This window comes from Hypanus sabinus, chromosome 17 (assembly GCF_030144855.1).
Source record: "Hypanus sabinus isolate sHypSab1 chromosome 17, sHypSab1.hap1, whole genome shotgun sequence".
NCBI lineage: Eukaryota > Metazoa > Chordata > Chondrichthyes > Myliobatiformes > Dasyatidae > Hypanus > Hypanus sabinus.
In genome coordinates this window covers 48778104-48839051 of record NC_082722.1, presented here as the reverse complement: position 1 = coordinate 48839051, position 60948 = coordinate 48778104, and the positions used below count along the sequence as shown (strand labels likewise).

General features: G+C 40.8%; 1 protein-coding gene across 1 annotated transcript; it reads left to right on the top strand.

The window, feature by feature from the left end:
• Window positions 1-420: 420 nt before the first annotated feature.
• Window positions 421-49990, top strand: slc7a5 (solute carrier family 7 member 5). Its single transcript, XM_059993015.1, has 10 exons — window positions 421-2302; window positions 11442-11567; window positions 30172-30277; window positions 32336-32380; window positions 37411-37534; window positions 40144-40247; window positions 43594-43690; window positions 44775-44924; window positions 45703-45880; window positions 47181-49990. The coding sequence occupies exons 1-10, from the start codon at window positions 1729-1731 to the stop codon at window positions 47246-47248; spliced, it is 1572 nt and encodes a 523-aa protein (XP_059848998.1). The 5' UTR covers window positions 421-1728; the 3' UTR covers window positions 47249-49990.
• The last annotated feature ends 10958 nt before the right edge of the window (window positions 49991-60948 follow it).

Here is a 60948-nt window from a genome sequence, read left to right as displayed (position 1 = left end):
GGGAAGGGACATTCAATATGGCACTGAGGACCACAGGTCTATTTGTTGTAGTACTGAGATTCCTAATATATATGGTGGAAGGACTGTTTCTCAGACACCCTGCACCCCCACCTCCACAACCCACCTATTGTATTATGCATGACCTCCTCCACCTGTGGCAGGCTCTTTGAGACCTAACTAACAAATCTCAAGAGTCACTTAGGAATATACAGAAATGAAGTTGTTGCAAGTCATTTTTGATCTCGAAGGACTTCTAAAGAGATAGAGAGAAATAGAGACTGGTTAGAAATTAATATTTGTTCCTCCAGCATTTTGTATGTGTTGCTTGGATTTCCAGCATCTGCAGACTTTCTCCTGTTTGTAAATGGTTGCTGTTCTGATTTCAAGTAAATGTTTTGTAGTAACAATTAAAGTTATTTAAATATATCAACTTTGTTTAAATAAGATATTAATTAAAAACATTAAAATATTAAATAAAATTAAATGCATCAAAATAAAATTTAAAAAAACAAGAAAATAAATAGCTGAACTCATCTTTCCCAGACTCCAAATCAGGAATTTTTATTCAAATATAATAAATCCTCTGCCAGACTGGCTGGGATGGGATCATAGAAGCAAATTCAAAAACTGAATATTGAAATGGAAAAATTACAGTGCTGTTGGCACCAGTATTGGATTACATGTAGAGTCCACTGATAGAGAGGGGTAAAAAATCTAATTATGTATTTTCTAGAATAGTATTGCAAATGTGTTTATTCAAGAAAATTACCATACATTAATATTTCATCGTCCTTCCTGTCTTAAGGACATCTTCAGTTAAATTAGCTGCATAAGTACAGACTTTATTTTTCATTCTCAGTGCCTTTTTTCAAAGTAAATTCTTTGTGGTGTCACACTACTAGTTCTCCATTTTCTGTATCTTTAGGGCTGGCCAAGTGATGCTATCAGGGTCAAATTAAATTTTCTACTACTAACTCCTGTAGCCTGCAGAGCATTTTTCATTCAGTAATTCTGCAACTCATCTGTGAATTGTGGGTTTGAGTACATTATTATACTTGGGTAATTTTACAAATGTATCACGTTGTCACTCAGTTTTAAAAGACAAAGAAAGGATACAGAATTGGGAATCTCAGGCTTTCTTCTGATAATTTAGAGAATAATTTAGATACAACTGCAGGGAATGGTAAGCAAAAGCGAGGGAATATAGAGTATTTATTTCGGTATTGTGTTCCCATTTTCTCCTCCTTGGAGAAATGCTGCAAGTCATATTTCATTTGAACATATAAATCAATGTTTTCTATGTTTAGATAAACTCATTTTATCACGGGTATAATTCTTCAGGTAGGTTACCTTCAGCTACCAAATATTCCAAGAGAATAACTGAATTAAATAGCTTGAAATTTATACTGTTCTCTCAGTGTTTTACTCTTTTGACTCTCTCTGACAAAAAAGACAAGTTAGATTTGAGGAAACCACAGATGAACAGCAAATGAAAAGAGAGCGGCTCCCGGCGAAGCGCCAACTGATCCGCCCAAGTATTGCATCATACCGGAATCCGTACGTATCGAGTATGAATGGTTGGGAGGTCGAGGCTGAGAAGAATGATTCAGTGATCCCACGGCGATTTAACTTGAGGGAAATTTGGCGTTGGTCAGGAGGGGCGATAGCGGCACCTTTCAGACTAAACCATCGCCACCAACGAGAGGCTGAGACTGAATTCAAGACCTCATGTCTGATTTAAAGAAGAGAGGCTCGGGGTCGGTCCGAGAGACAGGGGGAGACTCCGGTCTGGTGGAAGAGAAAATGATAGCAGCAGATGCGAACGGGGAACCGGGTACGTCCCCCGACTGGGACCAGGATAGCCCGCAAACAGCACCCACGGAATCAAACCGTGTCGTCTTAAAGCGAACCATTACCCTAAGGAACGGGGTCGCTATTATTGTGGGAACCATTATCGGCTCAGGTATCTTCATCACACCCACTGGTGTTGTGCGAGAGGCCGGCTCGGTTGGTTTCTCGCTCATCATCTGGTCCATGTGTGGCGTTTTCTCCACCATCGGAGCGCTGTGCTACGCAGAGCTGGGCACCACCATCATGAAGTCGGGAGGGGACTACGCGTACATCTTGGAGGTGTACGGCTCTCTCATGGCTTTCCTCAAACTCTGGATCGAATTGCTCATCATTCGGCCCAGCTCACAGTACATCGTGGCGCTGGTCTTTGCGACTTACATCATCAAACCCGCCTTCCCCCATTGCGCCGTGCCCGAAGATGGAGCCAAACTGGTGGCTTGTCTCTGTATCTGTAAGTATGGATCAGCACAAGATGTAGCTTCACCTGGAGCCAGTGCGGCACTGAACCTTTACTCAATCGCTTCTTCTAACTGGGTTTTTTTTTATCAAAGCAGATTTGTTCCTGAGTGTGGAAGGATTGAAGCAAGCAAGGTATAATTAAAGGGTTATTTAAGATGTTTTTGGAACAGATTTTTTTTAACTTTCTTCTATAAACTGAATTCAATTTGATTTCTGGCCTATTTTATTGTGCGACACTGTTCCGGGCCGAGTGGCGCGGCGACAGCCGACCCACGTGCGAATGATACCTTCCTGTTTTATTGTACAATTCAGTCAGCTTTGGTGGTTTTATAGCTTATTGGTCGCGGCGGCTGTCAAACATTCTTCGAACTTGCTGATGCAACAGCTTGCTGTTGAGTGAACAAAAGCCAAAATAGTCCCCACCCCCACACTTTCTTGGAAGTATTTCTTGGTGAAATTCAGCTTAAAATCAGTCTGCCACTAGATGAAAGAAGCATTTCCTTTGTTACGCGCTGCCTTTCCCGGGTAGTGGAATTCTGTGACAGTATCTGTCCAGTCAGCATCCTGTAGGACAGGTGGCCACTATACGGGATTTTGACAGTATCCAAAAACATTGTTAAAGTTATCAAGGGGTGGCTTCGGTACATAGATAACCTTTGCATTCAGCGATTTTGTGTTTTTTTTAAATAGAGGCTTTAAATGGGGTCGATCATAACAGGTAATTTGGGTGGAAGAGGAAATGGGTCAAAATAATCTGTTTTGACGTGCCTTTGCTCTGTACCGGAACAATAGAGTTGCCCAAATATCAATTTGAGATCGAGCAGAAATTCTCTGCTCCACTGTCGGGAGTGAATTTCACCATTCCCATAAAGGTTCCTTTTCTTGAAATATTGTGCAGTACTTTGAGCCTTGACTAAACTTGAAAAAAAACTTGTATGGTGAAAACAGTTTTTTAAATATTCTTGAGTGGAAGCTGTAAGTTCTATTTATTTTCTGATACTTTTCAAAAAAAGCATGATCGGAATTCTACTGTGAAGCTGCTATCCAAAGAGCTCCTCGTCAATAGAAGTGCTGTGAAATTTTCCTGCATTTTCCAATACACAATGTGTTGGTCTCATACACTTGCACTACCTTCTAGAAATATTACTTAGAAATTTTATATGCAGTACTTTCTTCAGGAAACCTGAATTAAAAATTTGTGTTCCATCTTGTTGCTTTAGCTGAAATAGTTATAATAAAAGTTTAATCAAAGCAGCCCAGAAGTTAAAGATGCTTCTGTTGTGTGTCCTTGAACTTGATATGGAGAGATTGTTTCTTTTCAATATATCGGTCTCAAAGGAACATTGCAATTTACATCTTTTATATAATGTGATCTGACATCTATTTAATAGTTGAGCATGCTTGGTTCTGTCTCCCTGTTTCATGGAGCTGACAGCTCCTGAAAAGTTATCAAGTCAGTTCAGCATATGTTCCAAAATTAATTTAATCACATTTTGTTTAAGCTGTTTACTAATGCACCATCTATTCAGTGGTTCCAGATGACAGCTTGCCACAAAGTTAGAGTTAGTGATGTTAGTATTTCAAATGTTTAGTGCATTATTGGTAAAGAGTACCAGATAATAACATGTATGTAAACAGTCCAAGTACTTCTACCACATGAAACCTAGACTCGCAGCAAACATTTTTGCAGAAATCCTCCTGCACCTTCCACACTTCCATGTGCTGCCTGGTGTCAATGAATTGTTACATCTTGGTGCTCTGCCGCTCTTTGCTCAGTCCTATGCGAATTTTTTTGCAGTCGAAGATTTATTCTGCCAGAAATGGGTTTAATTCACTTGCCTGTACAAGCTCAGTATCTCATGGTGCTCTTTGAGTCACCGGGCTAGACACTCAGATTATGTTCCAAGTCATCCTCAGCCCTGAGGGAATGGCCGTAAAAGAGGGAGAAGACAACTCGTGGATGCTAGTAGTCTTCGCATGTGGCTAAATACACGCTTGTCATGTATGTTAAGAGCATATTAACAGTGAATGAAAAACAAGTGCCATTGTTTGCTGATTATTCACGTCCATGTGGTTTTCTGCAGGCTTTTGATAGTTTACTCCTTTCCTCCTCAATTTGGGTGTGGGGTCTCTTTTGGTAAGTTCTTATTATTAACCTTTCACCCAGTGCAATATAGAGTGCAAAATTGGAATTCAGTGTTGTTGAGGGAAGCACTGTATATAAATTTTCAAAGTATTACTTCAAGAAAATTCAGCGTGTGTATCTGAGACCAACATATAAAATGTGCTGCAGGAAAGTACTGTTTGATTATTGTTATCCAGTGATTTGAATGGTTTAAATGGTGGATTATTCCATTATTTCTGAGAACTTGGATGTGGAAAAGGCAATATTCATGTTCATGTTAATTTGTCTTGTTTACAGGCCACAATTGTTTCACAATGTCTTGCAAAAACTGGGGCTATCTAGGTAATTTGATAAAGTTGCAAGCTCTGAAGGCAATTTGAAAATCTGTCTGAGTTTTGTGTATACTACGATACTTGCATGCTGATTACATCTGAGCTAGAGGAAGTTATTGAAGTTATGAGTTATTGAAGTCTGAGTTATTGGAAGTTGAAATTCTGTTGTCACAGATGGTGTGTGTTCAGGGACCAAAAATGGGCAGTACACCACAGATATTCTGGAGACAGGATCTTGTGCATCAAAAATTAACAGAAGTAGTACTGATCACTATAATGTCGTGAAAGTGCATTTCTCATTAAATCAAGTTTGTAAAAAGAATAAGTGTTCTAGCTTTCCACACAAGATGCAGGAGGAACTCAGCAAGCCAGGCAGCATCTATGAAAAAGAGTAAACAGTCAACATTTCAGGCCAAAACTTCTGATGAAGGGTCTCAGCCCGAAGCATCAGCTGTTTACTCTTTTCCATCGATGCTGCCTGGCCTGCTGAGTTCCTCCAGCATTTTGTATGTATTACTTTGATTCCCAGCATCTGCAGATTTTCTCTTTAATATTCTGACTTTACGTGATCAGCTTACTAAAGATGTAGTACAATGTTATCAAACTAACTTATTCAGGGAAAAAAATAATTTTTATTCCAATTTTCACCTGAAATTGCCTTTATTTTTCTTGTTCCATAAACAGAGATAGAGGAGACCTCCATTATTTCGATGAATTGCTGGTAACGGTAGTTTTAAGAAACAATTAAGAATGGTATGATGGCATAGCGTCAGGCTAACCACAATTACAGTGTCCCGGATTCAGTTCATCCCACCCACTGTCTGTAAGGAGTTTGTACGTTCTCCCACTGACCACTTGGGGTTTGTCCTGCATTCCAAAGACGCACAGATTAAAAGGTTGATATAATATGGATGTAATTGGGCCCAAAGGGGCATGTTACCATGCTGCCTTTAAATTTTTTTTTAAAAAAGGATCAAAAGCTAAAATGAGCAGAGTTTAAATAATTATTTTGAATCTGTGGACATTGGATTAGTCATTTGAATTCCGTCTACATGATCTTAAGGCACCATAGCAAAATAACAATATGTATGTGCTTTAGATAATAAAATAAATCCCATTTCATCTCTTTTTTTTCAGAATTTAAAATAAGACGTAAAGGTGATCACAGTTTTTGTTTAAAACACAGTTGCTATTTTAAGTATTGCTATAGAAAAAATTTAAGTCACTCTTGCTTAATTATTAAAAATTGCTCCAAAAATAATACCAAAGTACAATTTGCCTTTAACTGAAACTATTCTATCATGTAATGCTAAAAGTGAATTATTACATATGCCAGGCTAAGCTGAAAAATAATGGTGCACGGGATCCAAGGGAGAGTGGCAAATTGGATCCAAATTTGATTCTGCGGCAGGTAGTGGAGGAAGTATTTGCGAGTGATTTTCTCACTGCAGGGCTGTTATCATTAAGGTCACACAAGTTTTGTACACAATTCCTTGCTTTTTGTTGTCAATTTGAACTAACGGTAGAATGAATGTAAAGAAGTTTGCACATGTTTTAAAATTGGCCTTGTGGTTGGGTGGAAAGTGGAAAGCATTAGACTTCAAAAGGATGTAGACGTTAATTGGGCGGAAGAGTGGCTAATGGAGTTAAAGCAATAGGGTTTGTGGTTGTGCACTTGGGGAGATGCAACATGGCAAAGGAATTTCAATGAACAGGAAAATATTGAGAGTTGTGGAGGAACAGAGGGGAAAGGTGGTAGGATAAATTGATTATCTGATTAAGAAGACACATGGATATTTTCTGTTATTAGCTGTAATGTGGAATGTAACACCAGTCATGTTTTGCTATTCACAGCTTTAAATAGATCACAGCTTTATTATTATCTACTATTCTGATTGCTATATTACAGGTAAGGTATGAATGAGCTTGTAGAGAGAGCAGCAGAAATTTACGAGGATGTTGCCAGAACTATGAAGTTCTGGCAATGTGGGTTGTTTTCAATGAAACAGAGGAGGTTACATGGGTGTAATAAGGTGTATGAAATTTTGTGCAGCCTAGATCAAGTAGTAAGGATAGATTTGTTTTCCGTAGCTGATGGTTCATAAAAATCTGTAGGCATAGAATTAGATTTTGGTTAAAAAACCATAGGAGGCAGATGTGGAAATAAAAAAAAAATCACCCAGACATCAGAAGAGGTCTGGCACTCATAAAAAGGGTGGTAAAGGCTGCAGCAATCATTTAAACAGGGTTCTGGATGTGCAGTTGAGGAACTGTGTCCTGCAGTTTGTACGTTCTCCCCATGACCGCGTGGGCTTCCTGCGAGTGCTTCTGTTTCCTCCCACGTTCAAAAAATGTATGGGTTAGTCATTTAATTGGTTACTCTGCTCTTTCTCTAAATAAGATCAATGGTGGAAAGCCGGGTTTAGGTACGATAAGTCATTTCAACTGACGTGGACACTAGACCAAAACGGATACAGCTTCAGTTCAGTTTCCTCTCTCTATTTGTTTATTTATCTATCGTGTTTCTTTGTACTGCGGCCATAAAGTTAACAATTTTCATGACGTATGCTGGTGATATTAAACCTGATTCTGATTTTGCTTCCAAAGTTTTATTATGTGTTTCAGCCTATTTGTATTCCTTGCCGTCGACAAGTGCATTGGCCTCACTTTAGTAATTAACAGTGAATTTAAGCACAAACGTTTGTTTAAAAACAAAGGAACAGAAAATTATATAGTTACTACTAATTGTATGAAGTAATTCTTAATAATGACCTAAATATTTTCACAATCCAAACCTAAATAGAGTAACTGTGCAGATAATTTGTTGTTTTGTTGGTTACATCGGACTCTGTAACAGTTTCTTACCCCAAGCCATTAGACCCCTCAATTCCCAGAGACACCACACACACACACACACACACACACTCCCCCTCCCTCCCTCCCTCTCCCTATCTCAGCAATTTTTGCTCATTTCTTTCTCAATTCCTGCAAAAACATTATTTATTATTATATTGTAATTTGCCCTTTACTGTGCCTATTGTCTTGTTTATTAATTATTGTACTGTTTTGTGCACTTTATGTAATCCCATGTAGATCTGAAGTCTAATGTAGCTTTGTGTTTCATGTAGCACCATCGTCCTGGAAGAATGTTGCTTCATTTTTACTGTGTTCTGTGCCAGTAGTTATGGTTGAAATTTCAATAAAAGTGACTTGACTAGATATAACGTAAATCAAGTTGGCAAAATTGGCTATTAGTCAATGCGGTTGAAACAGGTTTGTCTGATGCAACCCATGACTTGTGTTGCTCTCATTCATTCTGCAGTGGGTGGAGCTGAAGTCGATATTAGTTTACAAGCAGCTGTTTAAGCATGCAATTTATATTTGCTTTGACAGTCTTTTGAATTATGTTGTAAGATAGGACAGTAAAATCCTTCTTTTAATTGGTTTGCCCATCGTATTCCACACACTTTATGCTTACGGCAAAGTATCATGTGTTGTTGCCCTTCTCTATCACTCTTTTCATGCCAATGATTAATGTTTCAGCTACAATGAGTTAAAATTACTGATAAATAATACAAATTTGAACCACAATAGCAAAGTTTTGAGAATTAAGTTTGGTATTTATATTGCGTATAGCAGGCTGTTGACATCTCAGAGTTTGAAGACAGCATGTTAGTGGTGCAATTTTAACTTGTACGTTGGCTTGACTCTCCACAGAATGCATATTTCCTAGAACATTTTATTGTGCAATCCATATACTCAGTACTAAATCTCACTCTGCAGCTAACCTGCTAAACTGGTTAATTAGCATTCACTTCATATATAGTTCCTTTTATCTGCTGTGAACTACTGTAACTTAATAGAGATTAACTATATAATAAGACCGTCTACATGCAGTCTTCTGATTAAAGTGGAGAAGAAAAGGATCTTACTAGTGGAACAAATGTACCTAGAACATAGAAATTTACAGCACGTTACAGGCCCTTTGGCTCACAAAGTTGTGTCGACCCTGTAACCTTCTCTAGAGACTTCCTAGAATTTCCCTAGTGCATAACCTTTTTTTTTCTAAGCTCCATGTCCTATCTAAGAAGCTCTTAAAAAAACACTATTGTATCTGTTTCCACCGCCGCTGCCAGCAGTGCATTCCACGCACTCACCATTCTCCATGTGAAAAACTTACCCCTGACATCTCCTCTTTACCTATTTCCAAGCACCTTAAAACTATGCCCCTCATAGCCATTTCAGCCCTGGGAGAAAGCCTTTGGCTATCCACATGATCAATGACCCTCATCACCTTATACACCACTATCAGGTCCCCTCTCATCCTCTGTCGCTCAGAGGAGAAAAAGCCAAGTACACCCAACCTATTCTCATAAGATAAACCCTCCAATCCGGGCAACATCCTTGTAAATCTCCTCTGCACTCTCTCTATAGTATCCACATCCTTCCTGTAGTGAGGTGATCAGAACTGAACACAGTACTCCCAAGTGGGGTCTGGCCAAGGTCTTATGTAGCTGTAACATTACCTCATGGCTCTTGAACTCAATCCCACGCTTGATGAAGGCCAACACACCACACACTTTCTTAACAACACTGTCAACTTGAGCAGCAGCTTTGAGTGTCCTATCTACTCAGACCCCAAAATCTCTCAGATGCTCCACACTGCCAAGAGTGTTACCATTTGTATTATATCCTGTCTGCAAATTGGACCACTTCACACTTATCTGGGTTGAACTCCATCTGCCACTTCTCAGCCCAGTTTTGCATCCTATCGATGTTCCGCTGTAACCTCTGACAGCCCTCCACACTATCCACAACACCCCCAACCTTTGTGTCATCAGCAAACTTACTAACCCACCTCTCCATGCAGGTCGGTTATAAAAATCACAAAGAAGGGTCCCAGAACAGATTCCTGTGGAACACCACTGGTCACCAACCTCCATGCAGAATATGACCCATCTACAACCACCCTTTGGCTTCTGTGGGCAAGCCAGTTCTAGATCCACAAAGCAAGGTCTCCTTGGATCCCGTGCCTCCTTACTTTCTGAAGGAGCCTTGCATAGGGAGCCTTATCAAATGCCTTGTTGAAATCCTTATACACTACATCTACTGCTCTGCCTTCATCAATGTGTTTAGTCACCCACTTATCTGTCTCCTGTGGCCCTGGCATGACTACCTGCTTGTAGCTGCTGTCTATCACCACTTCAATCTCCCTAACAAGCCAAAGGTCGTCGAGCTACATCTCCAGTCCCCTAACTCAGGTCTCTAAGGAGCTGCAGTTTGATGCACCTGATACAGATGTGGCCATCAGGGAGACCAGAAGTCTCCCGGACATCTCACATCCGACACCCAGAATAGAAAACTAGCCTTGTAGTCATACCCACTATTTTAATGCACTGAGCCCCGCGAAATGCTCCTCTTTTAAAACTCTTCTCCTCGACCGGTCCGAAGCTCTCTGTCTTCAAATTGATTGGCCTGTCGCTAATGTGTCGAGCCCTGGGAAACGCTCCTTTTTCAAACTTTTCTCCCTGACCTGTGCAAAGCACTCTCTCTCTATGAATCGATTGGTCCACCACTAATGCTAAACCATAGTATAAATTGCCAATTTAGAATTTATACAGTAATATTTGATTTGTCATCTTTTATTTAATAGCTGTTTGTATCTATTTTTAATAGAAGTCAGTATTATAACTTGGTTCTTTAGAGGACGTGTTGCAGCACTAATGGTGACTGTGATAAATTTTAAACTCTTTTGGTGGGTCAACTTATTTAGGTGGTTAGGTATTTGAAAGTCTTAACACAAGGTAAGGTTTTAACATCAGGGCATTGGAACTGTTATACCCTGTGGTTCAGTTATTCACCATTTTCTAACTTGATTTCACAAAGACAGCAAAGATGTTGGCTACTGAAACTAAGTTTAGTTCTTTCACCTTGGATAAATTGTGCATTCCTCTTGAATGAAGGAAAGCTTATCTTAATGATACAGTATAGTCTTTCTGAAGCTTAGCCCTCTTATCAGTATTGAACATAAAGTATAAAACAGAACAATGACTGGGAGGCCCATTTGAGCCATGCTAGTAAGCCTCTTTTGTTCTTGTATCTATCTTGTTGATTGGAACACCCAGTGCTTGAAACAAGGATTTCTAACAGAAGTGTAATTTTATCTCAGTTTAATCAGTTCACTTGAATTGAAACAATTCATTTAGAAAGTTCTTTTGGGTCTTGTGAAGTACTTTATTTTTTTTAACTGTTTATGATTACTTAAGAATGACTTCTTCTTCCACAAGGTTCTTTTTATTAAAACTAGAATCAAAATTTTATCTTGACTAAGTAGCATGACAGAAAGCTTTGAATGTTTGAACATAAGGAATATCATTTATGCAGCAATGCCAGAAATTATTTATTGGGCTATAAATTTACCTCACAAGTTCCTGACCCATTTTGATAAGTCCCACCATGCCAGCTGTGATCGTTCAGTTGAATAAACACTATGAAGTGCCAATAGTTTAGGCCCTGCTTCAAGAAGTATGATATGACCTATCCGAGCTTTCAAATGTGAACGTTGGTAGTAGTTACAAATATTTATCCTTTTTCTTTTAAGAAAGTCAGAATTGTAGGATATTGTAAGTAAAATGCAAAACATGCAATTTAAACACATTGATTTTCTTTTTCAGTGTTTCTGACTGCAGTGAACTGCTACAGTGTAAAGGCAGCTACAAGAGTGCAAGACATCTTTGCTGCAGCGAAGTTGCTGGCATTGATTCTCATCATCATTTTGGGCTTGGTGCAAATTTTTAAAGGTAAGTACGTGACAGATTTTAATTGTACAATCAGTCTGTTCCTGCTCGGTTTTGTGCAAAAGACAGGAGTGCACTGCTGTGGTTTGGAAGGTAATTCACCTTGATCTTCTGAAGGGCAGTTAGGGATCGGTAGTACATGTAGGTCTTCCCTGTGGTATTCAATGTCAATAAGAAACATTTGTACCACTGATTCCAACTAAATTGGATTACATTTATTCTGACTCAAAATATTTGGTCAATATATTTTGTTTGTTAAATTTAGCACTATGATTAAACATAAAATCATTAATTGGTTCTGCCATGGTGAAGTGACGTCTAGCCTTAAATGTTTCCTGAATTTCTATCTATCTTTTTATATATTTTTTTATTATTTTAATATCCTCCAATCTTACAGCAAAACCAATTCAAGTACCCAGGTTTCCCCTGCTATCCAAAAGTAGAACGTTCCTGCAAAACCATTTGTAAGCGGAAATGTCATAAAGCGAAGAAGCAATTACCATTAATTTATGTGGGAAAAATTTTTGAGCATTCCAGACCCAAAAAATAGCCTACCAAATCATACCAAATATCACATAAAACCTAAAATAACACTAACATGTAGTAAAAGCAGGAATGATATGATAAATACACAGCCTATATAAAGTAGAAATAATGTATGTACAGTGTAGTTTCACTTACCAGAATTGGTAAATTGCAGTTTTGTCACAGTTAAACACTTGCTTACATGAATAACCACCTTCTGTAATTATTTTCTTTAGTTCTTCTGGGAACATTTTGGGCAGCTTCAGTATCAGCTGAAGCACTCTGTCCAGTAAACATTAAATTGTGAAGCTGCCCTTGCCTCAGAAACCGATCAAACCACCCATGACTACCTTTAAATTCCACTTTCGCAACACTTTCGTCACGAGCTCTCTTAGGCTTTTGTGATACCTTAGGACACATGTTGCTAACGGATGCACAAAATAAATCGAGATGAAGCACAGATGCTCACAGACACAGTTCAAAGCTAAGGCGGCTTGATACTGAGTGTAGTTCCCGGGGAAGGAGCTTGGCGGCACCACTCTCGCTGCTCGGGGTGCACGCTGCCTCTATAACGCCTCGCTGCAAAACAAGCGCTGAACGCTATTTTCACTTTTTGCCTTTTTTCATTAAAATGAAAATCCCCTTTGGATTTCTTTCAGCGAAAACGGGTACTAATGTAGGTCTTTCGTAAAAGCGAAGTTGCGTGAAGTAAACTTTTGAAACCTGTAGCAAAATTTCACTATTTTTGTTTGCATCAGCACTCATAAGTTTTAACAACTACTACTGTCTTTATGTGGGGGGAAAAAAAATCTTTCATGACTGCCCAGATATTTTGAAATTTGGTCTCCACAATAGACTGATATAACTCAATCTGTGTGTCGTTTTTGGATAAGTCATCTATTTTCTTGAAATTAATGCACCCTGAAACAACTATATTTTGGGAATTTCATTGTGTCTTATTTATTTCATTCTACTGTAAAATAACACTGTGCAGTCGTGGTAATTTTAATCTTATAAGTTCTCATGGTATTATTTAGAAAAAAAGTTTTTATTACATTATGTTTGGGTTGTCACTCAACTAACTTTAGCTGGCTTAAACAAATGAGATGTATATTAATCTGGCAGGTAATGGTCGTAACACAATCATCACCAAAAGTTCTCATTTGCCATGTTAAAACAAAACTGCTGTTCACTGCTTTGTTTTAGAATCATGTATCATATCATTTTTTCCTTTAAACTGGAAATGTTATGTTATTTAATGAGTCACTTGGCCTGTCTTGCCAAAGATGAGGAATGACATTCTAGTTCATGGTATGAAATGGCAAGATACTAGTTGGGAATGTATGGGGTAAAGAGGTTGGATAAATGAAAAGAGTAAAAAAACAGTTTTGAAGACATGGAAGAGAAGTGTACGTAATTTCATTATAGTTTAGTAGAAAGTAAACCTCATCCTGAGTAATTGCATTGTGCAAGAGTACATTTGGTAGAAACTTAGAAACATAGAAAAAAGGTGCAGGAGTCGGCCATTCAGCCCTTCGAGCCTGCACCGCCATTCAGTATGATCATGGCTGATCATCCAACTCAGAACCCTCTACCTGCTTTCTCTCCATACCCCCGATCCCTTTAGCCACAAGGGCCATATCTAATTTCCTCATAAATATAGCCAATGAACCGGCCTCAACTGTTTCCTGTGGCAGAGAATTCCACAGATTCACCACTCTCTGTGTGAAGAAGTTTTTCCTCATCTCGGTCCTAAAAGGCTACCCCTTTATCCTTAAACTGTGACCCCTCGTTCTGGACTTCCCCAACATCGGAAACAATCTTCCTGCATCTAGCCTGTCCAATCCCTTTATAATTTTATACGTTTCAATAAGATCCCCCCTCAATCTTCTAAATTCCATTGAGTATAAGCCTAGTCGATCCAGTCTTTCTTCATATGAAAGTCCTGCCATCCCAGGAATCAATCTGGTGAACCTTCTCTTTACTCCCTCTACGGCAAGAATGTCTTTCCTCAGATTAGGGGACCAAAACTGCACACAATATTCTAGGTGCAGTCTCACCAAGGCCTTGTACAACTGCAGTAGAACCTCCCTGTACTCAAGTCCTTTTGCTATGAATACCAATATACCTAATAAACCTAGTGTTTGTGGAAAATGCAATCATTTAAGGTGAATGAAATTGTCAGTTACAGTAACCGCAACGCTGCTATGGGGTGTCACGGTAACGTAGTGTTTAGACCCTATTACAGCTTGGGGTGTCAGAGTTCAGTTCCAGCACTTTCTGTGAGAACTTTGTACATTCTTCTCATGAATGTGTGAGTTTCCTCTGGATGCTCTGCTTTCCTCCCACAATCCAAAGACCTACTGGTTAGAAGTTTAACTGGTCATTGTAAATTGCACTTTGATTCGGCCAGTGTTAAATAGGGGGTCGCTAGGCAGCAAGGCTCAGTGGGGTGAAAGGGCCCGTTCCATTTTGTATCTCTTAAAAAAAAGTAAAATAAATTAAAACCAGCAATAAACTAGTTTGCACCCTTTACTCAGTCTACAATTCCCCCATTTTTCTGTTTTCTCACTTCTGTAGTTCTCTTGAAGGAACCTTGAGATGTAATGTCACTCCTTGTTTCTTTGCCTACAGATCCTGTTTGATCTGCAAAGTGCTTCCAGCATTTCCTGTCTCAATCAAAGTGCAACTTGCACTACTAGTGCAATGCAGTGCCCTGATCACATCACTTACCGCTTTGGACAGGTGTAGAGTTTGTGTAATAGGGGCCTGTTTACAGCTGGCCTCACATCAGAGTAAATTTATTATCAATGTTACTGTATACTACCCTGAGATTCATTTTCTTGCAGGCACTTACATGAAAACAGTACAATAGAATTTAGGGGGAAATCCTATACGTGAGCAAAGACTGACAAATGACCAATGTGCAAACGAAGACAAACTGCAAGTTTAATAAAAAATGAGAGCATGAGTTGTAAGGTGTTCTGAGAGTGTCTGTACTTTGTATAATCAGTTCAGAATAGTGTGTCTGAAGTTATCCACACTGGTTTAGGAGCCTGATGGTTATAGGGTAATAACTTTTCCTGAACCTGGCAGCGTGGGACCCAGGGCTTCGTACTGTCTACCCAGTGGTAGTAGTGAAGAGAACACTTTCTGTAGTCTTTTCCATACCTGGGCAATGGTGTTTCTATACCATGATGTTCTGGTCCCAGGACAGATATCCTGACGTGTCATCACCGAGGAATTTAAAGTTATTGATGCTCTCTACATCTTTTTTTCCCTAATGAGCTCTGCCAAATGGACCTCTGGCTTCTAACTCCTGTAGTCAATAAATAGAGTTGAGCACCTGTCCAGCAATCAGAATCAGGTTTATTATCACCGGCATGTGTCATGAAATTTGTTAACTTAGCAGCAGCAGTACAATGCAATACATCATACAGAAGAAAAGAATAAAATAATAATAAATAAATACATCAATTACAGTATACATATTTTCAATAGATTTTAAAAAATGCAAAAAAAAAGAAATACTGTATATTTTTTTAAAAAGTGAGGTAGTGTCCAAGGGTTCAATGTCCATCGAGGAATCGGATGGCTGAAGGGAAGACACTGTTCCTGAATTGCTGATAGTGTGCCTTCAGGCTTCTGTATCTCCTACCTGATGGTAACAGTGAGAAAAGGGCATGCCCTGGGTGCTGGAGGTCCTTAATAATGGGCACTACCTTTCTGAGACACCGCTCCCCAAAGATGTCCTGGGTACTTTGTAGGCTAGTGCCCTAGATGGAGCCAACTAGATTTACAACCTTCTGCAGCTTCTTTTGGTCTTGTGCATTAGCTTCCCCCCCCCCCCCCCCCCCCATACCAGACAGTGATGCAGCATGTCAGAATGCTCTGCACGGTACAATGTGCCTGGAATCACTGTTAACAATACACTGGCTGTCATTACTTTATTGCTTTTCAGTATCAGTGCTGCTCAGATCTAAGTGAGCGAAGTTCATATGGTGACCAGACCACCCTCTGTTAAAGTTCAAGATTATCAGCTTCAGGAGCATAAAAAATCTTGGAACGTGTGTTCAAGATCTTAGCTGTGACAGTCACATTGTTGGTGTGCTTTGGGATTCTGCCAAAGAGCAGTGTAAAAATACCTGATTGTCCATAATGGATAACAGCTTGTTTAGTAACCTCCCCTCCACCACTAACTCAAGAGTTCGAGCTGTAGCCAAGGACAGATCCAGCCTTTTTGATGAGTATATTTAGTCCTTTTGCATCATCAGCACAAATGCTGCTCCCCCATCATAAAGCAGAAAGAAGACTGCACTCGCTACAACGGACTGGTAAAAGGTCTCTAACATCCTGATGCACACATAGAAGGATCTCAGATTCCTTAGAAAATAGAATCTGCTCATCCCTTGTTTTAAATAGCCTGGATGTTGTTTTTCTAGTCAAGTCCGTTGTCGTATCTTCTGCCCGATGGGAGAGGGGTTAAGAGCAAACAACCTTGGTAAGAGGAGCCTTTGATTATGTTGGCTGCTTTCCTGAGGCAGTGAGAAGTGTTGATAAATTCAGTGGCAGGAAGACTGGTTTGCCTGATGTGCTGGAGTGCATTTAGTGTCTGAGGTGGTGACTTCTTCAAACCTTCCTTTACTTTTGCCCTTCTGGTACACTGATGGTGGTATTTGAATCATTGGTTGGTGCAGGTGAGAATCTCCCTTGTATGGATCAATTAGGACTTAGAAGCAGATTTAGGCTATTTAGGCCATTAATTCTTCTCCACCATTTGATCATGGTTGATGATTTATTCTCTCTCAACCTCTGCTTTAAATAGCCCCAATGGCTTGTCCTCCACAAATTCAGTATCCTCTGACTAAAGAAATTCCTCCTTATCTCTGTTCTAAAGAGAACTACTTTTATCCTGATCTTATATTCCCACTTCTGGAAAAATACTGTCTCCACTCCACACTATCCAGGCCTTCCAGTATTTGATAGGTTTCAATGAGATCCTCCCCTCATCCTTCTGAACAGTGAGTGAACTCCCTTGAGCTATCAAATGCTCCTCGTGCATTAACTCCTTTCATCCCTGGGATTATCCTTGTAAATCATCTCCTGACCCTCTCCAGTGCTAGCACATCCTATTCTAGATGCGTTGGCCTAAAACTACTCACAATACTCCAAGTGTGGTGTGATCTGCAGTTTATAAAGCCTCAGCATTACATCCTTGCCTTTTTATGCTAATTTTCTCAGAATGAATATGCATTCAACATTGCATTTGCCTTCCTTACTACCGACTCTACCTGTAAGTTAACCTTTGTTAAGCTCCTTCACTAAGACTCCGGAGTTGGTCTGCATGTCCGATATTTGAACTTATCTACCCATTAGAAAATAGTCTATGTCTTCATTGCTCTTACCAAAGTTCATGACCATACACATTCCTATGCTGTATTCCATCTACCATTTCTTTGTTCATTCTCCCAACAGGACTAAGTCCTTTGCAGACTCTTCTTCCTTAGCTCTACCTGGCCCTCTACCCATCTTTGTATCATCCATAAACTGGGCCATAAAGCAATCAGTTCTGTCACAAAGTGGATCTCTGGTTTGGCTGAACACTTTGGTAACGTGCTAGTGTCATGACTTTTTTTATTGTTCAACATCAAAACCTGTAGTGGAATTTTAGAAGCACACTGACTACCAATCACTTTCTAATTTTTCCTGAAGCCCTTTCCATCCCAAATAAGTTTTTGATCATTTGTTTCTTTATATTTTTGTTCAAAATGTTCTATTTCACACTGGACAAACCACCTCAATAATTTTACTTGTTCAACTGTAATGCTATCGCATTTCTCTCTAAATATTTGGCCTGTCAAATTTCAAGACCGGTTCTTTAATGAAAGATTCAGATGGATATGGGCAAAGCGCAGGTAAAGGAGATTAGCTCAAGTAGGCTCTTGGACTGAAGGGTCACTGTCTGTCCTGTACAGTTCTTTCTTTTTAAATCAGAAGAGGTAAAAATTATGTCAGAATCTGACATTCTGAAGTGAAGTGGGATGAATTTCTAGTTGTTTGATGGACACTATGCATCTCAGATCAGTGATGACCCTTAAACATGGGTTGCCATCTATTCATTTCATTCTTTTTTTTACATATGAAACTGTCACAAAGTGTAAAGCAGAAGAAAAATAAGAGGTGCAGCCTCCATTAAAAATACAGTACAGGTATTGTCCCAGCAGAGTTTTCTCATAACCTCTGTCCTGAACTTTATTGTTGGAGAGCAGTCAGAATCTTTTGTCCGTTGCGTTGCACTTGCAAATAGCTTGTGATTTTAAAAGAAAATACAAACTGGGCTTTAATGAATTCTTTTAAATGTGTTTACTGCAATTATGCCTGTGTCAGTGCAAGAAGTGCATTGCTAAAGGATTCAGTGTTAAGTGACCCACTTTTTGCAGTGAAAACTTTCTGCTGCAGCAAAGTAATAATGACTGATTGTGCTTGAGCAAAGAACTGAGGATTCATCCACACTTTGATCTACAGTAAGTTCTTTCATTTAGCTTGATATGCTTTTTTGCTGTAGATCTGAGTAAACTATTTGAACAACTATTTGAAATTCGAGGAATCTGTAAACTCAAATTTTTTCCCAAGCAGAAGTGCTCAAATGACATCTCTTAAAAGTTTTCCACAACAATAATTTATTATAAAACGTCTCAAGATGGTTGCATGATTACAATTGGCAATCTGTACTGTGTTGAAAGGGGAAGAAATGGAAGAGAAAAGTGCGCAAATAGAAAAATTTCCTCGTGACTTTTGAATGAAAAGAGAAATAATTGGAGCAGAATGCTTTTTGCCATTAGTATTAGGGATGACAGATAAGTTCAGGACTGGGGCAGAGAGGTACAGTGGTCAGAAGGAATGATGCACCGTCAATAACTCTCTCTGAGACGTAAAGGTGAGATATCGGCTTTTATTGACTGGAAGAAGGAACAAGCAGTGGTTGACCACCATACTACATCCTGGAGACTGAGAGGCCGGGCTCAGGCCTCAATCGCCTTTATACAGGGGTCTGTGGGAGGAGCCACAGGAGCAGTCAGCAGCGGGCGTGTCCAGACAGGTGTATGTAGTTCACCACAAGGAACCAAACAAACTTGCAGAGTTAGGCAGTTGAGGCAAGGCAAGCCTATTCAGTGATTTATGGACAAAGATTAAGGTTCTAGCCTGATAGGTTGAGTAATAGATTGATCTTTAGATTAGAGTTAAGAGGTTTAATGTAGAAGGGGAAAAACTAGATAAATTAGAGCTCATGAAGTAATGAAAGCCTTGAACAAAGATTAATGTAGATGAATCCGAAAGTTTCTTTCTTTCTTTCTTTTTCAATCTTTTTATTAAATTTCATATATAAAAAAAAACAACACAAAATAATGAATAGATTACAGATTCAATAAACTTGAGATTACATTAGTAATAGGATAATAATATCCTATTAGAACATCCATCAACAAAAGGTACATAAATCAATCAAGTCTATATAAATATATATGAAAAACAAAAATAATCGTCGAAAAAAGAAGAAAAAAAAATTGAAATTATATATGAGAAAAAATATATATTGAAAAAAAATACTAAACTAAAACTAACATGGGCAATAATAGCACTTTATAAATATATAAAGGTGTCAAGAAAAGAACTCCAGAACTCCATACCTGAACAAGTATAAGTAGAGAAAAGGATCTGAAATAAGCCAAATTAATTCATATGAAAGTGTCGAATAAATGGTCCCCAGGTTTCTTCAAATTTAATTGAAGAATCAAAGATAGTGCTTCTGATTTTTTCCAAACTCAGATAAGAAATAGTTTGGGAGAACCACTGAAATGTAGTAGGAGGATTTACTTCTTTCCAGTTTTGTAATATAGACCTTCTGGCAATTAATGTTACAAAGGCAATCATTCGTCTGATTGAAGGGGAAAGCTGATTGCCATCTTCATTTGGTATACCGAAAATTGCAGTAATAAAATGGGGTTGTAAATCGATATTCCATACTGAGGAAATGACATCAAAAATGTCCTTCCAATAGTTATGTAAAGTGGGACATGTCCAAAACATGTGAGTCAATGAAGCCACTTCTAAGTGACATCTGTCACATTGAGGATTAATATGCGAATAAAATCGGGCAAGTTTATCTTTAGACATATAAGCTCTATGTACAATTTTAAATTGTATTAAAGCATGTTTAGCACAAATAGAGGAGGAATTAACCATTTGTAAAATTTTTTCCCATTTATCTGTTGATATATTACATCGAAGTTCTTTTTCCCATTCTTGTCTAATTCTATCCGATATTTCTGGCTGTATCTTCATAATCATGTTATAAATAAAAGCTACTAATCCCTTCTGACAAGGATTAAAAGTAAAAATCAAATCTGAAAAATCCGATGGAAAAATCCGAAAGTTTCTAAAACAATTCAAATTTCACTGGCAAAGAGCAGAGTGAAAGAGGTGGAAAATATTTCAGATCTGGAGGTGAGTAACCTTGATTAGAAACAGATTTTGTGAAATAAACCAATCTGAGGTTCCATCAAAGTACGTTTGTACAAATTTAACTCCTGATAGAAAGTGGATCAGGTGTAAAGATGAGGCATTGACAAGTAAAAGTCATGGTAGTGAAAGTTTGTAAACTGTCAGTGATGTGCAAACCACTGGCAATATGGAGACACTGGTCAAATTAGGAGATGGGCCCGTAGGGGTATGTACACTATTAGCAATGTTATGTGTACTAACAGCAAATGACACTCCACTCTTTCAGAAAGGAGAAAGGCAACAGAAAGGAACATATAGATCAGTTAGCCTGACCTCAGTGGCAGGAAAAATGTTGCAGTCAGTTGTTAAGGATGAGGTTTGGTGACACACAGGACAAGGTAGGACAAAGTCAGTTTGGTTTCCTTAAGGGAAAATCCTGCCTGACAAACCTGTTGGAATTCTTTGAGGAGATTACATATAGGTTAAATAAGGGGGGTGCAGTGGATGTTCTATGTTTCGATAAGATGCCACACATGAGACTGCTAACCAAGTTATACAGGAAAGTTACTGGCATGGTTAGAGCATTGGCTGATTGGTGGGAGGCAGTGAATGTGAGTATAAGTATCCTTTCCTGGCTGGCTGCCAGTGACTAGTGATGTTCCACAGGGGTCGGTGTTGGGACCGCTTCTATTGATGGAATAGATGGCTTTGTTGCCAAGTGTGCAGATAATTTGAAGATTGGTAGAGGGGCAGGTAGGCTGCACATGGCCAAAGACAAATTATGAGAATGAGCAAGAGAATGGTAAATGAAATACAGTGTTGGAAAATACATGGTCATGCATTTTGGTAGTAGAAATAAATGTGCAGACTATTTTCTGATCAGGGAGAAAGCCCAAAAATCAGAGTTGCAAAGGGACTTGGGAGTCCATGTGCAGAACACCAAAGTAGGATGTGATGCTGAGACTGTATAAGGCACTGGTGAGGCCTCACCTTGAGTATTGTGAATGGTTTTGGGCTCCTTATCTTGAGAAAAGATGTGCTGGCATTGGACAGAGTTCAAAGGAGGTTCACAAGGATGATTCCAGGAATGAAAGGGTTGTAGCGATGTGCTACACACAGCGCAGAAATAACGACACGCAGTCGGTAAGTTGTTTCGAGACTAGTTTATTCAAACTTTGTGGCGCTGGCACTTAATCCCTAGCGCCCGCCCTCTCTGGGCGGAAATGACATCAGAGGTGCATCACCAAAGTCTCCTCCCGCACACTGGCTATTTGTGAGCCGGTTTGCTTGTGCAGAAAGTGGGTCACCACATAACCCACCCCCCCCCCAGAACCGGCGATACACCCCCCAATGTCCACAGTCTGGATCAGCCTCTTTTTGGGAGGTCTGCCTCTGCGCCGCGGTGCCTGAACCTCAACCGGCTGCGCCAAGTCCACATGGGCTGGTTTGAGTTGGTCCACCGTGAAAACCTCCTCTCTCCCCCCAATGTCCAGAACGTATGTGGACCCATTGTTGTTGATCACCTTGAACAGCCCCTCGTACAGCCGCTGTAGCGGCGCCCGGTGTCGGCCCTTTCGTACAAACACAAACTTAAAGTTCTGCAGGTCTTTGGGTACATGGGTCAGGATCCGTCCGTGCTGTTAAGTCGGTACGGGGGCCAGGTTGCCGAGCTTCTCGCGTAGTCTGCCCAGGACTGCTGCAGGTTCTTCCTCTTGCCCCCTTGGGGCTGGTATGAACTCTCCCGGGACGGCCAAGGGTGCGCCGTACACCAACTCGGCCGACGAGGCGTTCAGTTCCTCTTTGGGCGCTATGCGAATTCCAAGCAGGACCCAGGGAAACTCGTCCACCCAGTTAGGTCCTCTCAGGCGGGCCATGAGAGCCGACTTCAAGTGACGGTGGAAGCGTTCCACTAGTCTGTTCGACTGTGGGTGGTAGGCAGTTGTGTGGTGTAGCTGCATTCCCAACAGGCTGGCCACAGCCGACCACAGGCTGGAGGTGAACTGGGCGCCTCTGTCGGAGGTAATGTGGGCCAGTACCCCGAAGCGTGCTACCCAGGTTGCAATCAGTGCTCAGGCGCAGGAATTGGCAGATGTGTTGGTGAGCGGGACTGCCTCTGGCCACCTCGTGAACCGGTCTACCATCGTTAGGAGGTACCGTGCTCCTCGGGACACTGGTAGGGGGCCCACGATATCCACATGAGTGTGGTCGAACCTCCAGTGGGTGGGTTCGAACTGCTGCGGCGGGGCTTTAGCGTGCAGCTGCACCTTGGCTGTTTGGCACTGCGCGCACGTTCTGGCCCATTCACTGACCTGCTTGCGAAGTCCGTGCCACGCGAACCTGCTGGAGACCAGCCGGACAGTTGTCCTGATAGGTGGGTGCACCAAACTGTGTATGGAGTTGAAAACTCGCCGTCTCCAGGCTGCCGGGACGATGGGGTGAGGTTGGCCGGTAGCCATGTCTACGGGCCTGGGCCTACGGGAAAGTCCTGCAGCTGCAAACCCGAGACTGCGGTCCTGTAGCTGGGCATCTCGTCGTCTGCCTGCTGCGCCTCCGCCAGTGCTGCATAGACCACCCCCAGGGACAGGGCCTGGACAACTGGTCTGGAGAGTGCGTCCACCACGACATTGTTCTTTCCCAAGACATGCTGGATGTCCATCGTGTACTCGGAGTTGTAGGACAGATGTCGCTGCTGGTGAGTCGACCAGGGATCGGACACCTTTGTGAATGCGAAGGTCAACGGTTTGTGGTCCATAAACGCGGTGAACGGCCTGCCTCCTAAGAAGTACCTGAAATGCCGGATTGCCAGATACAGTGCCAACAGCTCCCTGTCAAAAGCACTGTACTTGAGTTCGGGTGGTTGTAGGTGCTTGCTGAAGAAAGCCAAGGGTTGCCTGCGCCCCTCGATGAGCTGCTCCAGCACCCCACCGACTGCTGTGTCGGATGCATCCACCGTGAGTGCGGTTGAAACGTCTGTTCTAGGGTGCACCAGCATTACGGCATCTGCCAAGGCTTCCTTGGCTTTAACGAAAGCGGCCGCGGCCTCCTCGTCCCAAGTAATGTCCTTGCCTTTACCCGACATCAGGGTGTACAAAGGGCGCATGATACAGGCTGCTGAAGGGAGGAAACGGTGGTGGAAGTTCACCATACCAACGAACTCCTGCAGGCCTTTGACTGTGTTGGGCCGGGCAAAGTGGTGGATCGAGTCTACCTTGACTGGCAGAGGTGTTGCCCCGTCTTTGGTAATCCTGTGGCCCAGGAAGTCAACGGTATCAAGACCGAACTGGCATTTGGCCGGGTTGATCGTGAGGCCAAAATCACTCAGGCGGAATAGAGCTGGCGGAGGTGGGACAGATGCTCCTGGCGACTACTGCTGGCTATAAGGATGTCGTCCAAATAGATGAACGCAAAGTCCTGATGGAGTCCAGGTGTGGGGCTGGCAACTTGGCTTCACCCGGGGAGAATGTCTGGAAAGTCTCGGCATGTACCAGTCTTTTCCCTTGCAAGTCGACCAGCAGGCTGTGAGCTCGCAAGAAGTCCGCCCCCAGGAGTGGTTGGGCCACGACGGCCAGTGTGAAGTCCCACGTGAACCGGCTGGCGCCGAACTGCAGCTGCACTGTGCGGGTGTCGTACCCCGTCGGGGGCAAGATGTTGATTTCCGTTCCGGTGTCAACCAAGAAGCGGCGTCCCGACTGTTTGGCCCAGACGTACAAGAGGCTGTCCTAGTGGCCAACCGCCATAGTCATTAGTGGCAGCTGGCCCTGGCCCTTACAGGGCAGGTGACAACAGCGGGTTTTTGTGCCCCACCGCTGGTGGTAGAAACACCACTGTTCACTGGCCTCCTCACTCCTGCCTCTGTGTTGTGTGCGCCCCCCTGCCGGGCCTGGTCTGGTCCACTGTTGGGCGCGTGGCCTGGTAATCTGACCAATGGACGCCACGCTCTCCCTCTTGGCTTTCCATAGCACATCTGCCCAGGCCGCCACCTTCCAGGTGTCGCTGAAATCTGCGTCGGCCAGCAGCAGATGTATGTCCTCGGGCAGTTGCTCTAGGAACGCTTGCTCGAATATGAGGCAGGGCTTGTGTCCGTCAGCCAGGGACAGCATCTCGTTCATCAATGCTGACGGCATCTGTCTCCCAAACCATCCAGGTGAAGCAGGCAGGCACCCCGCTCACACCGTGAGAGGCCAAAGGTCCCAATGAGCAGCGCTATGAATGCTTTATATTTGCCTTCTGCCGGGGGCGACTGTATGAAATCCGCAACCTGGGCGGCCGTCTCCTGGTCAAGGGCGCTCACCACGTCATAGTAACGCGTGGAATCAGAGGATATCTGCCGAATCTGGAACTGGACTTCTGCTTGGCTAAACCACACACGTGGTCGCAGTGTCCAGAAAGTCGGCAGTTTTAGCAAAACTGCGTGAACAGATGAAGAGTCGGTCATCTTTGGTCCAAATCCCGTTTGGACCGTTGGGGTCACCAATGTAGCGATGTGCTACACACAGCGCTGAAATAACGACACGCAGTCGGTAAGTCATTTCGCGACTAGTTTATTCAAACTTCGCAGCGCTGGCAGTTAATCCATAGCGCTCACTCTCTCTGGGCGGGAATGACGTCAGAGGTGCATTACCGAAGTCTCCCCTCGCTGGCTATTTGTGAGCCGGTTCTCCTGTGCAGAAAGTGGATCGCTACAGGGTTACCATACCAGGAGCATTTGATAGCTTTGGGTCTGCGCTCACTGGAATTTAGAAGGATGAGGGGGGATCTCATTGAAACCTTTTGAATATTGAAAGGCCTAGAGAGTAGATATGGAAAGGATGTTTCCCATGGTGGGGGAGTCTAGGACAAAAGGGCACAGCCTCAAGTTAGAGGGGCGTCCATTTAAAACAGAAATGTGGAGAAATTTCTTTCACCACAGGATGGTGAATTTGTGGAATTTATTACCACAGACAACTGTGATGGCTGGGTTGTTGGGCGTATTTAAGGCAAAATTTGATAGGTTCTTTATTGGACTTAGCATCAAAAGTAATGTGGAGAAGGCCGGGGAGTGAGGCTGAGGAGGGAGAAAAGGATCAGCCATAATGGAATGGCGGAGCGGACTCGTTGGGCCAAATGACCTAATTCTGCTCTTGCCTCATGGTCTTAAGCTTTAAAATGTTCAACTGATGAATAATAAATCAAGAAGCAGCAGGAATTTTAAAATTCAAGCTCAGAGTGCTAACATAAAGGTCCAGTTTTAATTTCTGTTCTGGAGATCAATGTAAAACGTTTTTTTTCTTCCAATGGTCTAACCCTAACCCTGTTGTTTTCAAATTTAAGAAAAAACATTGTATTGGCTATGAAACAAATGATTTTATTAGATGAAGAAATTAATTGGTCAACTGAATATAGTCAAGGGAATAGATTATCAATTGGCATCTAGTTTATCCTCATATTAGCAGATTATGAACAATATAATTGGAAATTCTGACTGAAAGGTGGAAAGCATTGCATCATTTTGATAGGATTTGTTCAGAATTGTAGTTCACCGTACCTATTTACCAAATTGAATTTTGAATATCAATGTGCACATTGGAAATTTGTAGTGTAGGCTGATCATAGCATCCATTCTTGTGTTCCTGATTTCACCTTGTATTAATTTAGCCAACACACAGTGTGATCCAGTCATGGGGAAACCTGTTCTTAAGCTAACCCCCATACCTGCATGACCTGTGTTATATTGAGTACTCGAAAGTTAGGTAATGTGTAGTGAAATTGGTCTTTTTGGTCCTCTTTAGGGTCATAGAGCATCGCAATTCTGTGAGTGTTTGTCATAATGGTCTGTGAACTTCCAACACAGCCAGTTCTGACATGAAGAAGGAACCTGACCCCTGATGAAGAGCTCAGAGTGTCAAAAGTCTCTAGGGAGCATTGACCAGACTTCCTTCAATGTGACTAGAGGCTAAAGCCTGATTTATACTTCTGCATCACATCTACGCCATAGGTACCGCGCACTCGACACTGTAGGTTGACGTGCACCTCCCCCAAGAAAGTAACTCAACGCGAACCAGACCGCAACCGCTGTGATTGATCCACTTGGTAGCATCGCATTTCTGGTTGGTTCTTCTCCGCCATGTCTGTGCACCGATGCGAAATAGGTGAACCAGATCGTCAAACCTACGTGCTGACATGCTAAAATGTTTGAAATGCATTTCCCCGTCCATGTCTCTCACGAAGAAACTCAACACAGTGGCATAGAAACCCCACCTCCAACTAGCGTTTTGGCACACACCAACGCTGCTTGCTGCGGTGTAGAGCTGCGCAGAAGTATAAATCAGGCCTACAGCATAGCCCGTACGCAGAAGTATAAACCAGCCTTAAGATCACCCACATTAATAACCACAGGTCCTGCTGCCTATAGCAGGCAGAGCTTGTGCTGGTTACACTGGACCTGCACAGTACACTCCAAGGAGGGTCTCGGGCTTCATTACTTATTATCCTGCATCACTAGATCCTTATGCCAACTCTGCCTTTGCCTACTATATCTAGACGAACCTGTGATAACGGGGAATGATAGACTGTACAAAAATGGTTTCAAGGTGTTGAGCGTCTCCTGATCATCTTATGAATTGAAAGGATGTTCTCTTTCTGAATGTACAGCAGGGCAGCATATCCCATCAGATTGTATTACTGAAGCCTGTGGGGGTTGTTTAATCATTGTGATTTCATATTGCCTGACATAACTCAGCTACCTTTGGGATCAGTGTCTGGGTTCGTGTGGAAGGCTACCCTGAATTCCTGGGCTTCACATCGGTCTTGGCGGCTGCAGTCAGCGTAGCTTGGCGCTCTATACTGAGAGCCAGGAGAAAGCAGGTACATTATTTAAGGAGAATGCTCACTGCCTCCATGTCTGGCTGATGTCGGGACATGTACAGAGGGAGTCTTGTGTTTCGTCCTCAGTATCATGTGATGAGGTCATGCTGACTCTGCCTTTGCCAATGGTAACACAGCCAGGGGCAGGAGAGAGCATACTGAGAGGGAAAGGGTGATAGGAAGCGGTGATAAGAGATTCTCTGTGATCATAGTGGAAGGGTTATTTGCCTATTTCCACTGAGGAACACAGCTTAGAGAGACTCTACAGTGTTCATGCGCAGTAAGCCAACGACAAATGTTGACAATCCCTGAGAGGAACCTGAGCTGTTCTCTATTGTTATTCCACTATATAGCTATTTGCCATCGATGTGACCACGCCATGAAATTGACCTGTACCAGACACGTTAATGTGACCACAGAGACAACATGGAGATTGATGATTGTGCAATAATACGCCCAACTCCTGATTGCTGAAAAGAATTTTCAATAATAAGAGTTGGCAAATTAATAATTTCTACTTGACCAGATGGGAAGAATTAATAAACTAACAATATTAATTAAAATAAAAGGGGTAAAAAGTAAGTTACCTTACTTAGATTATCTTTTAAGCCAAGATGGAAAATTACAATTAAGTATATTAGTTATTTTGTTTTATTTTAATGTAACAGTGATTTGTTAGCATGTTGAGGCTTAATGTTAATGTTGAGGGAATTAAATGTAATTCCTTCCTGTTAACTGTTTGAAATAATTATTGTTTTCATTGTATAAATCTGAAATCGTTTTTAACATCTCGCTCAGATAATTTTAAATGGATCAAAGGTCATCGTAGCATTTTGGGCTGCAGCCTGCTTATACATGGCCTGAAATCTAATTATCATACCCTTTGGATAGATGGAGATCAGTTCATTGGGTACTCTGCACATGGTAAAGTGTAGGTCTCCAAGCAGACGAGCACTACAAGTCCTACATCCTGGCAGCAGGCCAAGGCCACCAGGATCTGGCCTATAACTTTATCAAAAATAGTGCTGTATCAAGGCCGCCTTGTTCCTTGTATCAGTAAACTCATCGTGCAGTGAATGGATTTGTTAAATTGTATTTTAGATTGATTAGTGTTCAACTTTGTTTTCATTGTTTGTTGAACGTCACTTGAAATGAGCCAGTTACTCTTGAAATTTCCCTAGGAGCTTATCTGTATACTAGATGTCCACGTGTCACAATGTAAAAGGAATTATTATCTTGTTTACTGCCTGAGCAATCTCTGGTGAATTGGACAAGGTATTTTTTCTTCCATGGATACATTTAATTTTTATCACTCCATTTATAAATGCAAGACCCTTAACTATATAAATGCCAAATTCAGGACCATATGGAGGTGGGAGCTAAAATGTGGTCGGTTCAAAAGATTGCAGAAGACTTGGGGATAGGTTTGGGCTTTGATTATAGAGATGCTGAATGTAGCATAGCAAATGGTATACTCCAGCAGTGTGAGATCATTCTCCAGATTTCATGGGAGGAAGAAGCTGAAACACTGGCTGAGCTGACAATGGAATGATGTGATAGTCATGACTAGTATCCAAGGATGTCAGATTGCAGGCTCTTTTCAGATGGAGTATCTGTACCCAGTTATCTTTTTATTGAGATAGAGTGTGGATTAGGCCCTTCCGGCCCTTTTGAGCTGCACCAATCAGTAGTGCTCCCCCACCCCAGGCGATTTAACCCTAGTCTAATCATGTGACAATTTACAATGACCAATTAAACTGCCAACTGATATGTCCTTGGACTATTGGTGGAAGCTGGAGCAGCCAGAGGAAACCCATGCAGTCACGGGGAGAGCAGGCAGTGGTGGAAATTGAACCCGGATCTCCTGTGCTGTAAAGCATTGTGCTAGCCACTGCACTCCCATGCTGCTAATTAAAACATTAATGAACTGACCTTCCACATATACGTTCTGCAGTTTCACCTGGTGTAGATGAGCCCAGAAAGTAAGAATTTAAGATCCAATTTTATGGCTCAGCAAAATTGCTGGGAACAGCTGGGAGCATAGGCGTATCTCAACCAGACTTCAGGTATACCTGTTCCCTAAGCCTGGAGAATAAGTTGGTTATGCCAGCATTATGTTTTCACAGCTGCAGAGTCTCGGTACCATTGTGAGGAAGGAGTTATGCTTGGCAGTAAGAGGACAGTCATCAGTTACACTTTGGGGACTGTAAACACTCATGGACAAGATTTAGTGCCAGGATGAGAAGAGCATCCCCTCTTATTGCTTTCCCAACTCACTGAGTCATAAACGTACTGGCAGGTGGAAGTATATACAGGTTATAAAACAGGGTGATTGCACTGTTGTGTAATCTTTGCTAAATTGCTTTGGAATGCATACTGACAACAACAGGTGACAGTGCGATCAATTGTGGACACAGCTCTCGTGGCAGAGTCAAGCAAACAGTACAGCAGTTAGTGGCTGAAATTTGAAGAATTGTGGCAATTATCTTTGAAGGAATATTGTTCAAGCTCTTTCTGCATTTTTTAAATACTATCTTAGTCTGTGAAATTGTCTATGGCACAGTGGTGAATAAATTCTTAATATGACCATTCAACATCCTCTGTATATTTTAGCAGAGGTAACTAATAAAATTCCTGACTGGGGAGAAATTGATGAGTTTAACTACTATTCCTGAAGGAATTTTATTTATTTTTTTAAATGTTCACAATTAATTTTGGTTTTTCTTTCCCTGTGCAGGTGATACTCCTTATTTGGAACCTAAACGAGCATTTGATGGGACCACAACAGATGTGGGAAAAGCGGTACTGGCAGTTTACAGTGGTCTCTTTGCATATGGTGGCTGGTGAGGCAAACTATTGTTTTGTATCAGTTATAGAAATTAGCTATTGTTAATTTATGCGTCAATTTAACACCATGCATTTTGATCCTATAGCAAGTTAATTTTGTCAATAGCATATAGATGTTACATTTCAAAATATTCTGCTGATGCACCTTTCACTCAGAGTACAGGAGTATAATGCAATCAGGTTTACTGCTTTCTTCATAAAAAAGGATGTATTTTATTGAGAATGATTTTTGATATTGCTGGTCTTTTACATTGGTCTTTAAGCTGAAAATCTGGTCCATATTGACAAGAATAGTGAGAAAAATTATTTAGGGAAGCTGCAGCAAGAAGTTGGAAGCTAGAGAGTTAAAACAATTTCACCTGTGATACCATATAATAAAATAATTGGAAGGCAATTGAAACAGTCACTATTGATGGATTTGAAAGAAAGTTAGCTGGTTTCTCCAAAGTCGAGACAAAAAGATAAAAATATTGTGCAGTCTTTACATGGGTTACTCATTATATACTCTTGAAGCTAGATCAAACAGAACAAATATCAAGTGCGTGTCTCTTCTAATCCCATTTACCAGCACTTTGTCTCTGTTGGTGAATCAAGTACTTCTTAAATGTGAGATTATCTGCCTCCAGGATCCACGCATTCTAACCACTGTCTATGCTGGGGAAAAAATTCCACAGATTCTCTCTAAGCCTCCAGCCCCCAAATCGATGCCCTCAAATTTTCAATACCTCTGTTGTGAGAGAAAAGATTCCTACTAATTACCTTATCTGCCTTTCATAACGTTGTATGCCCTCTCTAAAGAAAGCAAACCCAGCCGATCAAGTCTCAACTGAGGCACTCCATCCCAGTCAATATCCTGATGAATCTTCTCGGCAGCCTTTCCAAAGCAGTGTTCTTCCTATTGTCAGGGGTACAGTACTGTGCAAAAGTCTGAGATGTATATTTTGGGAATGGCGAGGGTGCAGTGCTGCAGGAGGGATGTGGGGCAGGTGGCAGAGGAGGAGTGCCAGGGATACGGGGGTGCCACCGGTGCAGACACGCCCAGCCCTGAGACCACAGGCAAAGTCACTTGATTCCAAACAATTGGTTTATTGATCATTTCAGAATGTCTCACTAGTGCTTCCTGCTCTGTCCCCTCTCCCTTCCCCTTTTCCCAATCGTGATTCCCCTCTCCCTGTCCCCTTACCACTCTCAGTCCACAAAAGAGAGCCATAACAGAATCAGGTTTATCATCACATATATCCAAGACTTTTGCACAGTACACTTCCTATGATATAAGCACTGTTTTATAAAGTTGTACAATAACATTACAGCTCTTCTGTTCTGCCTTGCCTAATAAAGGTAAGAGCCCATTTGCTGCCTTCACACCGTATCTGTCTGTGCTGACACCTTCAGGGATTCATGGACATGGGCACCCAACATGTCTCTTTTTTTCTCAATAGTCCTAAGCCCCTACCATTCATTATTATGTCTACTCTTAATAATCCTCCCTAAGTGCACCAGGATTAATTTCTATCTGCCATTGCTTTGCCCATTTACCAACCGATCAACATCATCCTGTGGCCTATCACTATCTTCCTCGCAATCAACAATCTGTAATTTTTTTATGCCTCTGTCAATGTGTTAATAGTATTTCCGCCATTGATGTTTAACATTTTAATGCATATAACAGCAAGGGTCCCAGTACCAATCCCAGGTAATAGTACTGGCAAAACGTTGGCAATTGGGATTTTGTAGCTAATTTCACAGTACACTCTTATTTTTTTTGCTGAATTTAAACTCTTTTACCTCATCCCCACCAAGTTATCAAGTACATACCTTGTGCCTTGTGAAAATTCTGCACTTTAATTCCAACTGGCTCTCCAGAAGCTGCTTTATATGTTAACCTTAGAGAGTACCTGTTTCTCACAACATTGTAGATGTCATAATTGGAGGTAATGAGGAAAGTTTTGGGAGTACAAATTTATTAGGTCTATATGATTGTGATTTCAATTTTGCTATTATTTTTGCAAAGATGTACATGATATATGTTAATGTAATTTCTCTGTTGATTGTAGGAATTACTTGAATTTTGTTACAGAAGAAATGATTGAGCCATTTAAGTGAGTATAGACATGTTCGTTCTAAAAGTCATGCTTACTTTGCTTGGAGTAAACCTGTGGTTGAGCTTTGGATCACCACCCCATGCCTGCTAAATGTACAATATATAAGGCATCCAAGAGACAACTACGCACATTTGCGTCTGAGCCTTGCTTCTCAGTCCGATTAAAAGACAGAAGGGCAGAGTAAAATCTTTAGTGGAGAAAGATCCTTTGTGCAATGAGTGTGGATCTTTTATTTTTATCTTTTTTAATCGGGTTTCATGATCTTTGGTTTCCTGTGAGCAAGCAAATCTCAAGGTTATATAATTTATACATTCTTTGATAATAAATGTACTTGAATCTTGAAGATAATCAATCCTGTGCTCAGATTACATAGCTGATCTTAGCTTTACAGTGTGGTTGATACTGGTAAGTAAAAGCATTTTGAAGCTGTGAAATAATTCTTGCTTCTAATGCAACTTTCACTCAGCAGTCTAGTGAACCTTAGATTAACCCCAATTTCTTCAGTGTTAGGCATGGCAGTGGAGCAGTTAGTCTTATTTCCTGCACATCTCATGCAACCAGGTTGCAATCTGAACCACAGATGCTGTCCTTGTTCCTGTGACACTGGGTTTCCATCGATACTGTGTTTTCCAGGGAATTATATTGATAAGGAATGCTCTGAAAGTCAGTATCAGAACAACAGACAAATTGGCCATCTATGTTGTAAGGAAATATGAAGTCATTAATATAATAAGAGGATACTGTGGATGTCAGCATCTCTTTTAGGTGTGATTATGTCTATATTGGCCAAAATATTAGTGCTTTCGGTTTGTAGCATAGGTTGAATGTAATTGCACTTTGCTCTTGAACATACTGAATTGACAGAACAAGATTTTAGACACAACTTGTGTTAAACTTATAAAATTCCTTGAAAGACCAATTTGCCTAATTTTGCTTCATTTTTCAATAAAAAGTTCTAAACAGGTAGATAAAACTAAATGAGTCAGCTGCTCATTTCTTGCACTTAGTTTAATAATCCAAAAAGATTAGCTTCTCACATGTTATAGCTTAATAAATTGATTCTGACACATTTAAAATCCTGACCTAAGTTTGGAGACATATTCTTTGCTTATTATTATTTTCAGTAATTTGATACAGTTTGGGTGGAAGGTGCTGGAAATCAGAAACAAAGGCAGAAAATGCTGTAAACACTCAGCTACTCAGGCAGCATAGTTGCAAAGAGAAACGGATTTAACATTCTGGGCCAAAGTCTCTGGTGGAGTGCTGGATTTGCATCTCAATACTAAATGCAAAGTAAAGTTGGGCAGGATACAAAGCCAGTTTCCTCTAATTCTGTCCATTTCCTGCAAAGTGAATTAGGTTGAGTCAAATGCTAAAGCAGATTCCTTAGCCTAGAAGTGCTTTGTCTTTGAAAAGCAAATTCAACTGTTGATACCTCAAGTGCCAATGTGTGTAAATCTGCGTGGGTCCCTGCAGCAGTGTTTCTCATACGCATTAATGTATGAGAACAAAACTTATTATACATGAATAAGTACATCATAATAATTCATAATCACAGTGGCTCTGCCATAATATTGAGGGCAGGGTCTGGTGATAAGAGGTCCAAAGAAAGTGATTGGGTGTGCAGGAAGAGGTGGTGGAGTGAGGGGGTTGCATGAAACATTCACTGGGGCCTCACACCAGATAAGTGCATGTATTGAGCATAGTATGTGCCTGGTTAAGGCAGCTCCTTCTAAGTTGTCCAAAAAGGAGTCTGCTCTGCCTAACCATTTTTGTAAAGACCTGCTTCTGCAGACTATTCTGCTTCTGCTATTTGCAGCCATGTCAGAAATAGTGCTGAATGAAGTTTGGTGCCACTGTGCATAACCAGGTGCTTCCTGTTTTAATGCATAATTTGCACTGAGAATCCAGAACCATCCGTGTAAGGTCCGTGGGATTGTGCTTTTGATTAAGCTCTCCATGTAGTGTTGTTGTGCTTCAGGGAAGGATTATAGACTCTTGAATTTTTCACTGCTCCAGAGATTGGGTTCTGAATGAAGGGTCTTTGACCAGAAATGCTAATACTGCTTATTTACCACAGGAGCTGTCTAACGTGCTGAGTACTAGCATCGTTTTCTGTTTTTGTTTCAAGTTTTCTACATGTGAATGTTTATTGATTTCCAACATTCCATTAGGATCATTCAAATATAATCATCTGTCCATGATAGTTCAAATCAGATCAAATTTAATGGTCATTCAAAGCATAAATTTTTCACAGTGGAACGAGACAGCGTTCCTCTGCACCAAGGTGCAAAAACGTACATGCACACTCAAAATAACGAGGAAGAAAAGAACATCGTCACATGAGAAAGCAGATTCTTTTGGTCAGAGACCCAGAGTGATAAATCCCACAAATTGATGGTTTATTGATCAGTCCCTGTTCCATTGCCTCTCTTTTTGGCATTGAGAAAGTACTCAATTCCACCTATTTAGTTCCAGAATGGATGAGCTTGTATCTGCCAATAATTGGGTCATTCCTGAGACAGAGATTTTGTTCACATGACACATTGTGATCAGCTCTGAACTCCATATTTGCTCCTTTTCTGAGATTATATTTTTGTTCCAAAGCATTGATCAATCCCACATCTCTCGTCTTACCAGTAAGTACAGTGCCCTAGAAAAAGTATTCCTCCCCCACAAGCGTTGTTCCCTTTAATTTGTAATGACTAGTGTGCACAAAAATCTTGTGCTGTGTAATTATTTTGCCCAGTGACAATATGTACGCACTATATAACTTCTTCAACAAAAATAGTATAAATAAGCCAACTCTAAACTCTGCAAATGATCACATACTGTGTTGTCACCGTCCACATCAGAAACCAGAAAAGGAAATTTGATTGTGTACGATCGTGAAATATACTTAATATGCCAATGTATCAGAGGGTGACAGCATTTTGAATGCAGTTGAAATTCCTTTGTGCGTTGGTAGCAAAAGATGTGTACTCGCACACACTTTGGAGGGACCAGTGCCCACAATTATTTTCACAGTTTACTGACTCATTTTCTAAATTTAAAATATATTAAAGTAAGATTTTTTGAGCTAATCTACAAAACTTTGTACATCATAGAAACATAGAAAACTTACAGCGCAATACAGGCCCTTCAGCTCACAATGCTGTGCCAAACATGTTCTTACCTGAGAAATTACCCATAGCCCTCAATTTTTCTTAAGCTCCATGTACCTGTCTAGGAGTCTCTTAAAAGACCCTATTGTAACCGGCTCCACCGCTGTCACCGGCAGCCCATTTCACGCACTCACCACTCTGTGTTAAAACACTTACCCCTGACTTCTCCTCTGTACCTTCTTTCAAGCTCCCTAAAGCTCTGCCCTCTCACGTTAGCCATTTCAGCCCTAGGGAAAAGCTCTTGTGTCTCCTGGTTCCCAGTTAAACAAGTATCTGGGTTTTAAAGTCTGTGTCCTCATTTTCAAATCCCTTTTCCCTCATTTAGTCCTCTCAGAATATTTTCACTTTAATTCAGATTTGAATAACCACATTTCTTTCAATCACATTCTCAAAAGTAAAGAAGCTCAGTGTGTTTGGCAATGTTCATGTGTACAGTGAGACAATTTCTGCAGAGTCAAGGCAACTGTTGACAATGCCATTATCATTTGTGATGTTCATTCCAGGTTCTCCACACGTGATGCAGTCATTCATAGAGGTGCCCAGTATGCATATAGGTGACCGTCTAAACCATGATAAATTGAGAAATCTTGATCTCCAAAGAGATGTGTGTGTGTCCTTCTACACCAGTCACTATAAGCAAACATACTGCAGAACAAAGAGTTTAAAAAGGCATTGTATGGTGATTTTCATTGCAAGAGGTTTTGTATACAGGAGTTAGGATGTCTCACTGTGATTATATAGGACCTTTGTGAGATCACACCTGAAATATTGTGTGCAGTTTTGGTCATCTTACCCAATAGCAGGTATCCCTACCACGGAAGGTTCATAAAACTGATTCCTGGGATGGCAGGACTATCACATGAGGAGTGATTGAATCAGCTGGACTTGTATTCACTAGCCTCTAGGAAGATTGAAACATACAGACTTTTGCCAGAGCTTTACAGGATGTTTCCCCTGTGTTTTTTTTTAGCCAGGGTCCACAGTCTCAGGATGCTGGATGTGACATGTGATGAGAATTTTTTTTCACTCAGTGTGGTGAAGTGGTGAAATTCTTTACCATTCAGTTTAGTGGAGATCATGGCACTGAATAGATTTGAGAATGAGATAGTTTCATTTCTAGAGCAAAAGGATTAAGAGATAACAGAAGAGAGCAGATAGATGTGAATAGCCCAGGGCAGTTTCTATTTTTCCACATTTCTGTAGCCATAGTCACTCGGACTGATTGTTGACTACATAAAGTTGCATTTCCTTGGTTAGACAAGGAGATAGGTTCTGTTACAATTAATTTTATTTTGTCAATTCTGCTCATTTAAAGCTGGACAATTCCTAAATCCCAGCCTTTTGGCCTATAATTGCAAATATTGTCCTGTTCTGGTACAAAAGTTAAGACTTCACATTGTGAAAATATTGTTCCCATAAAGATAGTCTTGATAGCAGTAGTCTTGCCCTAGATTTGTAAAAGTTTAGCTTGTTAGTTGGCTTTTTATACAAAGTTTTGGGATAATTTTACTCAAATCCGTGCTTTAATACATTCCTTTGGTTCTCCACCTAATTTGTATATGACTGCTGCAAGATGTGAATTGACTGTAGATCTATGAGTAAAAATGTCTAAATTTGCTCTATCTAGAATCTCAAGTGAAATAACAAGAATGTTAAGCTCCTTAATTTTTTTTAAAGAAGTTAACAAAGTAGTGTATATATGTCTGCTGTTTATAATATTAATCTGTTTGGAATTGCAATGTAAATTGTATTACTAATCTGAAAACTCCAAGCGGTGAGTTTTAATTGTGGTTCTTGGATACAATACAATGTTCATAAAAATGTGAAATGATTTTTGAGGACCACCCTTTATTTGTTTTCCAGGAATCTGCCTCGAGCTATAATGATCTCCTTGCCAATTGTGACATGTGTGTATGTGCTGACCAACTTGGCATATTTCACTACCCTGTCTCCTGAGTTAATGCTGCATTCAGAAGCAGTGGCCGTGGTTAGTTGGAAAGAAGCTTTCCATTACTTCTTAAAGATAATTTTAGTGGCATGTATATAATTTGTATGAAGATACTGTTTACAAATAAAAATCATTGAATAGTCAAATTTCTGCTAATTGGTTGGAAATACACTATCCCATGTACCAGTGCTGTTCCATCATGAAGTAAGATAAGAGCAGAAAAACTTGGAGTAAGTGTACATTGTCTGGTCCTTCAAATTTATGAATTTTTTCAGAATCATGGCTCAGCTTTTAACTAGCACAAGCATATTCAAATCCTTCCATAATAAAGGCAAAGAACCACACACAGGTGACTTGAGTACCTTGAATGTCAACATTTCCCAATCAGTTACATTGAAAATATGTTCTGCTTTGTGCAAAATCATGTGACTGTACTGAGTTCTTAGGGCTCTGTATATATATACTGGGCCTCTTCATATCCTCTTTATCAACATCAGATTCTGCAGTTGCTTAAAATTTTGAGGAACACAAAGTGGTGAAGGAACTGAGTTAGTCAGACATTATCTTTGGAGAGGAAGCGTTCTGGCCTAAAATGTCAACCGTTCCGTGGTTGCCTTTTGTGCCAAGATGGCGCCAACTTCAGGGTGGAGGAGCCACACCTTATATTCTGTCTGGGTACCCTCCAACCTGATGGCATAAAATCGATTTCTCTCTCCAGTGAACAAAATGTATCCACTTTCCCCCTTTCTTCTACTTCTCACCTGCCTATTACTTCCCCCGAGACCCCTCCTCCTCCCCGTTCTCCTACTGTCCACTCTCCTCTCCTATCAGATTCTTTCTTCTCCAGCCCTTGTCCTTCCCCACCCACCTGGCTTCCCTATCTCCTTCCAGTTAGCCCCCTTCCCCTCCCCCCACATTTTTTTTATTCTGACATCTTCCCCCTTCCTTCTCAGTCCTGAAGAAGGGCCCAAAACATCTTTTCCACACATGCTGCCTGACCTGCTGAGTCCCCCCGGCGTTTCGTGTGTGTAACTGTTTTTGTTATCCTCTTTAACTTGTTTACACCCTGTTCCCTCTCGACAATCATGGGCAAACTTGGAAATCTGAGATTGAAACTGTGAATAACTAGGTCTCGTGCATTGGTTTCTGTGTTACCCTACCAACAAAAAGTCTGCCAGCCGGAGAAAGACCTATTTATTCCTATTTATTTGTGTATGTTAATCTGTTCTGTATCAATAGATTAGCCCCATTCAATCTGCTGTAAACTTACTGACCAATCTCCTGTATTAGACGCTTTTGAAAGTTTCTGAAAGTCTTAACAGCCCCGGATTCGGTAATGACAAGCACCTGCAACATAGAATTGGCCCTTCAGCCTATGAGTCTGCAAAGGTCATCAAGTATTCGTTTACACTAACCCCGTTTCCTATTCTTCCCACATTGCCATCAGCAACCCCTATCCCCACCCCCACCCCAGATTCTATCACTTGCCTGCAACCTGGGGATGAATTATAGTGGCCACTTAACAAATAAACCTGCACGTTTTTGGAATGTAGGAGAAAACTTGAGAACCCAGAGAAGACCCATGCTGTCACAGCGACAGCATTCAAATGTGAAAGAGACTGTGCCTGAGCTCTGGATTAAATTGGGTCTCTGCAGCTGATAAGCAGTAACTGTACTAGCTGTGTCTCTTCTTTTGGGTCCTCTATTTTAATAGTCATGTCCTCAATAAACTTTCAGTTGAGCATGATTTCTTTTTCGTAAATGATTGCTGAACATGCTAAATCCTATTCTTTTCTAGACATTCTGTTGTCATTCCTTCATTATAGATTCCAGCATTTCCGGACAACTGATGTTAGGCTAATAGATCTGTAGTTCCCTGTTTTCTGTCTCTTAAATGGTGGGGTCATATTTGCTACTTCCAATTTGTTGGAACCATTCCAGATTATATAGAGTTTTGGGAGATAACAACCAGAACCCATAGCCTCCTCGCTCAAAATTCTGGGACGTAGATCATTGGGTTCTTGGGATTTATCAACTTTCATTCTCAAGTGAAACTTCTTTTTAACCAATACTATGACTTGGCTCTTTTGCATTTCTAGCAGGTGTTTTGTTATTTCTTCTGTTTAAAAAGAACACGAAACAAGATATTTGTTTAATCTCTCAGCATTTTTTCTTATTCCCCATCATAAAGTTGGCTTTTTACCTCTTGGGTCCCTTCCTTCTAGTGTATCTACAGAAATCCATACAATCAATCTTTGTGCTTAATTTCATATTCTGTCACTTTTCTTTATCAAATTCTTGAGCCCCCTTTGCTGAATTCTATAATATTCCCCATCCTAAGGTCTGCTGCATTTCTGCTAACTTTATGAACCTCATCCTTTGTTTCCTGCTGTCAGCCATAGAAATGATCCAACTTGAAACATCTTTAGTTACAAGCTTTTGGATATCCACAGCAAACATTGAGTTTTGTTAATAAAATAATTTAAAAATATAATGAATGATTTAATTTTTTGGATCAAAACCATCCATTAATTAAATAGTTGAATACCTACACAAACTATATAGTAATTTTTATTAGTTTGTGTTTTATGTTGAATTCTTTCTCGACTGGAGTGATTAATTTGTCTTTATTTTTCTTGTTTCTTTAGGACTTTGGGAATATCCACTTGGGCATAATGTCCTGGATTGTCCCTGTATTTGTAGGGCTTTCCTGTTTTGGTTCTGTCAATGGATCGTTGTTCACCTCATCTAGGTAACTGATAAAAAATGTTATTATTTTATAGTTTAGTAAATATCTTTTCTGATAAACTTACACTTTCAAAAATTTCACATACAGGTTATAAAGAAAATGCTTCACTGTTACAGCTGTTTTAAAATAAAATTTATCACAAGTTTCCAGTAACATTACAGCTATTTGGTATCTGGTGCACTGTTCACACTACTGCTGTATTGCACAGTACCAGCTCTGTTCTTCATTTTGATAGTGGAGACCAAAACTTAATTTCTACCTCACTATTGTTATTCAACTTTTTGGTTGATTTTAACTTGTAATGTCTTGCACGCTGGTGATTTAATATTCTGATGCAAAACTGTAAATGTAAAAATATTGGACAAAGAGAGCCATCACTGAGCAAAAAGCAAGTTGCTGGAGAAACTCAGCAGATCGTGCAGCATTTGTGGAGATGGTCACTGCGTCAGGACTGAGACTATAGAGAGGAGATAGGCAGTGTATGGAGGTGAGGGAGAAGGTTGAGGCAGCAGCTGGTAAGCATGGCATGGATCCAGATGAAGAGAAGTCGATAGACGAATGGAGGGTTAAATATAGCAATGGGCATGATTGTTGGATAGAAAGAAAGGCTATATGGAATCTGATAAGAATGAAAAGTAATGGTGAAACCAGATAGGGGAGGAATGCTGGGCAGATGGAGACATTGTGGGGAGGGCAGAGATCGAACAGAGTGAATGTGTGGTAAAGGGCGAAGGGACCAAGTTTGGGGAGGGAGGGTTACTGGGTAACAGAGGGTTGGATGAGGGGTGAAAGTTAGTAGCACAATTGATAAAATTAATAAGTTCCACAGAGGTTCAGGAGGCAACCCAATGCAGTTGTCAGTGTGGCAAAGAAAGAGTTATGATGTGTTGCCAGACAAAGTTTGGAACAAACCACATAACCAACAGAGAGACAGGCATAGCTAGGGCCGACGCACGTGCCATGGCAACGCAAATGATTTGTAAAAAGAGGAATCAAAAGGAGAGTTGTTCATGGTGAGAATAAGTATATCCAAATGGAGGAGAGTGTTAGTAGAGGGGAGGGCCCGAAGGCTTTCTTGATGGGGAATGGAGGTGTGTAGTGACTGAACATCCTTGGCGAAGATGGAGACATTGTGGTGTTCAGGATGTAGGTGGGAAGGGACTGGACAAGGGCAATAACGTGAAGTCAAAATGTAAGGAGGTGAATGAGGCAAGACCAGGCAGAAACAATGAGCCTACCAGGACAGTCCTGATTGTGGATCCTGAGGAGGAAATAAAGGTGGAATTGGGGAACATAAGATTGAAGGTTTGTTTGGGGGTGTGGGGGAGGGAGTGGATGAGTATCTTCTGATGTGAGAGGAGAGACGGTGGCCGAGGGCTCAGTATCGTGGTCTTATTCCAAGTGTAGGTATGGGGAGGATTCGCAGAGTTCCATCTACTTAGCTGTACAATGCAGTGGTCAGTCAGTCAAACCACAATGGCACCGCCCTAGTCTGCCCTAGATGATGAGGTAGAAGAGTGGAACATCGTGACCACACCCTTCCCATAAGGGCACCATCCCTTTCAGCTTCTCCATACCCACCACATCTTCTCTTCTGCTTTCCATTCCAGGATGCCTGAAATGTTCCATGTCCCCATAGACAGAACAAAGATGGAGTTCCCTAGGTCCCTACCTGTCACCCTACTATCCTCCACATCCAGCACACCATTCTTCATTGATCCCACAAGCTGTGATGCAAGCCCACCACATCCCCCCCTGTTCTGCCTTCCACAAGAGCCATTCTCTCTGTCACTCCCTGGTCTGTTCACATAATCCTCCAGTTTCAGGCAACCTGCAACCTCTCTGTCCCTTCCACTCTCAATTTCCCCCCAGGTCCTTTCACTTGCCTTCACTCACCGTTACCCAGTTTTCTCTTTCATGGTTCCATCTACCCAACTCACACACACTCTACTCACAATCCCCTCCTCTCCCCTCTACTTTCAGATGTGCAGAAGGATCTTGGGAGACTTGTTTAAAGCTCCCCGAAGTGGATTGGGTAGTTTTTTTTTAAAAAGCTTACTACATGCTTGCCTTCATTGATCTGGACTTTGAATGTAATTGTTGCTATGTCATGTTGCAGCTGCATAAGATTTGGTTTGGCCACGTTAAGAGTATTGTGTGCAGTTCTGGTCAGCACGTGAGTGAAAGGAGTGGAGATTTTGGAGAGGGTGCAGGAGAGTTTCACCAGGGTGTTCCTGGAGAATTTTAATCAGGAGAGGATGGACAAGCTTGGATTATTTTCACTGCAGCTATAAGCTGCAGGGCAACCTGGCAGAAGTGTATTAAATTATAAGAGGCATTGATGTGGTAAATGGTCAGTCTTTTTTTAGGATGGAAATCTCAAATCTGACAGGGGAAAATTTTAAAACAGATTTGTGAGGCAAGTTCTTATGTATAGAGTGGAAACTGCCTGGTGAAGTGGTGAAAGCATACTGTTTATGTTAGCAAAGTTAAATATTTAGACAGAATTGTGTACCAACAATGACGAGAAGACTGGTACCTTGTGTAAATAGGATTGGTATAGATTGATGTGAAGACATTTGTTAGTTAAAGCTGCACACTGAATCTGACATTCACCACGGGCCCTGTCGCTTTCTTAGTTACAACTCATGTTGGGACAGCATACAAATAAGGTCACAAATACAGCAGTGGTGAGGTTTCTTGAACAAGTTGGTTTATTCAGGCCCTTTTACATCATACACTGTTGAGTGCTTCAAGTGAAATACTCCACTGACCAAAAATCATCTGGCAATTCACATTAGAATAGTTACATACAGATGCACAATTTTTTCAGTAACCCCCTAAATTTTAGTAGTTGTTAATCATTTTATTTCTGCGGGAGTTGCCTCTATCTGCCTATCAGACCTGTTTCTTTTAAGGCTCCCCTCAACCTTTAGTCTATTTTCCCATTGTTCCTCCTACAGTTGGCATCATAGTTGGTGTTGGTATCATGTTTCAGACAAGAGGCAAATCAGGTGTGGATGACAGATTTCCTCCCTGAAAGGCATGAGTGAAGGAAATGGGTTTTTTTTGATAAATATGTAGTATGATTACCATTACTAGTTATTTATTTATCCCAAATTCCAGATTATTAACTGAAATTAAACTTCACGAATTCAGTAGGATTTGACCTTGAATCTGCTGAGTTGTTAGTCTTGTAATTTAACAGCTGTGTCACTACCCTATCGTTACCATCCTGAAGAATCGTTCGTATGATGCAGGAAACGAAAATCAACTGTTGGTAGTAATACTTGCTTTCCCGTTATAGCTCTGCTTTTTAAATCCTCAATAGCTGCTTCTTTTATTACAGATTATTCTTTGTGGGAGCAAGAGAAGGTCATTTACCCAACCTCCTTTCAATGATTCACCCAAATCTGTTTACCCCTCTACCATCATTAATATTTACTGTAAGTATCTTGAAGTTGGCATTTTATTGTACAAGCAGGAAGGCGAATTACCACTAAAGAACTGTTTTAATATGCTTTCAAATTACTTTAATGAGGTTTAGGTGGTTATGCAAAAATAGCAGTATATACTAAATGCAGAACAGTGATTTGTGAATTTATTACCATACCTGCTTTTTCAAATTTTTGATTCAATCTTACACTTCTGCTTGTCAGAATCTTACTTGCAGATTTCAGATATATGCATTTATAGATTCTGACAAGCACGTGGAAAAAGACATACAAGGTGAATTTGAGAAAGAAAGAGACTTGCATTTTTGTATTGTCTTTAAGTATCTTGCATAATGCCCCAAAGGTGCTTTGCATACTGACAAATACTTCTTAGAAGTGCTGTAATACAGCAAGGGTGCCAGGCATTTTGTGCATAGCAGGATTTCAAAAACAGTACGAGTGCCGTTATCCAAAATTCTAAAATTCAAGTTATTTTTTGAATGCTGACATGACATCACAAATGGGAAATTCCACAAGGTGCTGAGAGGGCTACTTGAGTGATGTACAGGTCTGTGCACAGCACAGTCAGTTCTGAGAAGTGACCTCACATTAATGAAAAATAGTAAAATGCCATAAAGCAAAAAGTGAAGATATCGATCGTGTATTGAAAGAGTGGATTTGTTAGTGTTGGAGTGAACATATGCTGCTTAACATTATGCTAATCATGAAGCAAACAAAGATTTATCATGACAAACTGAAAATGGAAGAGAATTGTTTCATGCAAAAAAATTAATAAAAAAGTAACTCCCCCCCAATCAAAGTTAATTGATTTCAAACATTCCTCAGTATAGATGAAAGATCACTGACCTAAAATGTTAGCTCTATTCTTCCCTCCACACACACTGCCTGATTTGTTGAGTATTTCCATGATTTTGTTTATATTTATTAATGTCATTTTCAAGTAGGCTGCCAATTTTACCAATACTATTTACAAAGTCCAAAATTAAGTTACTTTTTAAGAGAAGAATTCTATTAAACATGTAAATCTTTGGAACTCCATCTTTCTTTGATGATAATGCTCTTTTTGTTTTTATAGTGCTGGATGACCTTGATGTATGCATTTTCTGTCGACATATACTCTGTCATTAACTTCTTCAGTTTCTTCAATTGGCTGTGCATTGCATTGGCTATTGTTGGAATGATGTGGTTACGCTATAAGAAGCCAGAAATGGAGCGGCCAATAAAGGTAAATGACCAGCTGCAGTTCTGTTTGAATACAAAGGCAACAATGTTCAGTTATTTTTACCATGTGAGAGTAATTCATTACTTTGAATGACTATTTTATTTAAATAAATCATCAAAACATCAGCTTCCAATTGTCTATGCTCAGCAATTATTAGCACAAAAATTAACATTATTTGGTTATTTTGATAGCTGTACTGGATGAAAGCAAAACTTTTTACACAACAGGGAAAGGAACAAAGTATTAAATGAGCTAATTACCTTAGCACAGTCTTGATGCCATTCCAGATCATTACTTCTTGAACTGTTTTGAAAGAGTCTTGAGAGTAGATCATCTCGTCACCAGCCAGGAACCAATGTAACGCAAAGGTGATGTAAATAACAGCACATTTAAGAATCAAGATTATCCACGTTCAGTCCTGAGGCTAGTTATTTAGCTCAAAGTGGCATTTTTCAAGGAATATTAGAAAAGTACTTTGTTTATTCGAATGGAACAAAATTATCAAGTTTGATGGAAACCTGGCAAAAATTATAAAGCTATGTTTTTGAATATCATCTTTGTTGCATACATTAGATTTAAACATCCTTTTCACTGTCTCTTAAAACTACAGATTTAAATTATTGTTTAAGAATGGTATAGATTGTGATCCAATGACAGAACTATTTTCCCTTGATTTTGAGTGTCTTAGATGATAAATGAGGATAAAGCAGCAATTAAGTACAAATAGAAGTTGAATAATGATGGTTAAAAGCAATTTGTTTATCTTTCTTGTCTCCTACAGTTTAATATCATTCTCCCAATCACTTTTGTGCTCGCCTGTATTTTTTTGATTGTTGTATCCATATGGATGACACCTGTGGAATGCGCCATTGGTTTTGCCATAATCCTCTCTGGAATCCCGGTTTATTATATAGGAGTTTACTGGAAAAACAAACCCAAGTGGCTTTTGAATACAAGCGGTATGTATATTTATGATCATTTCTGATATTATACAATGTGTATTAAGTAAGCTGATCCTTTATACAACATCACCAAGAACCTTACAAAGATGTATGTGTAGCAGTAGTATTAATGGTAATGTTAACCATGTTGTGTTCTAATCATGAATTTTGGGTACAGGCTACTCGGCTCTGAAATAAAACAGGGAAATGATGGAAATGCTTGGCATATCAGGAAAAAGGCAGTTAACGTTTCAGGTCTGGAACCCTTAATCAGAACTAGGAAAGAGCAGAATAAAAGGAATATATCTGATGGGGTTACACCAGCTGACTTAGTGTGATAGTTAAGTAGCAGCTAAGCTTATTCGCCTGTGTAATGTGTTGCTAATAGTCAGGCAGTAGAGCCTGTCCATCAGGTCAGATGATACAAAAAAACTGAGCCAAATGGAAGACTGACAGAAGTGGCGGGTTCTGACACAGACAAGAAAGAGAGAAAGAATGAACTACCTAGAGGTGTTTCTGATCTTGTATCCAATGAAGAAAAATAAATGCTTTTCATTGTAGGTTAAAGATTACATGGAGCTTGCAAAAATAGAGGGCTATGGGTAACCCTAGGTAATTTCTAAAGTAAGTACATGTTCGTCACAGTGTTGTGGGCTGAAGGGCCCGTATTGTGCTGAAGGTTTTTCTATGTTATATAGTCAGTAGCAATAAGTGTTCTTGTTTCTCTCTGAATTTTATTGGTCAGAGTATATTTTAACGAGTGAAAATTGCCATCTCCAGGACATCCTCTTCAGCAGTGAAGAGCTCATGGCCATTTTCAGACTAGGAGGCTGCTGCAACAAAAGAACACTTTTGAGACAGCTGTCCTAGGGATCTGGTCAACTGTAATTCCTGGCCCGGGGAATTACCCAGAGCGGGCATAGAGTTAGATAGAAATTGGAATAGAGCTTAGATTAGAGATGAAGTTTAAAAATTAACCCTCTACTCAACCTATGATAAATTTCTTGATTTCCTTCTTTTTATGCCTCCTTGGCTGTATTGGCAATAAAACTAGTCAGCGAACATATTTCACCACTTGAATCTTTCTCCCTTAAAAGAGTATCATTTTAACTACCCAGCTGCAATATTAAAAGAGCAAATCAGGCAAGTCCTTCAGCAAGCTTGGAGTCAGCTCTGATCTCAATGACAGGAACCAGAGCTTTAATCCTCCAGCAGCAGTTTGTTGGTATACCACCATATTAACCTTAATGGCTGAAAGCATGCCTATCACCAGCATTTTGTTAATTTATTAGTAACAAGATTTTCATCTTTATTGCAGATTCTATTACGATTTTCTGTCAAAAGATTTTGGAGGTGGTACCTCAAGCTTCACAAGAAGGAAGTTAAGCTCCTTAAGAAAAACCCACAAATAAACAAGCTGGAGTCACAATTACATGGTCCAAAGTTAACTTCTGTTTTTTTTTTGGAATTATTTCTGTTTATCTTCAAGATGGAAGATGAATTTGTCATCTCAATCTTTTGAGAAGTCATTATGTCATCCTTTTATTAGAAAAGGACATGGTTGCCTAATGTTACGTCTGGGTGAAGAACGTGTGAAATGCTTTAAATGTTAATATGTGTGCTCTTGTTGGTTTTTCATGCTAGGTCCATGATAGTTCTGCTCTGTGTTCCCTTTTAAGTATGTAATTGAACACATTTCAGGAACCCTTGTGCCTGCTATAAAATCCAGGATGTGATAGGACTAAATTTTTAAAACCAAAATCTGGAGAAGATTGATTTGGGCCTCCAGGCCTTCTCTACATTGACTGCTTCAGAGAAAAAGCATTTTGTATCTTAAATATTGGGTTGCTTAGTCAGAACTGCATTTAAAACTCCTCATGGATCCCTGATTTTTGTAATCCTTTTGTAATTCATTTTAGTTGAACATATTTAAAGACTAAATGCGCACATTGTCCGGTCAACAACAAACTGCTGCTTTATTACCCATGCTGCCAGCAGGGACCAGTGGTACAATTTCCCTCAACATCCCAGACTTTGGAAGTGAAAATTGGTTAAGGTGTTTTTTTTCCATTTTCTCTTGATGTTGGAGGTGTTATTAAATTTTAGCTACTTACTGTAAGATCTTGGCTTTGACTCCTCTGCAGTTAAATAACTTGCTGCACTCCTGATCAGAACCCATTCTTCAGTCAAGTGTATAAGATACTAGATGGTATCCATTACTTGTGGACCTAAGTTCCAGTATGAATAAATGCTTCATGTTTTTGTTATCACCTCTGAAATACTTCATATTGCTGTACAAGATTTAGTGGGGTTGATGCCGGGCCATTTTTAAGCAAATGAAGGCTTTCACAACATACGGTATCCCTCCAGTATGGAAACTAGGGCCCAAATTTATGAACACTATCTCAAACTGCTACTGGCTGTTACTTATTTCTGGAGAGTGACTGCACATTTTACCTGATATAAATGACTCCACCAGAATCTTTGTTTTTAATCCTAGAATAAAAATAATTCTAAATGCAATGATTTAGGATCAATCAGTTTTAAAGGAACTGTTTAGTATTTCTTATTTATTAAAATTAGTATTTGCATATCTTCATTATCTGCTGAGGCAACTGTATAAGAGGTAACTTTTATTTATAAGAATTGAATCACTGACTTATTACATAATTCTTAGAAAAATTTTCTGAAGATGCAAAGTGTTTATGAATGTATCAGCAGTGTGAAGAATTTAATTATTTTTCTTCAATATTGTACTTCTTGCTTCTAATTTATGTGAAATGTTTCTGACACCAACAAGTTAAATATCACAGCAGTAAACCAGAGGTTCTTTGGTTCATATACAATTCATCACAATCTTGTATAAAAATTTATGGAGCAATAATCAGGTCAATTGAAGACGGCTTCTAATCTGTTATTTTGCATTGATTTTCTGTGTGCTGAGGAATTTAAAGATGCAATAATGAAAACTGCATGTAACTAGTTAGCTATAATGCCTTATAAATATTCTGGCTGCAAATGTATTTACTGCATTTTAAGACTAGTTTTGATTGGTGATGTTGGTCTTGTTAAATCTAGAGCATTCTCAATGTGGTCCTGAAAGTGTGTTTATGGATAATAATTAGATGACCCCAACTCTATTGGAGAAAAGATTAAGTGCTGCAACTTGACTTGAGAGGAGTCTTCTGGTGATCATTTCATTGTCTTCTGTAAAGCAGAGACCTAACATTTGTTTGTGTTTTTATTGCTGTTGTAACTGCAAGGCCTCTTGGCCAAGAAAATGAAGCCTGAATAAGCAATCCTCTGGTACAGTAAATGATAAATCTCCCACTTTCAGTTAACCATTCAGTAGATTCATAAAATCCAGAATCAGTGTTTACTACTTACAGGAGTGAATTGCTCGTGTTTCAGTGCTACATCTTGTCAATTTGTAAGATGCACAAAACAATCTTTTTATGAAGTTGTTTTACTTGTAATAGAAATGATGTTAACAGTAGTAATGATGTTAAGTGATAATGTAAATGCACAATATTTAAGGATGGTTGGGAACTTATTTTTAAAAATGTTGATCAGGTTTGCATCTCTTTGCAATGAAATTTCAGCTTCTATAAGTCTCCATGTAATATTTTGAAGTAATACTGGGAAAAAAAATCTTTTTAATGTTGACATGCTCATTTAATTTAACCACTGTATCTTTTAGTTCATTGAGGTAATTTATACTTTTTTAATTCCATTTAAAGTGTCCACCACAGGAAGGCAGTGATTTTAAAAGAAGAACAAATTTTGGGTGGGGTAGACGAATCTACCTCCTCAATACTGCTTTTAAAGGCAGTATACTGAACTTCATAGATACTGTATTTACCTAATCATCTCCTGACTTAAACCAATATAAATTCTTGTGTGTGGATTAACACAGACAATTAATTAGAGAGATGCTCCTTTTCCTATTTCATATGTTCTTTTGGATTTGAAGACCATCTTGACGCTGTTAAAAACACTGGGCTTTTTTTTTCCCCAGATCATAATTTTCTTCTCTCTGCTAATGTTATAGCCAAATAAACTTTTGTTTAGAAAATGTACAATTCATTATTGTAGACTCTCATGGAAAGTAAACAGCATTTTTCTATATATCTTCATGTCTAGTTGTCAAAGTCTAAACTCTGAGTATTTTTGGATGGGCAAGAGTCATGAAATCTATCACTCTCCACTGATGCTGTCTGATCTGTTGAATATTTCTAACCTTGCATCACCTTTTAATCTGTCATTAATCTCTAACTATGTAAGTACTCCACGATTAGTTTTGGCCACAATATTTTGTGTGGCCCCTCATTTAATGTATTTTTAAAAGCTCAAATATGCACTGTTTTGCCCTTGTCTGTCCTGCCAGTTGGAGCCACATCAAAGATGTGACCTAATCACAAAATCATGTTGACCTAATGTTAGTTTATCATTAAAAATTGATTCTAGCATGGTAGTGCAGTAGCTAGCACAATACCCTGGAGTACTAGCGATCAAGTTTAAATTCCCACCACTGTAAGAAGCTTGCATGTTCTCCCTATGACTGTGTGGGTTTCCTCTGTGGATTTTTCTTTGGGTAAAAGCAACTTCTCAACTTTTCTCTAATCATACTCCTTGTTTTGACTTTGTGAGGAAAAACAAATTCCTCCTTTTAACCCAGCACTGGTAACATATTCCTGAAATGTTCCTGTACTTTAACTGTTGCTAATGCATATTTCTAGTTGTATGGTGACCAGAACTTCAGCCAATACCCAATCTGTGGCATGTTCAATGTTTCATACAGTTTCAGCATAATCTCCATATTAAAATAACTTTGACCTTGAAAAGTAAAGGCAAATACTTTGAATACCATCTTAATTATTTTACCCATCCTGCTACCTTCAATTATCTCCACCTACATGTTCCAAGGTCTCCATTCCTCAATGCTGTGCAGTGTCCTACTACGTATTTTGTACTGTTACATTTGCTTTTCCCAAAAGCATTGCCTTTGAATTGAGTTCCCTTTGCCTCTTCTGCCAACATGACTAGGTATTGTCATCCTGCAGTTAACCTATTTCCAGCTAACTAAGAATCACACAATGTTTCTATTTTTGTCTGTGAATTTCTTAAACAGCCCCTAGTTTAAGTCCACCTCATCAATATGTGTCACATAATGATCTGTGCCATAAGACACACGAAGTATAGGAGCAGAACTAGCCAGTTAAATTATTTTCCCGTTCGACCCCATTCTTCTGTTTCTCCCTGTAACCTTTATCGCCCTAAGCAGAAGCCTCCACTTTAAATATTCCCAAGGAAGTGGCCTCCAGTCATCTGTGACAATGAGTTCCACAGATTCACCAGTCCAGCTTAAGAATTTTATCTTCTGTTTTTAAGGGATGTCCTTCTATTGTTGCTCTGGTCTCTGTTCCTACATTATCCCGCTATTGGAAACATCCTCTCCATATCCATTAGGCCTTATGATATTCAGTAGGCCTTATGATCTCCAGAAATGATACGGCAACTAGAGGTAAAGGAGCCATTAGGAAGTAGTGACCATAATATAAGTTTCCCAATTTGAGAGGGAGAAGGGAAAATTGTAAGTGTGAGTATTACAGTTGAACAAAGGGGACAATGGAGCCATGAGGGAGGAGCTGGCCAAAGTTGACTGGAAGGATACCCTAGCAGGGAAGACAGTGGAACAACAATGGCAGGTATTTCTGGGAATAATACAGAAGGTGCAGGATCAGTTCATTCCAAAGAGGAAGAAAGATTCTAAGGGAGTAAGGGGTTACCATGGCTAACAAGGGAAGTCAAGGACAGTATAAAAAAAAGAGAAGTAGTATAACATAGCAAAGATGAACAGGAAGCCAGAGGATTGGGAAACTTTTGAAGAGCAACAGAAGATAACTAAGAAGGCAATATGGGGCGAAAAGATGAGGTACGAAGGTAAGTTAGCCAAGAATATAAAGGATAGTAAAAGCTTCTTTAGGTATGTGAAGTGGAAAAAAATTAGTTAAGACCAACGTTGGGCCCTTGAAGACAGAAACGGGTGAATTTATTATGGGGAACAAGGAAATGGCAGACGAGTTGAACAGGTACTTTGGCTCTGTCTTCACTAAGGAAGACACAAACGATCTCCCAGATGTAATAGTGGCCAGACGACCTCGGGTAATGGAGGAACTGAAGGAAATTCACATCAGGCAGAAAATGGTGTTGGGTGGACTGATGGGACTGAAGGCTGATAAATCCCCAGCGCCTGATGGTCTGCATCCCAGGGTACTCAAGGAAGTGGCTCTAGAAATTGTGGACGCATAGGGAATCATTTTCCAATGTTCTATAGATTCAGGATCAGTTCCTGTGGATTGGAGGGTAGCTAATGTTATCCCACTTTTTAAGAAAGGAAGGAGAGAGAAAACAGGGATTTATCGACCAGTTAGCCTGACATCAGTGGTGAGAAAGATGCTGGAGTTAATTATAAAAGGTGAAATAGTGGCACATTTGGGTAGCAGTAACAGGATCGGTCCGAGTCAGCATGGATTTATGAAGGGGAAATTAGTGGGCAAAATTAGAGCACATGGTATTGGGGGTAGGGTACTGACACAGATTAAAAAATTGGTTGGCAGACAGGAAACAAAATATAGGGGTTAATGGGCCCTTTTCAGAATGGCAGGCAGTGACTAGTGGGGTACTGCAAGGTTCGGTGCTGGGACCGCAGCTATTTACAATATACAATTAAAAATAACATTAGCAAATTTGCGGATGACACAAAGCTGGGTGGCAGTGTGAAATATGAGGAGGATGTTATGAGAATGCAGGGTGACTTGGACAGGTTGGGTGAGTGGGCAGATGCAGTTTAATAAGGATAAATGTGAGGTTATCCACTTTAGTGGCAAGAACAGGAAAGCAGATTACTAACTGAATGGTGGCAAGTTAAGAAAAGGGGAAGTACAACGAGATCTAGGTGTCCTTGTTCATCAGTCACTGAAATTACAGCAGGCAGTGAAGAAAACTAATGGCATGTTAGCCTTTATAACAAGGGGAGTTGAATATAGGAGCAAAGAGGTCCTGCAGTTGTACAGGGCCCTGGTGAGACCACACCTGGAGTATTGTGTGCAGTTTTGGTCTCCAAATTTGAGGAAGGACACTCTTGCTATTGAGGGAGTGCAGTGTAGGTTCACGAGGTAAATTCTCAGGATGGCAGGACTGTCATATGTTGAAAGATTGGAGCGACTGGGCTTGTATACACTGGAATTTAGAAGGATGAGAGTGGATCTGATTGAAACATATAATATTAAGGCATTGGACATGCTAGAGGCAGGAAACATGTTCCCAATGTTGGGTGAATCCAGAACCAGAGGACACAGTTTAAGAATAAGGGGTAGGCCATTTAGAATGGAGTTGAGGAAAAACTTTTTCACCTAGAGAGTTGATCTGTGGAATGCTCTGCCTCAGAAGGTAGTGGAGGCCAATTCTCTGGATGCTTTCAAGAACGAGTTAAGAGTTAAGCTCTTAATGGTAGCGGAGTCAAGGGATATGGGGAGAAGGCAGGAACGGGGTACTGATTGGTTGGTGGTGCTGGCTCAAAGGGCCAAATGGCCTACTCCTGCACCTATTGTCTATTGTCTCCCTTCATTCTTAACTCCAGTAAGTTCAGGCATGGAGCTATCAAACACTCCTCATACGTCAACCCTTACTTTCTTGGAATAATTCTTGTAAACCTCCTCGGGACCCTTTCCAATGCAAGCACATCTTAGATATGGTCTGATCAATGCTTTATTTCTTCAGCATTACATCCTTGCATTTATATTCTCAACCTCTGGAAATGAATGCTAACATTGTGTTTGCCTTCCTTACTGCTGACTCAATCTGCAAGGGAATCCTGCGGGAGGACTCCCAAGATACTTTGCACCTCTGAGTTTTTAAACTTTCTCCTTGTTTAGAAAAGAGTGTGTCCCTTTAATCATTCTACCAAAGTACATGATAAAACAGACAGGAGATTCTGTGAATGAGAATAGGACACCAGGATGGTATGTTGCCTCCCAGGTGCCAGGGTCGGGAACATCTCAGATTGCGTCCACAGCATTTTGGAGAGGGAGGGAGTGCAACTAGATATCTTGATGCATACTGGTACCAATGACATAGAAGCAAAAGCAATGAGGTCCTGAAGAGAGAAGTTAGAGAGCTAAGGAGAAAGCTGTGAAGCATGACCTCCAGAGCAGTGCTCCCCAAATTCCATCAGTATGTGGACCTTGCAACGAGAGGGGAGAATATATATACTATACTGCATATAGTATATGCAGTACTATATAAGCAATCACATTCCTGCTCTTGTATTCAAGACCTCTTGAAATGAATGCTAATATCGCATTTGCCTTCCTCACCACCAACTCAACCTGAAAATTAACCTTTAGGGTGTTTTGCACAAGGTCTCCCAAGTCCCTTTGCACCTCAGGTTTTTGGATTTTCCTCCCCATTTAGAAAATAGTCTGCACATTTATTTCTACTACCATAGTGCATGATCATGCATTTTCCAACATTTGTATTTCATCCACTACTTTCTTGCCCAACCTCCCAATCTGTCTAAGTCCTTCTGCAGCCTACCTGTTTCCTCAACACTACCGGCCCCTCCAGCAATCTTCATATTATCTGAAAACTTGGTAATACAGCCATCTATTTCATCATCTAAATCACCAATATACAATGTTATGATCCCAGCCCCCTCCTTTGTGAGAATCGTAAGAGCACCCGTTGAGGGGGAGGGGGTCAGTAGACCCAGTCGGAGAGAGAGAGAAATGTGCCAAATTGCAGGTCCCACCAGGGATACAGAATAAGACGACAGCGACCTGTCTCATGGAGACCACGTGAAAAGCCCTCGGGCAAGGTGGGCTGGTTGAGAGAGAGATTGCATCATCCCAACCTGATTGACACCTGCGACCCTGTGAGGAAGTATAAAGGAGAGTCTCAGGGGGACGGCCCTCAGACGCACCCAGAAGACACGAGAGAGTGATCCCGCAGCAGCGGGAAGCCATTCTGAAGGAAGCCACGTGCGTCAGATTCCGGGATTGGAATCCGTGGCTGGAATCACAGAAAACCGCTTTTAACTAACATCGGGGAGAGGAAACCAACGCTCCCCCGATTTCACAGAAGCTTCATCAAGACTCGGCAAGTTCTTTCTCTTCTCCCCCAATCTCTCTCTCTCGGTCGCCCCAAGTGAAACCCAGCGATTTTCAAAGGGCTGAGGCCTGCAGCCCTCTGAGTGACTTATATTTCCAACGGACAATCTATTAACCCCTAGACAACCGTAGAGCTCACTTCTTAATGATGATTATTATTATACCCGCGCGTTAGATTGAGTATTGACGATGTGCACTATGTGAATGTTTGTATTAACCTTACTTTTGTGTCCCTTTATAAATAAAACGTTTGAAAATAGTGACATCAGACTTCAACGGAGCTCTCTATCTTTGCTGGTAAGTTCTCCAGTTACGGGATTCGTAACAACAACATAAAAAGAAGTAGTCCCAACATCAACTCCTGCGGCACACTGGAAATCACCAGCAGCAAACCAGACGAGGAGAAGCGAGAAAGCTAAATATATCAGGGATGGGGTAAGAAGGGGAGGAGGTGCATTAACAGAAGTTAGACAAGTCAATGTTCATGCCATCAGGTTGGAAGCTACCCAGCCAGTATATAAGGTGTTGTTCCTCCAACCTGAGTGTGGCTTTATCTTGACAGTAGATATATAGTAGTATGGATAGACATATCAGAATGGGAATGGGACGTGGAATAAAATGTGTGGCCACTGGGAGATCCTGCTTTCTCTGGCAGACAGAGCATAGGTGTTCAGCAAAACGGTCTTGCCAGTTTCTTTTAGCTTTTATCCGCCCTCTTTTTTTCTCTTTCTGCCTGTTCTCCATCTCCCTCTGGTGCTTCCCTCCCCCTTTCTCCCTAGGCCTCCCGTCCCATGATCCTTTCCCTTCTCTAGCTCTGTATCCCTTTTGCCAATCAACTTTCCGGCTCTCAGCTTCACCCCACCCCCTCCGGTCTTCTCCTATCATTTTGTGTTTTCCTCTCCCCCTCCTACTTTCAAATCTCTTACTATCTTTCCTTTCAGTTAGTCCTGACGAAGGGTCTTGGCCCAAAACGTCAACAGCGCTTCTCCCTATAGATGCTGCCTGACCTGCTGCATTCCACCAGCATTTTGTGTGTGTTGCTGGGGCATTGAATGAGGGTTCAGTTTAAGAGGTTGGTTTGAAGAGATGACGTAATTACTGTACGAAAAATATTTTTACTGAACTTTGTTTTCAGTTTTTGGAGTACAATAAATTTGCTACTGCTTTTCTTAAACATAAAATGCCTCACATCATTTTCCTTTGTGAAACCTACATTGGTGACCCCAATGCTCTTGGACGATTCCAGAATTATTGAATATGTTGGCCAACACAGTGGCTTTGAGTTGCCAGAGTTTTGGGAGCAAAATGCTGTTGCTTGGTGCCAAGGCCCAATTCACACAGTGAGAAATCTCCACTGACAACACCAAGTATTTCTGTGTGGTTGTGTCACTCAGTAACTCCATGGCTGCGAGGGTGGTGAGTCCACTCAAACGGACCCCTGAATGTGATAAATACCAATCGCAGAAAACTCACCTTTCACAGTCTTTAAGGCTGTCAGAGTCTCAGCACGACAAATAGTGGCTCTGCTTGCTCAGCCTTGGCGATGCTAAGCCATCAGAGCTAATAGACCACATACTCTCTCTCCTGGGAAATCACCATCCTTGTTTTATTTTTAAAGAACTCTTCATGCAGCGAATGCCAGATCAAGTTCACATAGCCCTTGCTAATCAACCCATAAAGGACTATAGGGAGCTTGCTAAAATGGCTGGTAGTCTACAGTCAGCTTGGCAGGGGTAAATCATTCCACCTCCTTTCTCTACCTCAATAAGCCCAGTCAGCAAGAGCCCCCAACACAGCTGTAATACCGACAACCACAAGGCCTGTGTGTTTGCTATGGTCGCTTTGGCAGGAATGCTAGGAAGCGTCGACCACCTTGCAGTAGTCGATACCAGTACATCGGGACATCAGAGCTTTGTGAACTCCGTGGGTTCCAGATGCCAGGGATGTCTGCTGTTCATTATGGACACCCTTTCAGGGAGACATTTCCTCTGTGACATGGATGCTCAAGTGAGTGTATTGTCAGCATCGCCTATTGATGGGAATGCAAACAGCGATGAAACCTCGCTGGAGGTCGCCAACGGCAGCATGATTCAGACTTATAGGACACGATGGGTGACATTCTGCTTCAGTGGGTGATATTACACATGGCTAAAGTGTGGCTAAAGAGGCTAGACCTCTGCTCGGTGCAAATTTCCTGTGTGCCCAAAAGATTATTTGTTGTTCTTAACTGCAGGCTTGTGGATGTCAAGGGCTTTGGGTTGTTACCCTACTCCCCCAGCAAGGACTCTATCAAGCACATGCACCACTGCATGTGAGTGCACTTGACTGCTGAGCAAATTCTCAGACCTCACCAAGCCCACATTCACCATTTCAGTCAAAAAACATGGGGTTGAGCACCGTATTTCTACAACTGGCCCACCACATGCCCACGCATGTAGGCTGGATCTAGAAAAACTGGCAATGGTGAAAGCTGAGTTTGCTGACGTGGAAAGATTTGGCATTGTACACCTGTCAAATAGTCCCTGGGCTTTGCCCCTCCATATGGTCCATGTGACCATGCTGACCATGTGGCAATTACCTACACTTTAACAAGGCCACCACCCCCAATCGTTACCCAGTCGCACACATCCAAGACTTTACAGAGTATTTAGCTGGAACGATATTTTTTTCTAAAGTGACTGAGTTAAGAGCTACCATCAGGTGCCTGTGTGCTCATAGGACATTTCCGAAATGGCTGTGATATCCCTGTTTGGCCTCTTTGAGTTTCTGTGCAGGCCATTTGGGCTGAAAAATGCAGCACAGACTTTCCAAAGACTGATGGACTCTGTATTAAAAGACAGATCTTTCTGTTTACCTGTGACATAGTTGTCACCAGCGCATCCAAATCTGAACCTGTGTCACATCACTGCACACTTATCAAGCACTTGAGCCAACACGGGTTGATTATTAACCCCACTAAATGGCAGTTTAGGTTGTCAACCATTGACTTTCTTGGCCATCACATCTCTGCAGAAGGAGCAAAACTCCTCCCGTCAAAAGTAGTCGCTATTATGCACTTTGTACCACTGCACTACTAAAAATCTACAGGAGATCTTAGGCATGATGATCTTCTGTCAATACTTCATTCTGTGAGCTGCTGAACTGATGCTTTCCCTGTGTAGTGTGCTTCAAAGCAATACCCCTAATAAATCCTGACGAAGGGTCTCGGCTCGAAACATCGACAGTGCTTCTCCCTATAGATGCTGCCTGGCCTGTTGTGTTCCATCAGTATTTTGTGTGTGTTGTCCCCTAATCATTTGTTTGACTGATCACTGAACATGACCAGTGCATTAGATGGCACCAAATGAGTTATTTTCAATGCAACGCTACATGCACACCCGCTCCTCGATGCACCTATATCCATTACTATTGACCCTTTGCTCAATGCTGTGGGTGCTGTGCACGAGCAGTTGGTCAAAGGCGTGTGGCAGCCGCTCGCCTTCTTCAACAATTGCATCCCCCAGAAAGAAAATTCAGCACCTTTGACCATGAGCTTCTTGGTGTCTATTCTGACCATTTATCATTTTAGCTTTCTTCTAGAGGGTCGCCATTTCACACTGTTCATTGACCACAAACCCCTCATGCACACAACAGCCTACATATCAGAGTTCACAGCTGATATACAACTTATAAAAGAGAAAAATAATGCCGCAGCTGATTGCCCCTCATGACCAGCCGTTGAGACCATATTCCAGCATGGCAATCAACCAAGTTACTGACCCAGAGGTCCAGGCTTACTGAATAGCTGTCATGGACATGCAGTTGGCTGACATTAAGTTTAGGAAGCCCTCACCCCATAGTGTCTGCAAACTGAAGATGAACTGCTTTTGACTCCATACGTGGCCTCTCGCATCCGGGCCAGAAGGCCTCATAGAAACTGGTTGCACTAAGGTTCATAAAAAAACACAAAATGCTGGCAGAACTCAGCAGGCCAGACAGCATCCATGGGAGGAGATAGGGACGACGTTTCGGGCCGAAACCCTTCATCGGGAGTTCTGCCAGCATTCTGTGTTTTTTATTTATTTCCAGCATCTGCAGATTCACTCATGTTGCCTTTGCACTAAAGTTCGCTCATTTTCCTTTTCTATCTGAATTCTACACACTCCATGCTTCCTCAACACTACCTGCCCTCCACCTATCTTCGTATTATCTGCAAACTTGGGCCACAAAGCCATCAATTCCGTCATCAAATCATTGACGTATAACATGAAAAGAAACGGTCCCAACACCAAACCCTGCAGAACATGATTAGTCACTGATAGCATACCAGAAAAGGCCCCCTTTATTCCCATTCTTTGCCTCCTGCTGACTTTGGCCTATTTTATCAGGTGCCTCAACATATCCAGAAACCTTGTCCTTAATAATAGACTCCAACATCTTACCATTGAGTGAGGAGTTTCCAGTCCTCCAGAACCATTACAGCATCTAGTGATTCTTGGAAGATCACTACCAATGCCTCCACGGTCTCTTCAGCTTCTTCTTCTAGAACCCTGAGGTGTAGTCCATCTAATCCTGATTTCCTAGATATTTCCTCAAACCATTCTGCTCCCCAAGCACTTTCATAGAAATAGCGACTACATGCACTTCCACCCTGACACTCAAATTTCTGGCATGCTGCTGATATCTTGCACAGTAAAGACTAATGCAAAAAACTGATTAATTTCATCCCCCAATCCTGTGCTCCCAATGACTGCCTCTCCAGTGTCATTTTCCAGCACTCCTGTCTACGCTTGTCTCTCTTTTACTCACCCTTTCTCTGGAGGAAAGGTCACAGAATGAACAAGCAAAGGAGAATCGTGTCTACCTCAGTATTCAAAAACAATCAATTGGCACCAGAGTTTGATTAGGTGGCTTTAGCCTGCTGTATCCCTACCTCCCCCAGGCATGGACACAACAAAGCCCTCGCCAAGTGTGTCTCCTGAGTACGCAGTTAGGCTGGCGTCAGCCTGACAGACAGGAACTCCCAATAGCACTGTGGGGGACGGGAGGGTGATGGTGCAGAGGGAATGAGTGAAATGTTGATTTAAATGTACGAACACCTTGTACTAATATAGTAGAAGCTCTAAGAAAAAAAATACCCTTACACTGTGGATTGGCATAAGATACAGATTCATACAAAAACCAATTGTTAATAAATATGTAAAACATGTGTAATGTTTTCAAAAGTATTCTGGAATAAGCTTGGAGGTCAGGACACCCATTTTAATACATGTAATTGTAAATGAGTTGCATCCTAGGTGGAAGGAAAGTGTGTATGTATGGTTACTTGGTGAGATGAAAAGAATTTTGAGTGTTTTACGATATTGCCTGAAGCGATTCCAACATCAAAAAACATCAAAGGATTGAAACTGTTACGGGGAATGAAGACAATACTTGTGTGGGACTCCCTGGGCTGATCCACCATAGATTCTGGGTATTGTACATTTTGTTTTAACATACTGGAACAGCTGTCCTACACAATTTGAATGTTATAGTTTTGTTTTACATTAAACTGAGTGTTAAAATTTTTGCTAATCATTACCAGATTAACTCCCGCTTAAAATGTCATTGTAAATTAGTTTTATGTGCATCATACATATTTAACTCATGTGACCACTGGGAGCAGTATTATTTTGTTTTGAGCAGCATAGTTATTAGATAATACTATTCTAAACGTATGGTTTTTTAGTTCATTGATTCATGCTAACAAAGATGAACATGAGATGGTGGACACAGAGGGTATTGTTTTGTTTGCAGACACCCTGTCCTTTGAGCTCGAAGGTGCACTCAGCGCCAAGGTAATTTTGATAGCAATCAGCTTCCACCTCCACCACCATAGACTATGCAGTTTACTGTAAATAATCCAAATCGGGAAATGTAGAGGAGGCTTGACCCGAA

What these genes read in the sequence shown, in the direction of transcription:
- slc7a5 (XM_059993015.1), top strand. Translation starts at nt 1,729, where the DNA reads ATGTCTGATTTAAAGAAGAGAGGCTCGGGGTCGGTCCGAGAGACAGGG. An exon ending in GGTGGCTTGTCTCTGTATCT is followed by an intron (nt 2,303 to 11,441) that starts GTAAGTATGGAT and finishes TTTCTTTTTCAG; the next exon opens with TGTTTCTGACTGCAGTGAAC. An exon ending in TACCATCATTAATATTTACT is followed by an intron (nt 43,691 to 44,774) that starts GTAAGTATCTTG and finishes TTGTTTTTATAG; the next exon opens with TGCTGGATGACCTTGATGTA.